Source organism: Grus americana, chromosome 1, assembly GCF_028858705.1.
Source record: "Grus americana isolate bGruAme1 chromosome 1, bGruAme1.mat, whole genome shotgun sequence".
NCBI classification, from domain to species: domain Eukaryota; kingdom Metazoa; phylum Chordata; class Aves; order Gruiformes; family Gruidae; genus Grus; species Grus americana.
In genome coordinates, this window is record NC_072852.1 from 165,960,265 (window position 1) to 166,032,353 (window position 72,089).

Here is a 72,089-nt window from a genome sequence, read left to right on the forward strand (position 1 = left end):
GCTGATTGGTCCCAATATCATATCGGGGGGGGGGGGGGGAGAAAAAAATGACAAAACCTCACTCTGCAAACAAACAAACAAAAAATCTGTCGTATTTTGAAGTGTGTTCCTCAGTCACTGGAGCACCCATGAAGACTATACAATTCATAGACTGTGAAATCTGTTTAATATTACTGAATGTGAAAACCCCAAATCATGCATAATTCCATCTGAGAGTGTGAGAGTACACAAATAGAAGGTATTTATGATTCACTGACTGCAAACATGACAGATAGTATGATCCATTTATGAGAAAAAATAAAACAAAGCAAAAGCTCAACAAACCAGTATTCTGATTAAGCATCTTTGTTTTTCTTCCTCTCTTCTGAAGAAAGGCGCACAAACATATTAAATGTAGCATATGAAACTTTTTCTTTTAGGAAAATAAAAGGAAGATGAAACACTGACCTAGATGTGTGTCAGGTTACATCAACTAACAATTGAAAGAGTTTGATAACAGAACATGAAGCACAAAATGCTGTTCACTAACGAGAGGTTTTGAGCATTTGTTGAGCGATGTAAGAAAAGACGCTGTGAGATGAGGCGAGGCAAGGTGAGGCAAAGCAAAGCAAGACAAGGCGAAGAAAGAAATATCTTGGCATAAGACAAAAAAGACTTGGAAATACGGAAAACTGCATTTGGAAAAACTCTCATCTGGCCAGTCAGAATCCAATTACCACTGCAGCAACTGAAAAACACATGAAGTTCATATAAAAGGAAAAGAACATACATTTTTATAAATTCAACAGAAACTTTTAGCATAGAGAATATCTAACTGCTCTGGAAATTATGTGTTTCTTTTAAAAATTATTTTATCTTCTTGTCCACTAATTTTTTTCCACTTATGGACTGAATAATCATAGCTATTTAATAATATGAACAAACTCTGAACCACTTTATAACTAGAAATGAAAAAAACAATACAATTATTAAACTCCAATTTGTGGAAAGCAGCTCTGCAGAGAAGGACCAGGGGGTACTGCTGCATGAAAAACTGGACATGACCCAGCAATGTGTGCTTGCAGCCCAGAAAGCCAACTGTGTCCTGGGCTGCATCAAAACAAGTGTGACCAGCAGGTCGAGGGAGGTGATCCTGCCCCTCTACTCCACTCTTGTGAGTATCCCACCTGGAGTACTGCATCCAGCTCTGGGGGCCCCAGTACAGGAGAGACATGGGGCTGTTGGAGAGAGTCCAGAGGAGGGCCATGAAGCTGATCAGAGGGCTGGAGCACCTCTCCTATGAGGAAAGGCTGAGAGAGTTGGGGTTGTTCAGCCTGGAGAAGAAAAGGCTCCAGGGAGACCTTATTGAGGCCTTTTAATTCTTAAAGGGAGCTTATAAGAAAGAGAGAATGTTTACCAGGGCATGTAGTGATAGGAGAAGGGGTAATGGTTTTACAGTGAAAGAGGGTAGATTTAGATTGGGCATGAGGAAGAAATTTTTTACAATGAGGGTGGTGAGGCACTGAAACAGGTTGCCCAGAGAAGCTGTGGATGCCCCATCCCTGGAAGTGTTGAAAGTCAGGTTGGATGGGGCTTTGAGCAACCTAATCTAGTGGAAGATGTCCATGCCCATGGCAGTGGGGTTGGATGAGATTATCTTTAAAGGTTCCTTCCAACCCAAACCATTCTAGGATTCTATGATTCTATGATTGGGCTTCTGCTGATTTCAGTGTGAAGAAATCTCTTTAAATTCAAGTATGTCATTAATGTGTGAGAATAGATATTTTAAAGTTTTTAAAAGTTTGAAGAATCGTCAGGGAGGCACTGAAGGATCATGTTGGTTTTTTGCATTTAGTAATTTCTGTTTGGTGAATGTCCTTTTTCAGTCATTTCAGATTTAGTCTTCTCCTGATTTTAGGCTGAATCTTGTCCTGGTGGATAAGTAATTGCTGCTGCTTCTTTTGTCTCAACATTTCTTGAGCTCTGTCACTGCTGATTCTGATTTCTTTTCTCATCATTACTTTCATTTCAGCCTGAAGGATGAAAACATAATCTCCATACAGGCTGCCAAAAGTGCCTTTTCATCAATTGAGATGGTGCCAACTGACAAAGCAATGAGGAATCATTTCCCCCCTAGGAGAGCAAGCTTGTTATTCCTCTTCTTTGCTACATTCATCAGTGGGAGTCCTAAGGTCACTTTTGTTACCTATGTCCAATCTGATGAAATACTGTTGCAGCCTCTGGCTTACAGAAAGGGGTCTGTGGTTTCCCACTCCCCGCCCCCAACTCCCCCGTTTTCCAGATCTAATGCAAGTCAGTTTAGCTTCTTTTGCATTATGACTAAGTTCAGTACAGACTCCTTATACTAACTCTTATATCTGATTGATAATGAAAATATTAGTCAGAACATGCAGATGAGCAGAAACATTTAGTACAATTGCTAACATCACTCATCTGTAAAGTATCTGTGAGATTCTTTTCCCCAAGAAGGCCCCAGGGCTCCCCTCAAAGTTCAGCCATCTCTTGCATATCTCCCCCTGAACTATCTATGTTATCTGGCTATCTCTCACAGCACTATTTTTCAGCTTCTTGCTCTGTTCCCTGTAATGCCCAGCCATTTCTCGTGTTGCATCCAGCAATTTCTCGTGGTCTGTTCTGTTAGCTAAAATTTACTCTAGTTATCTGCTTACATACCATAAAAAAGGGCATAGCTTCATATTAAATGATTGAATTTTATTTAGTAAAAAACCCCACCCAAACATAAAGAAAAAACAACCCAAAAATCCAAACCAGTACTTTGAAGTTTCATGTTTATGCTGTTAACCTTAAAAATACAGCATATGTTACATTAAAGAACAGGCGAAAATCACTGTTTAGAACAGTAGGCACTTCACCTCTATTTCTTCCTCCTATATTCAGTCCTATGTTTATTGAATAAGAGTCCTTTGAGAATTTATCTATATTGTTTACTTTCTTTCTGAAAAGTTGCCTTTCTTATTATTAACAGTAGAGCAGAGAAAACCCTCCACTTTCACTCCAGCCACTGTAGCTAGCAAAAACAAGAATATTTATCACAAAGAAGGAGAAAGAAGAGTTCTGACTTCATTCACTAAATTTGCTTGTTTTGGAGCTAAATCCAAAATAGCAAAGGCTTTACTGTGTCTTTGAAAAATGAGCTCACTAGAAGAATGAAAATAAAAGATTAAAGATAAAATAGTAATATTGTAAGATACAAGAAAAATAAAATTACAAAGAGAAAACAGACAAAGCTGGGGAAAAGCCAGAGACGAAATAGAGATAGGAATGGAAGAGAGAGAAGAAAAATATGCAGAAAAGAATAGGCATAAAAGAACAAGATTAAGACATAGGGAATAAAGAAATTATGAAAGAGTACAGTGTCCATTTCTTAATGTCAGTGTATGAATTGCTCCAATGACAAACTGAATTGTCAGAAAAGTATGCTGATTAGAAATCTGGATTGAGCCATAAAGAAGATTTTCACAGAGTAGGGAGACATCTAACCAAAAAAAGGGGGAAATTCAGAAGGGAATACAATGAGAAACTGAATGTCTGAACTAGCCTTGGAAGTTAAACTTAGATTAATTATATACATACATACATATAAACATACATACATCTAATCAATGTTTAACAGTATAAGCAACTAGGAATAAGCACAGGTAACAGATTTATAGAAATTGAGGAAGTGAATGAAAAATGAAAATAGAAAAGAAAGATAAAGGAAACTTTATTACTTTAAACTTTTTTTTTTATTATAAATATTTAGAAGTATGTTAAAATTAGGTGTTATACACCTAGATTTTCTTGGAAAAAAACTAATATTGTTTTGAACATCCACAACAATGTATAATATTTTGAAATACAGCCTAGCAGAGAGCCATAATAGCAGACTGTTTTAACTAAACTGAAGAACCATTTTTAGAGCTGGTTAGAAAAATTTTATTCACAAAGCAATTTTATATTCGGAAAGGAACACCATCAAAATAAAATGTTTAAAACAAGGTTGGGGCTTTTTTTTTTCCTGAAATCTGATAAAAAGGCTTTTGATTTTTCTTTTTTTTTTTGCTACGTTTGTTTTAACTAATAGAAAACATGTTGTTTAAATTCTGTCCTTAACATTATTTGAGGGTTTGTTATTGCATTGCTTAAAATCTTTATTCATTTAATTTCAGATAAGCATGCACAAAATAACAAAGTTTTTGTATTTATTTCTGTTCCCAAACTGATGCAAAAAATATCCAAATCCTGGCATTTAGAATTGTATAAAAGTTGTTTACCAGACATCTCTGGTGGGTATCATCCTTCTTTCTCAAAGTAACTTCTTCCTAGGAATTCCTAGTACCGAACCTAGAGAGTCATCAGTTAGAGCTATCTTGTTCAAGTGGTTGCAGCTGGATTTCTTTATGGATGGATGTTCAGGAAATGCTGACATCCAATAAAATTATGTAGACTAGTCTGTTTGGCACAATTCTCCCATCTTGAACTGCTCTGGGGAAAAAAAAAAAAAGTATATTATGTTAAAAATATTTAGAATAAACCTCTATGATGTAATTAATAATATCCATCTTTAAGGATTTAAAAGTGCTATCTCTACTTTAAGGAAGAAATTTTGTTTTTCTTCCTTCCTAAAGGAAATTCTTCCTAAAGACAGTTAATCTCATCCTGAGACACCCTGTGCAGGTAGCATAAATCAGACATGTAACATCTGAAGGCCTTCAGTTAGATTATGTGAAACTCTGTTACAAATTTTTGCTGTGTTTTTGCCTAATCCTTGTTCAGTGAGGAATTCAGACATTTTGTTTTCTTTTCAAAATACTTTGAAAAATTTTGTTTTGAAAAGTTATTTCCCTCTTTCCCCCACAGAGAGAATGATGTATTATATAAATATTTGACTAATGCCAAAGAGATTTTAACGTGAAGTTAGCAGGAGGCCACAGCTTGCATCCTCACCTGAATCACAAGAGCCCGTCTCCCCACAGACTTACTATATTTTGAAAATGTAGGTGGATCAAGATCTGCAGAAATATTTATTCATTTTCCTAAACTGTGGCTTGCCTTACTCATCATTTTATTCTTATTATTCAATTTAACACATGTAAGTGCAAATAAAGTCTGAAATACAAAACGTTTCTTACTCTAAAAGCACAAAGGATGTCAGTTCCATTTGGTGCAAAGTTGCTAAAAGTCTAAAATGACAGCACTATTCACAGAGCTAAGGATGATTATCCATGTTCCTCACCACTTCTCCCAAACACGTGCCAACAGTTCACAGGTGTTTACCGAAAGAGTAGGTGAAAATGGAATTGCGTGTGGTTTCACTATGGCTTTCACTAAAAGGTTTTTGCCAAGTGCACCCACCTGTACATCTGTTAGAGTGGTGACGCACGTTGAATAATTTTTTGTCATATCTCATGCTTCCTGTGGTTATGTCTAGACAGAGAAAAACTACATTTTTTATTTTAAAGTCTGTCCTTTTATAAATAGAATCCTAAATGTATTTGGCTGGTCAGTCACTTAGGTGGAGGCAGTTTGACAGCTAAAGGCAAGTTGTCAGCAACAAATACTTTCAGGGAAATCTATTGAAAATGCTACTCTCTTGCCAGACCATTGAGCAGAACTCCACAGGAGCTGTGAAAGGAGATGGTTTCCTGCTATCAGCTAAAATTCCCGAACCACAGGGGCCAGAGCAATATCAAAACAATAGGATTTTGCTATAGCGTGATCGGTCCCTGCAAGTTCTGCCTGGTATGCTCTGCGGGGGATGGGACAGGTTGTGTGGTAGAGTGCCCTGTCTAACAGACCCTATGGTAATGCTCAAACTATGAATAGTGTGACCTGCTACAGCTCAGTGACAACAGACAAATTAATGGCAAGCTGACACAGCATTCAAACTCTCTAAAGTGGTTAAAGAATACCTTTGCTGGGGAAACTTATTGATTGCTAAAGAAGCTGATTTATATAGAGAAAGGAAACAAATGGTCATGGTTTTAACTTAAGAGTAGATGTTATATGAAGTCTTTATTCACTTGTCTGACTATCATGGGTTCCAAATTAAGCTATCTAGAAAGAGCAGAAACAGAATATATACTCATAGGGGAGTTTATTTTGGGGTTTTTGTTTTTTATTCGGTTGTTGTCTGTTTTTACAGGGGTGGGTATGTTTGCATATCTAGATAGGCTTATCTAAAATAATAGCAGTGAAAGACATTGTTCCCAGATTTTATGGTTCACTGCCGTGTTTGGAGAAGGAAGTAGATTTGCATCAGCTTGTTAGCCAAAGTAGAGGCCTGTTGCACTCAGGAAGCAGAACAGTGCAAACTAAGCAAAGCATAATTGCCCTGAACCCAGAAATAAGCACAACAAAATAGCATGTCCAGCAGCAGTGCACTGACATTTTGTAGCATAGTTAAAGCTAAGCATTTAAGTAACACATAATGCCAAAGAAGCAGAACAAAACTTGTGGTATAATTGCTCAAAAGGAGAACTGAAAAACATGTGCAAGCAGTAAAATCTGCAAGATAAAAACAAAGGATGCAGAAGAAGTAGGAAAGATGCCTGACAAATTCTGAACCACTTTTAGTCCCCAAAATAAGCTGAACTGTGTTAGGAGATTATAAGGTCCTTCCCTTTCTTTTGGGGAAGGAATCAGGAGCATAAAACCAGCAGTGAAGAGAAGAATGATGGGGAAGAGTTTGGTCACCTCAGTTCTGTTTTTTCTCATCAAAGAGCTCTCACATATGGCCAATTTTCATTTGGTGATTAAAACATGGCAAAGTCCATAGCCATCAGCAGTAACTACATAGCATCCACTCCATGGTACTGTGTACTCTCAGCCGATGTAGGATATGATCATTAAAGAATGACTGCTTCATATAGATAGTGACAACAATTGGTAATGGGTGATATCTATTGTCAAAGTCAGTCCAGCAGTGTTGTTTTGAAGTTGGAAACTGGTCTGAATTATCAGTCATCTAGACATTCCCATCATAATAGACTCTAATTCCCTAACTGATGTATATCCATATTCAGTTGCAATGTGTCTTGATGTCTAAGAGATAAACATCAATATTTGAAATGACTGCCCTTAACTTGTTTTATATTCAATGAAGAAAAATAGGCATCCTTAGAGGGAAATTAGTCTGATCTATCCTAGTTACCCACCTAGCTGTACAGACAAATTGTCCTATCGAGTGCATATCTTACTCCACTGAATATAAAAAGCAGACTAGAATAATTATTTCTCAGATTTCTTTAAATTTACCATTCTGCCTTCCAACACAAGCAGCAAATACAGCACATAAGAGAACAGAATCTTCTGAGTTTCAGCTCACTTCTGACTGCTCTGGGGAAAGATCGCCTTCCCCAGAGGCAATAGGTGACATTTAGCTTTTTTTAAGTCTCTCAGTTGTAGAGTCAGATTGACCAACTTGTGTCCAGCAACTGGCAAAAAAGTAGGACAGAATTTTTGCCTGGAGTGTATCCAACATTCCTTGCCTCCTGGCTGCTGGAAGCTCACTGCACCTGGCATGTGCTCTGCAAATGAAGTGCCTCCCTGCTGCCAGTCCTTTCAACCCGACAATTGGGCTTGAAACCAAATCATCTAGAATGCATCACTAGGAGTCATAGGCTGAAAGTGGCAAACTGATGAGTAAGATGTACTGTTATGGGAGCAGGCAGGCAGCAAAGTGAAAACAATCTGGGTCCATAAGAGGACTTTCAGGAAGTTGAGTGAAAGAGTGCTGTTCAAGGAATTTCAGAAAGTAACTTTTGGGACAGTAAACTGAGGAGAAAAGTTATGCCAGTTATGAAGGAGACTAGCAGAAACCGGTAACGTGAAGAAAAAGGGCTGAAAAGACAGATTTTGATATAGAAAAGATGAAATTAATTAATCTTCCTGAAATATTGCTTTTTCTGATACTTTCTCATGTATTGTTACAGTTTGTCTTTCCTTTGAAATGCAAATGATTTTCCAAATTTGCAGAGACATACTTTTATTAGATCTGCTTGAAAAGTTTAAACAAAATGTTTCAAGTTCAGTTAGAGTTTATACTTTCATTAGAGCTTCTCCAAATGTTTTGTGCTGTGTATAGCTGACATAATGGATTAAGGAATGCTAGTACCAATAACTGCTTAATGAAATGATATGGCATCTGTCCAAGCACTCAGTTATTCCAGCTAATAAACTTAAACAAAAGAAAAACCCTTTTTAGCAAAAAAACCCACCACAAACCAAACCAAACCCAACCCAACCCAACCCTTTCCTATTTTCTGATGCATCTGACACTGTCTGTAGTCTGAGTCAAGTGTCCTGTAAATGGACAGGCATCACATGCTTTATATTCTTTCCAGTACATGTTAATATCAAGGTTGTCAAATAGTTTAAAAATGAAACGTGACAACTTAATGAAAACTAAAAGCTGTCACTTGCGATACAAAATGTGTTGACAGAAAATACCCTGCAACCATACAGTCTCTATTTAGCACTAAAGAATGTATGGAATTTGCTGAGTAATGCATTTTATTTTGGTAGCTATTCATTCAAGATATAATATACTACAAAGCCCTTTGTTGAAAAAAGTTATAAAACTGTGAGTGCTCTTTTAGTAAACCACTGTATCTGAAATGCTTTTGCCTTCAAACAGATGATAGTTTATTTTTCCTCTAAATGTGCTGAAATATCTAATTCAATGTAGCTAAACTAATGAGACTTCAAATACTGCTTTCCAATCATAAATACTTTAAGTCTCAATAGCTGACAAAATCAGATTAGGAAATGTGAATAACTTGATCTAACACAGATTAGAGTAACCTGCTTTTATTTGGCTTTAATAAACAACCACCCCAGAGCTCTCATCTTCTTGGTGGGATTGGCTGAATGTAGGCTGGACTGGAGAGGCACAGAGAGGAAGGACGACACTGTGAAACACTGGGGCACAAATGGCTTCATGATACATATTCCATTTATTTTCCACTTCAATGAGGGTAGATATAAGTGCTGACCCTTCAGAGGTGTCAGTCAAAGAGTTCCACCAGGCATATCTACACAGCCAAATAATAAAAGGCCAGGAACAGCTCAGAGGATGACATGCTTGTTCATCCACACTCTTTAGCTGTTATCTTTTTCCGTGGCTATGGTTTGGACACATAGAAATAATAGCACCTCAAGGACAGTGGTGCACAACTGGGAGGAAAAGGAGAGCATGGACTGAGAATGAAGACGAAAAGTCATGGCTAGTTTTCAGCAGAGCCAAAGCAGAGTGAAGAGAAGTCAGCCTGTGAAAGCTAGTCTGTGGATCAGACAATCTCTTGTTTGGTAGTGTAGACATAGACTGTCAAACTAAGCAGACTTTCTAGGTAAGAAATATTCACAGGAGTATTGATGACAGGACTGCAACCTTATAGGGCACTGTTTAATACAGGAAAAGAATGTTCTTCCAAGGGAAAAAAAAAAAAAGAAGAAGAAGAAAAAAAGAAAAAATATTGATGACTGTTGACAGCATGGCAAATCAATTAAATTGTGAAGGATGCAATTGTTCTTACTCAACTTAAAAAAGATTTTTCCTAAAAAATGGAGGTATAAAAATAGATATTTGAAAAAAGATAAAAGGTAAACCCAATGGAAAATACAATCACGACCAAAATGATAGTCACATGAAAATCTAGACTTATAACAATACTTTCTATATTTTTAGCAAAGAGAAATGAAAAGTGAAAAGGCTTGTAAACTTAGAAACAAGTTTTTCATATAAAAATTAATTCTTTCCCAGTAAATTTTGAAATGCTCTGTAACTCTACACATTTGGCTTTAAATAAAGTTGATGACAAAATGAAACTATTGGTTTTATGCATGGGCAGGATCACAAAAATATCTTCTTCACTTTATCTTTTCTTTTTCAGCAAAAGTGAAACTTTTATTTTCTGCCCATGCTGACCAGCACAACTTCCCCGTGGGGCATCGGCAGCAGCCTGCATCCAGCAGTGGTCTGGCAGCACCTCGGGGTGCAGGGTGACCCCCAGGGCAGCTCCTCACTGGGGGGGGGGGGGTGCATTGGCATGCTGTCGGGAGCAGCAGAGGGGCAGTCAAAGGTGGGGCAGCTCCATCTCTCAGAGAGAAATCTCCATAGGTGGGGAGGGGGTGACAGTAGCCCCCATGGCCAGGGGGGTGGCATTTGTCACTGTGTGAGCGTGGCATGCGTGTGTGCACCTGCATGTGTGCATGTGCGGGCAGAGGATGAGAGCTTCTTGGGAATACTTCCAGAAGGGTATTTAGAAGTATTTAGGTGTTTCCTAACATTTTAAAATATCTATTATTGTGGTTTATCTGTTGTATTGGCTATATTGATTCTGAATATGGAATTCACTGATTCCTGGTTAATTACATGTCATTAATAAAACAATTAACAGCTTTGATCCTGATTTGATGTAAATCACATAAGTGAAGAAAGAGGGGGAGGAGGTGCTCCAGTAACTAGAGCAGAGATTCCACCTGCAGCCCATGAAGAACTCCACACCAGAGCAGGTGGATGCACCCAGAGGATGCTGTGACCCCATAGGAAGCCCACACTGGAGCAAGCTCCTGGCAGGACCTGTGGACCCATGTACAGAGGACCCCACGCCAGAGCAGGTTTGCTGGCAGGACTTGTGACCCTGTGGGGGACCCACGCTGGAGCAGTCTGTTCCTGAAGGTCTGCACCCCATGGAAGGGACCCGTGCTGCAGCAGTTGGTGAAGAACTGCAGCCCGTGGGAAGGACTCATGTTGGAGAAGTTGGTGGAGGACTGTCTCCCGTGGGAGGAACCCCACGCTGGAGCAGGGTCAGAGTGTGAGGAGTCCTCCCCCTGAGGAGGAAGCAGTGGCAGAGACAACGTGTGATGAACTGACCGCAACCCCCATTCCCTGTCCCCCTGTGCTGCTGGGGGAGGAGTGACAGAAATTGGGAGTGAAGTTGAGCCCGGGAAGAAGGGAGGAGTGGGGGAAGATGTTTTAAGATTTATTTTTATTTCTCATTATCCTACTCTGATTCCATTGGTAATATATTAATTTCCATGAGTTGAGTCTGTTTTGTCCATGATGGTGATTGGTGAGTGATCGCTCCCTGTCTTTATCTTGAACCATGAGCTTTTCAATGTACTTTTCTTCCCCTGTCCAGCTGAGGAGGTCAGTGAAGAATGGTTTGGTGGGCACCTGGCATCCAGCCAAGGTCAGTCCACCACAAATGCATTTCATGTTTATCAAATTTATTACACACTATCATGTAACAGCTACTGGTGTCATTAAAAACAGCTACTAGCATATGAGTAATAATTTATTCTTCAAACATTAGCTGCTACATGTAACTTTCTTCTGCACTTAATATTTCCCTAAAATATCATTGAAGCTATGCTGATTAGTTGTACTATAATTTGGAATCCTATTATCTTAAGTGGAATGATCAGAGCCAAAGGTGAATGTCGAACTTTTCAGCTTTAACGTTGTTTATAATTAAGAAACAGCTAGTATTTGAACTTTGCTCCTTCCTTTTCACATTATATGTTTAAGCAGAATTTAGCATGAATTTGCTATCTGAGTCACTGGGAAATACCTGAATACAACAGTAATGATCGATTTATTTTAAATAAGACTTTGAAAAGCATATTTGTAATCATTGGTCTCAATGCTTCTTAAATAAAAATATTTAATTAATAATAATTAATACCAACAAATAAATCCACACATATCCTAATCCTAAATCTAAACTACAGTGTAGGTACTCATTTTCCAGATTAGCAAAATATTTTCTAAATTAATTAACATTAAAGGCTTATGCTGTTAGTCTCAGTTGAACTACTTAGACCTAGTCAAGCATTTTTGTTACTTGGAACCACATTTAGGATAGATAGATGGATGGATGGATGGATGGATAGACAGATACATAGATGTGTAGATAGGTAATAGCTATCTATATAGATATGTGAACATTTTCATAATCTCTAAGGGGAATGATGTGCTCAGACCATTCAAAAATCACTTTAAAACCTGTGTATTTTTTTTTTAGGACGTAAATTGATGTAAAAATCTGTATCTTCTCTTTTTATCTTACACCATAGCATGAAACAGAACACTGTACTAAGAGTCCTGTGCTAGCTCCAGACAGGCTGATTTGTCCACAGAATACAGCATAACACAAAAATGATAGCCTGGGTCCTTAAAATAGAATAGCTGTGTTATCAGGATGATAGCACAGCTAATAAGCCTTGCTCTCCACACGGAGTTGCAGTATCATGCTGACATAGATGCTATAGGTATAGTACTTCATGTTCTGAAATTAGTTCATCTAGCAGTGCTTGATGCAGATAGATACACTTTACTTCAACTAGCCCTATCCTGTTTCCCATTTTTTTGTGTGTCCTTGTTCTACTATCTCACAGTATTGGTAACACTGCTAATGTACACTGTAGAAATAAAAATAAATGAATATGTGATGCCTTGCAAACACTGTATCAATGATTCATACAACAGTAACATCATTTCTTGTTTGTGATATTAGAATTGCTTTTTCATAATGGTGAGTCATGGAATCAGAATAGTTATTTGTGATTCGACTAAATAAATCAGGAATGAAGATTAGACTAAGAATGAAGTTTACATATGTTCTCTTCTTCCATATGATCACAAAGAAATGTAGAATAATTTATAGTTAATATAATGATAAATAAATTTTGAAAAATTTTGCCTTTACCTTGTAGCCCTTTCCTAGACAAAAATGTAATTAAAAAATAGGAAAGCTTTGTCCATATGAGGTCTGTAGCATAAGTCATAATTGCTATAATGGCCCATTAAAATAATGAAAACTTTGGAAGTAGGACTTCTAGTTCAGTAATAATAGCTTTTTTTTTTTTTCTTCTCTCCACACTATGCTACAGCACAAAAACCTGTTCCTGTATTGTCTTTATGTGACTTCCAGTAGAGGTTTTGTATCCAGCCCAATAGGAGAACGAAAATGGTTGCCTTTTAAATCAGCATCACCACTTCCAACTGATTTTGATATTCAAAAATGTACTCTAAAAAGATTCATAGATTAATTTTTTTAATTGTAGGTTGATTATACATATTTCTATAGCCCAGGTCTATACTGGGCTTGGCAAAACTGCTGAAAATAGTAGGTGATAGTTCTATGTTACCTCTGACACTCCGTATCCTTTGCCATTTTCTGTTACTATCTTTTCACTTACAGAACCTCACACAGAATTCTAAATCTGCAGTAAGAGTCTTAGTGTGTGATCTTACCTGTATAATGAAAAGGCAGTACATTTATGGCAGTATTTGGCACTCTTCATATTTTACCAGTACTATGTCCAAAGCTAGTGTCTTGCTGCATCTTAGTTATTATCTGTTACTGTAAGTCCTGAAGCTGCTCATAAGTTACATTAGTCTTGAAGATTTCATAATTTATAAGTCACCAAACAGATGAGTAAACTGTCTCAACATCACAAAGGGGTTATAAAGAGGTCAAGCCACCATTCCATATATTATGTTATTCTTATATCAAGCAGAGTATATATGATAGAAAAAAAAAAGTTTGACATGTGAAATATGTAGCAAAACCAAAGAGTCAGTATTTCTATGTGTAGAAACTGTGAGAAAAAGTAGTTATTAAAACAAGAGGAACAATTTTGTTCCTGAAATGTATGCCTACTTCAGTTTGAACAAAAAGAACTAAATTCTTCAGCGATAGAAATGAAAGTAAGGGTAACAGAGCTATGATGACCTATGCCAGCCAAAAAGTTGGCTATAAAAACTTTCTTTCAGGTAAGAATGTAGAAGGATCCAATTTTCCAATTAGATTGACTGCCAAAATAACAATTTTTCAGAGGCAGGAACTAAATAATTACTTCTGTGTTTGGAATGTTCTGTGCCACGTTTCCAACAGAGATATCTCTATTCCAGTTGTTCAAGACCAATGGAAACAGGAATTAATACTAGAAGTACCTGCAGATTGTAAAAAAAAAGATTTTTGCTTCCAGAATTTAATAAAATCTCAGTTAAATCAATAAACTGTTTTCCAGAATGCATCAAGAGTTACACTCATGAAAAGAAATAACTAAAATTGAGCAAAACAGTTAATCAACATCCCACTGGTAAGCACAGGAACTAAACGTTATACAAGGAAAGCATCTTAGTGAATGGGAACTTTTTCTCAAACACAGGGGAAAATGGAAGACTAGTCGCACTTTAAAACTTTCAATTATATTTTGACTGTATTTCAAACTAGCACATACAATTGTTATCACCAATATAAAGGTTAAAAAAAATTTTAGTTTTAGATTAGTTATTCTTATATTACTCAGACTTCTTCCTCAGACAAAATATTCCTTTAAATTGATATGTTTCGTTTAAGAAGCTTAAAGAACAAAATATAAGCATCCTAGAATTTAGACTTTCGGATCTAATATAGTTTAGTTGACAAAAAATATCCTATAGAACACATTTGTTTTTTTCCTCTGCCTAGTATAATTTAATAATAGATTCCTTCTCATGGAAACAAGCAGAAATATTATAATAGCTGACCTTAATTATATATTTCATAAATGTTACTTATTTAATAGAGATTTGTACATATTCCATCACATTTCTACATTTTGAGTCTCTATCTAAATTTCATACTTCAAGGGTTACATCTGCAACTGGTATGTGAAGATTGAACCTTTTTTCATTAAAGTAGATTTCCGCTGGATTAACCTTCCATTTTCAAAATGTACCATTTAATCAGTGCTGCTATTTTCTTGTAATGGAAAAGAGCAAAGCTTATGACTGTTGGCTTTGTATAAGTATACTGTACAAACGATAAAGTTTTCTGCTTACACTGCAAAATCATACAGCTATGGAGAAAAATACTGTAGTATGGAAGAGTATATAATTACAAAAGAGCAGTACTAATTTTTCAGTTGACTATTTGAAATGGAGCAAAGACAAAATATTCTTCATTTATTTCACATATGTATTTTACAGAATGCAAACATTAGTTTTGAAAATTATTATATGGAAAGAGTTTCTTCCCTGGAAACAAAAGTCAGTTAGATCCTCAAAAAAACCTGAAATAAATGAGTGTACTAATTTATATAGGGCAAGTATTTGATGCAGGGACTTTAACAGAAAGCCATTCTTTATTATAAGGTTAAAATGGCATAGTGTACAATATTCTAGAAGGGGGAATGAAATTGTATTTTTCAGGATAAATGATCTTCTAATTCCAGACATTATACAGCAAAATTTATAGCAAATACAAAAGCTTAAAATAATTAGTGTTATTTTTATCAATTGGAAATTAGACTTACTTTTGTATATTAATAGCTGATATATTCAAAGAAAAAAAATGTAGTCTCTGTGTTGTTTTAACAAAAAGTGATGCATTTTGAAATAAGAAATACGCAGAAAGTGCAATGAGTTAGAAGCTGAGAAGCTCGGGGAAACATGGGGGAGAATTGCTATGCTTTGCTGCTGGTTGAGCTGAGGTGATGTAAAGATGTTCATATTTTGCATGGACTGGAAGACACCTACATTTGCTCTCCATGTTGTGCTTTGGAGGGTTGTCTGTATTGTGTAAGAGAGTTTGCCTAATAATTTCAATCTATTTTCAATTAGAAGATGAAGAAATATCAGTTCACACAAAATAGATTTATTGTTACAGTAAATCTGGAGTGAATAAAGAAAAACGATCCTCTCCCCATTCATTTTCTTTGATAGGTGATGGTTTAATTTAGATAAAATAACAACAGACTGTGTGTTGTATATTGAATTGAAAAAATATTATGCTAAACCATGAGACTTGCACAATTTGTGTTCAAGCCTTCCTTTTATTATCTTGGTCCTTCTGCTTGTTTGAATTTTACATTCCACCTACAAAAAACCCCCTTCTATCAAACCTGTGGCTTCATCAGGTGAATACCAAGATCATCACTTGCTTGCTAGTCATAATTTGGCAGTTTAAGATTTTCCTGATTTCTGTGCATTATTGCTCCTTGTTGTGCTGATAGTGAAATACCTAAATTATGGTACGATAATTGTTAGTGTGTGTTCAGTGGATTTTATTTTTTTAACCCTAGCTGAAATAAATACTTATATTAACTTAATTCTCCTTCTCAAGCAATTTTTAAGTCAACTTTTTATAACTACATATACATTTTCATGAACTGTAATAAGTTATTAGGGAATTTTTCGCCATTTTTTTTCTTTTCTTACCTTCCAGAGACATAGATAAAGCTATGTGTGAACCATGTAGGAAAGTTTTTTATTTTAATATTAAGATAAAAAGTATCTATATACACATATTAGTTCAGAAGTTTGAGGATCTTGGTCCTGCTTTAGAAAACTCCTCCAGAAAGTTGTTATCATACACTTTTAAATCTGTAATTTGATTGTAATTTCATAGAATCATAGAAGAGTTTTGGTTGGAAGGGACCTCAAAAATCATCTAGTTCCAAGCTCCCTACCATGAGGGTTTGATTTGACATCCCCAACTACTTGCTCATTTTGATGTGCACAATAGATTTAAATATGTTTACCTACAAGTCAACAAAATACTTCTAGTTACTTGGTAATTCATGGCAGCTACAGATTTACGGTGTATAACTGGGTGATATACCAATGATAACTGGTATCATTGTCTCCCTGATAGGCAAACTGTCCCATACTAAATTCAGATAATATGTCTACTTAACTACAAACCAGCGATTAAATTCCGTGTTCCACAGATTTTCTTTACACATCCACAGTCAAAATCAGGAGAAAATTATCGTATTTTCACTTAAAAACTTTTAAAAAGAGTTATTCCTTAAAAATGCTGCTTGTAATAACTAGTAAAAATTCACAGAAGAGCAAAAAGAAAGAAAATGGAAAATAACATGCCAACCAACCAAGCAAGGAGAAGTAGAAGAAGGTAATGTGATTATAAGGGACTGCATAGTTATTTTTTGTGTTAAAACTGCATGATTGCATAACAGAGAGGAAATTGGCCTTTGTGGCTTTTCCTGGCTGTTATACACTCAATTGTGTGGAATCATTTAGGAGCACAAGGAGATTTTGCTGGCTCTGATTACTTAGGGAACAGTACCTACTCTACATTTTCAAGTGTAGGGTAGGATAGGTAACATGCAAAAGACACAGGTAGCAATAAAAGGTTGAAAGAACACTAAAAAGGGAACAAATATGCAGTAAGGACTCAAAAATTATTAACAAAAGATAATTTTTCTGGAATATCAGAGGTGCTGTGAAGAATTTCTTGCCACCTATTGAAGGTTGCTGGCTTGAAAATAAAGGTGGAGGAAAGGAAACAATGACCAAGCAGGAGATTAATTTTCAATTCCTTCTACTTTAACTTGGCTCACACACTGGAAGTTACAGCCCACAGATAAAGCTATTGTAAAAAAAAAAATCAACTGGAGTAGTGGTATTTTTTCCCCAGTTTTGCCTGGCGCCCATCTCCAAAATAAAGGAAGCATACTGATTTCATCTGTATTCTTCATTAAACATTTTTAATAAATTTCTGATATACTTATTTTAGGGGAAAAGAACTGAAAAATATGATGAATAAAGTGCAAATACCTGTTAGTGAATAAAGTGTAGTAGGTAAAGTTCAGTTAAAAGTATGTCTAACCTTAACACTTTCTCTCTCTTCTTGTAGACCATGACATGCATTGATAAGATGTCAGGAGAACAGTTGCTGCAGTCTTCCTTAAGTTGTCTGATTTCTGAGAACATGGTTAATATTAGATTGTGTATCACATGCTAAAAAACGATGTCTGCTTGGATTCATAGATCTGGTCCTTAGCAAATGAGCCAGCCATCAATGTTAAAATTACTTCGGATGCTGCAAAATGTACATAAAACATTAGCAATGCAAGGAAAGCAAACGTGTACTCATACCTCTTCATTATTTACAAACTAAGAGCCAGGTAATAAACCACAAACTAATTATTATCTTAGAGTGTATTTTTCAAGCTACCATTTTCGTACAGTTCAGACTTTAAAATTCATGAGCCTGAACAAAGAAATACTTCCCTGACTTCTAACAAATTCTTCACACAAGCAAATTTTTTTAGAAGTTAAATCTAATTTTAAAGTATCAACTGGAAAGCAGAGTAATAACACAAAAAGTAGATTATTATGGGAAGAACTTGCACTAACAAGCTTTAGTGAGAAAAAAAAATATTGTAGTTTTTACTTCAGAACTGTTACGATAATTTAACCAGTTTTTGAAAATACACATTTAAAATTAATTAATTATTTCCAAAATTAACCATTGTCACAAGGTTCATAGCTAGATTCATATGCTTTCAGAAGATTTTATAATTTTTTAATATAATGTAATTTTTTAAACATAGACTGGTTTGAATCAATACAATTGAGTGAAAAATAGGTATAAGCTATTACTAAGCCAGGTATAAATGACATGATTATTCTTATAATGATGTTAAAATATCTTTATAATATCAGATACCATATGATTTGAATACCCCCGCATCTTTAATGTAATTATCCTTAGAAAAATTCTGTCAAGCAGGAAATTACTATTGACTTCAATTTAGAGCTTGGGAACTGAGGTCCAGAAAGCTTAAAGGTATGCCTAGATGGATATATATTTAGTTGACCAAACTCAGTTACTGAATGCTAACATATCAAATATGGGGGCTTATTTTGTATGTTTGGGTATGATAGGCCTTTCTGCTACATCACAGATGTACTGTTTCTCAGCTGAGAAGCAGTATCTAAGAGAGGAAGAAGACTAGCTTCTTAAATTGCTGCTAAGATGTGGCTGTGCAATCTCTCTTTGTTTATTCTGGGGCTAATTCCACTGGATGGGCACAAATCATTTGTGGAAATTCACCTAAATACAAAAAAGGATTATTGTATTTGAACAAGAATTGAACTCGTGTTTCATCAACCCCAGATAAAGACTGTAATCAACAGGCAATAGACTAATTTCATTCAACTCAATTGGATTAGGTGGATCTGCAAACTGAAAAACTAACCTACAGATTATTAATTTTTATATTTACCTCTTTATTTGTTATTGAAGTAAAAAAAATCAACTTTGATCTCCTGGTGTGAGAAACATCTAGGGGACTAGAAACATCTAGGCTACTCAGTCTCACCTCCATGCCTGGCAAGATTATGGAGCAGATCCTCCTGGAGACTATGCTCAGGCACATGGAAAATAAGGAGGTGATTGGTGACAGCCAACACAGCTTCACTAAGGGCAAATTGTGCCTGACAAATTTGGTGGCCTTCTATGATGGAGTTACAGCATTGGTGGATAAGGGAAGGGCAACTGACATCATCTACCTGGATTTGTGCAAGACATTTGATACTGTCCTGCACGACATCCTTGTCTCTAAATTGGAGAGACATGGATTCAATGCATGGACCACTCGGTGGATAAGGAATTGGCTGGGTGGTCGCACTCAAAGAGTTGCAGTCAACAGCTTGATGTCCAAGTGGAGAACAGTGACGAGTGGTGTTCCCCAGGGGTCAGTACTGGGACGGGCACTGTTTAACATCTTTGTCGGCGACATGGACAGTGGGATCAAGTGCACCCTCAGCAAGTTTGCCAACAACACCAAGCTGTGTGGTGCAGTCACACACAGGGGGGAAGGGATGCCATCCAGAGGGACCTTGACAGGCTGGAGAGGTGGGCTTGTGCGAACCACATGAAGTTCAACAAGGCCAAGTGCAAGGTCCTGCATGTGGGTCGGTGCAATCCCAAGCACAACTATAGGCTGGGTGAGGAATGGATTGAAAGCAGCCCTGAGGAGAAGGACTTGGGGGTATTGATTGATGAGAAGCTCAACATGAGCCGGCAGTGTGCACTTGCAGCCCAGAAAGCCAACCGTGTCCTGGGCTGCATCAAAAGAAATGTGACCAGCAGGTCGAGGGAGGTGATCCTGCCCCTCTACTCTGCTCTGGTGAGATCCCACCTGGAGTACTGCATCCAGCTCTGGGGGCCCCAGTACAGGAGAGACATGGAGCTGTTGGAGAGAGTCCAGAGGAGGGCCATGAAGCTGATCAGAGGGCTGGAGCACCTCTCCTGTGAGGACAGGCTGAGAGAGTTGGGATTGTTCAGCCTGGAGAAAAGGCGGGTCTGGGGAGATCTAATTGCGGCCTTCCAGTACCTGAAGGGGCCTACAGGAAAGATGGAGAGGGACTGTTTATCAGGGAGTGTAGTGACAGGACAAGGGGTAATGGGTTTAAGCTGAAGGAGGGTCGATTTAGATGAGATGTTAGAAAGAAATTCTTCCCTGTGAGGGTGGTGAGGCACTGGAACAGGTTGCTCAGAGAGGTTGTGGATGCCCCATCCCTGGAAGTGTTCAAGGCCAGGTTGGATGAGGTTTTGGGCAACGTGGTCTAGTGGAGGGTGTCCTTGCCTGCAGCAGGGGGGTTGGAACTAGATGCTATGATTCTATGACTTTGCAGTACTTTGGAGAAACTTTTATACCAGTACTTAAACAGTAAAATGTGCTAAATTTCAAATTTCAGTTTGCAATTTCTTTACACAGCTTTTGATCTCCTTACTGCTTTTTTTTTTTTGCCTTTTTTTTTCCCCTGGTTCTGCTTATACTTGGAAATTTTTTAATCTGTTTTGAAATAAAATTTCATTTAGTGATGAAAAATGAAGTTTTAACTGAGCATCAATCATATTTGAAATCAGTCCAAATTAGATTTTTCCAGGTTTTGGTTTTGGAAGTAAAATTAACCACACAGATAATAGTAAACTACATCAGGTCTCCGTATTTGACAACCCCTAACTGTTCATAGGCAGCATGCATCTTGTCTATGGAGGGTCTCTCTGAAGAATCTGTCCATTTTTCTGTTCATTCTTCCAGTAGATAACATTTTCCAGAAGATACCAGTAGATATCTTCATGTAGATACCATACACTTGTTTACCATCTCCTGAAGGTCCTTCCCCTGGTACTTCAGCCAGAATGCCTCCTTCTTGCAAGGCCACTGATGCCTCCAGCCCAGCCTCAGAGAGAAGCAGCAGGCACTCCCTGCAGCCTGAGAGAGGGGTGGCTGTATCCTCCTTCCCTCCCGATTCAGATCAGTTATGTCTTCTATTGCGCCAGAGCAGTTGCTCCAGCTGGTGCCTTGTTCCACGTCACTGTGATTATGCTGACTCAATGGTGTCAATCCCATGCCAGCGAGAAATAGAGTAGAAGGTGTCTCTATCCCCATTGTGGAAACTTTGGTACTGTTCCAAGAAGGATGCAAGATTCCTAGGGCTGCTGTCAAAGAACAGGAGGTTCATTACTAAGACATCTCCCCAAATAGAGAACAGCTCTGGATTCTACTTTGTTCACAGGGCTGCTTACTCATTTTTCACTTCCCAGTTACCAAATCAAATATATAAATGGTACTGAGAGCATCACCTTGAAAGGTTGCTGAGGTATATCTTCTTTTTTTTTTTTTTTACATTTGTACACAAAAAGGTGCAGATAACCTTCTTTGGGCCTTCTGCCATATACTGTGGCAGTATAGTGATAATATTTATCATTGTTATTTAGAAACTGCTTTATCTTCCTGATAGTATATACTATATTATTCTGGTGTAATTTCTTGTCCCCTTATTATTTTCTTGAGAGAAAGTATATCGTGTTTTAAACTGTTAATATTACTATTGATTTCAAATTGATATGGCTTTCTTCATCTTTTTTTGTGAAGCAATGACATCTGAACTGCATTCATAACTGCTATCAAATCAGTACTGAAATGTTTGATGCAGTTAGAAATGCTTTGGAGCTATGGCTGAAGACACTCTTTTTTATCATAAACCCTTTCATTTTATGCCTCCCAACTAATTGTTATATAATCTGTTAGCAAGTAGTTCACCCAGGGGTTATCTAAAGACATTTTACTTAGACCTTAGAGTGTGAAGCACTGAAGCTCCACAGAACAGAAATGACAGCATTGCCCTCTCTCTTCTTACAGGCATTTTAAATGACTCCTCTGTTTACTTGAGTCTGTCACAAAAATTTTCCACAATCACTTTTGTAAAAGGTCTCTTGAGTTGTCACCAAAGGTTTCAATGTATTTAGTACAATTAATACAAACAACTGCAAAAGAAGTAGAATGAAATAGAAATTGTTGTCTATCTTAACAAGACTATGTGCAAAGGTGCTTTACTATGTCAGTAAACAACACAGAAAGAGAAATTGTAAGAGAAAGGTGCAAGAGAGGAAAACCTTTGCAAATACAATACAGCATTTAGGCACATACATAGAAAGGCTGTTTTTATCTGAACTGTGAAAAGGAATATTTTCATGTCTGTTGTCATGAGATGGTGAGAAGAAAAATCTGGTAATAAAAGTAAAGACTGACTTATTTCATGCTTCATCCTACAGAATATTAAAAAAAACCCAAAACAAAACAAAAAAACCCCCACAAACAAACAAAAAACCCCAAACCAAACATAACAAGAGAAGTTCCTCAGTCTTGTGAACATGTCTGTTTAAAATAGCTTTTAAAACATAGTTTTTCTTTTGAAATGTCTCTAAATTTATAACACATTAGGAACATTTAAAAAATGGGTTATGTTTTAATTCCTTCCTCTCTTAGTTTTCATTGACAACCTATCTCTAAAAAAGTCTACCTACACAAAACTTGATGGAGATATAGATTATGAGGTCTGATGCAATGAATGGTTTAAGAGAGGAGTTTTGGTTTTCTTTGTTATAAAATAAAAAGTGTGAAAAGTGGTATATAATGAAGAAAAGATATATTCTTGGTAGCTGACACGTTTTACAGATCAAGAAATACAAGTTTATCTTTTCTGGTTTCAGATCTTATCTAAGAATTTAGCAATTATAAAATATAAGCAGAAAGCTATGAGAAAGCTGAGATGCTTAGCCAATTTGTCATATATACGGTAGGAGTAAACAAAGGACTGTGTTAGAGGTTTTTATTTTTGACTAAAAAAGTGAATGCATGGATTTGTAATAAATCACCCATATGTTGATAAATTATATATGAATGTGTGTAGATAAGCAAAAATTAACTTTTACCACTCAGACTGGCATTGAGCCCCAAATTCTAGACATCTAGACAGAATCAGGCATTTAAGCAGGTAAATACTGAAGAGTTATCATATTTGATGGAGACAGAGTGAATACAGCCAATAGAGCTCAGTTCAGCAGGCTAAAAATAGGCCTGAGTACCATTTGAGACTTTTTAAGATATCCAGAGTATTTGCATGGGGCAGGAAGATGTGACACAGGATCTACAGAGTACCTTCATCCTTCAAAATTATCAACTGGATGCCTAGAGGATGCTGCAGGGCATCTTAAATAGCACTGCACAACTTTATGGACACCTAAGACAAGACCCACTGAGAGTACCGACTGTGTTCTCATTGTCTATGATGAAAGCTTAATCACTTTGCAAGCATGTAGACATCTAAAATAAGATGTCTGTAACATGAAGCTTAATAGCAAACTTAGTGTTAAAAAGCCCTATTAGATTATCCCTGGAATATAATGGGAGTTTAGCTCACTGGTAAATCCTCATATATTTGGTGACAACATTTGATTTCTATAATCTGGAGTTGAATCTACAGAATGGCTTGGGTTGAAAGGGACCATCTAGTTCCAACCACCCTGCCATGGGCGGGGACACCCTCCACTAGACCACGTTGCCCAAAGCCCCATCCAATCTGGCCTTGAACACTTCCAGGGATGGGGCCTCCACAGCTTCTCCGGGAAACCTGTTGCAGTGCCTCACCACCCTCACAGGAAAGAATTTTTTTCCTTGTATCTAATCTAAATCTACTCTCCTTTGGTTTAAAGCTGTTACCCCTTGTCCTATCACTACACACCCTTGTAAAAAGTCCCTCTCCAGCTTTCCTGTAGGTCCCCCTCAGATACTGGAAGGGTGCTATAAGTTCTCCCTGGAGCCGCCTTTTCTCCAGGCTGAAAAATCCCAGCTCCCTTAGCCTGTCCTCATAGGAGAGGTGCTCCAGCCCTCTGATCAGCTTTGTGGCCCTCCTCTGGACTCGCTCCAACAGCTCCATGTCTCTCCAGTACTGGGGCCCCCAGAGCTGGACGCAGTACTCCAGGTGGGGTCTCACCAGAGCAGAGTAGAGGGGCAGGATCACCTCCCTCGACCTGCTGGTCACATTTCTTTTGATGCAGCCCAGGACACGGTTGGCTTTCTGGGCTGCAAGTGCACACTGCTGGCTCATGTTGATCTTCTCACCAACCAACACCCCCAAGTCCTTCTCCTCAGGGCTGCTCTCAATCCATTTCCCCCCAAGCCTGTATTTGTGCTTGGGATTGTCCCAACTTTAAAGCTGAATGTATCAATTCAGAGATAATTCTAGACACAGAAAATAGGTTAGATGAGTTGTATAACAGAAATCATTACTTCTGTTCATTATCTGTAAGGAAGCCTACATTACAAACTCAGACAGGTAACTATATGGAAAATATCTACAGTTAGTTCTTATCCTTGGGGTTCATTTTAGCTGACCAAGAACAGATGGCTGGTGGAAATTGAGTTATTCTAGATCTTGCCACTGACTCTGTTTGCAAACCAGAATGGTAGAGGTAGTCTTAAATTCCTGTGAGAACCTTGTCAATGTTCCTTGAATGTTTTGAGATCTCAGGGTATTGCAAGTGGAACTAGATGTCTATTTTTATGCAACTGAACTGTTCCTATAATCACAAGACATGATTACATTTAAACAAATGCTGAATTTCATTATTTCAGAAGTAATACTTTTAGCCATGTTTGTCTAGAATTTTAGGTATAGTTTCTACTGCTCAGTATTGAGTACCAATATAAAGCTTAACACCACTTCCCCAGTCTCTCTTTCTGCACCTAAAAAGGTCAAGAAAGTAATTGTGTTGCAGCAGTTACTTAGTGTCCCCTATATTCTAGAAAAAAGAGGAACACATACTACATGTTTCTGTAGATTTTGATTAATTTACATCCTGCTGTTCACCTCTGCAGTGGTTTAAATTATTAAAGCATTAGCTGCCCATCCTGCTCTGCAAGGAAGCACAATTAGTAACTAATTTGACATAAGACTGAAAAGGATTTTTCTATCATCTTTCTTTCAAGGTGATATCAGTGTTGTTCCATGTTTCTTGCATTCGTTTTTTTCTTTCATAATACATGATAGTTTACCAGATAAATTATGTTGCTCACAGAGAACAAATTATTTAGACTGATTTTGAATCTACATAGTTTTATTTTCTACACTCCCACTCTAGTCTCCCATTGTTATCAGATAACACACAAAACATTGTATCACTTTCACAGCTGGTAACAAAATCTATAATAAATTCCAGAAGCACTAAATATATTAGAAATGCTTGTAGGACATTTGGCTGTTGCACATTTAGAAATCATTTATGTTGAAATCCATATGTTAAATCTTTACATAAATAAAGGATGCTTTTCACCAAAATAATATAGATTATTTTCCTTTCTAATGTATTTAAACAGCATTTGTTACACACCAAGGGAGGCTCACTGCCAAGGGCTCGAGAGAATACTTCTGGTCAGCTCAAAAATTGACTCTCAGAGGTTTGGGCAAGGAAATTACCATAGAGAGAGTGAACAGCCAGGCTAGCTCACCATGACATTTAAAATTTCAAATAGTGACAAATTATGTTACCAGGCACCCAATGTGTGACTTGATTGTCACCAAGTTTCCTGTCACAAGATACACTAACATAACGTTTACTGGAAATAAGCAAAGATGTGAGATTTGATCCAATTAGAGGTGTCAGCAGTGGGGAATCTAGGGTCTTGTGTTGCTTTTCAAGTGCTGATTTCTGTGTTACAAGGTCAGTCTTTTCTCAGTTCCTTGCCTGACAGCTCTTCACTAGATTGTTTTAGAGCTTGTAATAGCTTTGAATAACAATGCCTCCCATTGATTATGCAAAGCCCATTTGTTGCAAAAGTTGTTTAGAAATCTCTGTGTAAAATGGAGGAGAGAAGAGAGAAGAGGAAGTAGGAAAGGAAAGAGTGGAAACAGAAAATAAGACAAGAGAAAAGAAGGAAGGGCAATTAATGACTGAGACCTAATGATTTCAGTGGGATGATTTCAAAGCTCTTCTCTGCTTAATTCAGAATAGAAACTCAATTTGTATTGAAAGAGACTATCATAGAACACACCCTACTGATCATCCAGAGGTTGCTTTCCTTCAGGTGTCCTAGGAGAAGATATATTTCTTCCATTTTATATAAATAACTTATGAACTAGAAAGAGATAGATATTATGGGAAGAATTCAGCCCATTTACTTTTTATCTTACTCCAATTTAGGCAAAATGTGTTGTCTTAGGTTTTCTATTATCTGTGGATTCCTGATCTTTGATGCATATAATATTTCTCAGTCTTGCTACGCAATGTTCTCTAGGCATCTAATCACAGTTTCCTAGACATGCTCATAAACATTCCTTTTTAAGTCAGTGAATGACTAAGAGCAACTTTGATTCAAAGATAGGCCAGAAGAGAAAAATTTCTGCTTTAATTCCTGGAAAAACTAATCCATTAGATATGCTTCAACCATGCCTTAAATAAATGATAGTATTAAATTCAGCGCATGAAACTGTCAGACACTTATATGTAGTTGCTGAAGAGTTTAAGTACTCCCATATGAAACAGAACTGTTAGAGTTCCTCTTCCATACACAGACATTTAAATTCATTACTTCACTTGTTAAAGAGTGTCTTAGCCAAATTACAGAACATACTTGGAGGTATTTATTTTTCCATCCTTCCTATTGAAGCAAAGAATGCAAGCCAATACTATGGGAAAAGTTCCTACCTCTGCAACCCACAGAAAGAAACAAATTACTGGTGTATAGAGATAATCGTGGGTTGTACATTTTACTTTAGACAGTGTTTATGGGCTGGATGCTGAGTGGGCAGGGGGCTTCGTAAGAGACCATAGAATAAGCTAATGTACTCATTGTTTTCTTCACCTAATTCTTTACTATAGGAAATCAATCTATTGACTACAGAAATCCCAGGTCTCTGAGACCAGTGGGAGAGTCTGGAGCAACTAAGACTTACCCTTGGAAAAGAAAGTTAGGGAATCTTTGAACAAACTTAACAAAAACAAGGCCATCCACAGATACAACCACAGGTGCTGAGGGAGTTGGCCTCCACACTGCAAGGCCACACTGATAATCTCTGAAAAGTCATGGCGACTGGGGGAGGTTCCTGAGTACTGGAAGGAAACAAATGTCTCTTCTGTCTTCAAGAATGGCAAAAAGAATAATCCAGGGAACTTGATCCTTGAGAGTATGAAGCAAATAATCCTAAAAACCATTCTGAAGGAAATGAAGGCCAAGAAGGTGACTGGAATTAGTCAACGTGTATTTACAAAGGGTAAATCATACCTTACCGAACTGATAGCCTTTTACCATGAAATGACTACTCAGTGTGTGAGAGCAAGTGACTTGTTTCTCTCAAATCAAGCAAGACTTTTGAAACTGTCACCCATAACATCTTCATAAACAAACTGAACAACTACCTGCTAGGTAAGTGGAGTGTAAGGTGAACTGAAAACTGGCTGAACTGCTGGGCTCAAAGGGTTGTGATAAACAGGATGAAGTCCATCTGGAGTCTAGTCACTAGTGGAGTACTTCAAGTTCCATACTGGGGACAATGCCTTTTATGTTTTCATTAAGGACCTAGATGATGAGACAGAGTGTATGCTCAGTAAATTTGCAGGTGATACAAAACTGGGAGAATGTTTTTGTTGCCATTCAGAAGGACCTTTACAGGCTTAGGAAATGGACTCTCATTAAAGTTCAGCAAAGGGAACTGCAAAGTCCTAACCCTGACAGGGGAATAACCCCATGCACCACTACAGGCCAGAGGCTGACCTGTGAAGCAGCTCTTCACAGAAGGTCCTGGTAGGCAATATGTCCTTTCAGCAAAGGCAGCCAATATCATCCTTTTCTGAGTTAGAAAAAGCATTGCCAATAGGTCAAGGGAGGTGATCCTTCCCCACTGCTTAGCATTGATGAGACACATATGGAGTGCTGGATCTAGGTCTGAGCTGCGCAGTACAAAAAAAAGGCATGGACATATGGGAGCAGATACATGAAAGGGCCACAGATATGATTAAAGGATATTGGAACATCTGTCATACAAGGAGACACTGCGAGAACTGTCATGGTTTAACCTTGATGTGGTTTAGCCCCAGCTGGCAGCTGAGCACCACACGGCCGCTCGCTCACCCCTCCCCCGGTGGGATGGGGAGGAGAATGGGAAAAACAAAGGCAAAGCCTTGTGGGTTGGGGTAAGGACAGTTTACTGGGACGGCAAAGGAGAGGGGAACAATCAACAACAGTACTGATAACAGATATTCACAATGGGTGATAACAGAAAGCAACTTACTGATCCAACAACTGACTGAATGCTCAGCTCACACTCAGACCATCCCAGAGCCACACCAAACCCACCTCTCCCCAACTAGCCCCCTTTTATGGTAAGCATGACATCACATGGTATGGAATGAACTGCTGGACAGCTTGGCTCACCTGTCCTGGCTCCTTGTGAAAATTAACTCTGTCCTAGCCAGAACCAGGGCAAACCTAGAAAAGAGAAGATCCTATCGATGTGTCTAAGTACCTGATGGGGAAGAGTAAAGAAAACAGGTAAACATAAGAATACCAAGAGAGCATGAATATGATCAAGCCCTGGAACCGATTGCCCAGAGTATCTAGCTATGGATATATTCAGAATCTGACTGGACATAGTCCTGTGTAATCAGTTCTAGGTGTCCCTGCTTTGAGCAAGGAGGTTGGACTAGAAGATCTCCAGAGGGCAGGGTAGCAGTCTCCTAAAGACTTAGTCTCATCAGTAGGCTAAAGAGACAGCTTCCCCAGAAATGATTCTTCTGTCAGTATCTAAGAAATGTAAAAAGAATTTTGTTGAATTACTACTGTGGAAAAGGTTTGTAACATAACTTCTTCATTCTACTTTATAAGGAACTCAGTCACAGGAAAATAAGTTGCGTTCTGAATCCCCGGCAAAGAGATGTGAAGATCACTCAGCTCTGAGATGAGTGATCTTTAACACGTCCGTATAGTTTATATTTCTAATGGCTGATTCTGTGCAGCTCCTGATCTATTGTTAAAGGGCATCAAATTGCCTAGAGAGGTGCTTATGACCTGTTTTAAGGTCATCCTTAAAAAAAAGATGGTATACTTAAAAAGAATGGCACTTTCTGCTATTCTTCAGTAACTCACTCCAGTCCAGTTATTTGACAACATATTTCTTCTCATCAACCTATAATAAATAGCAAATGAAAATTCACTATATGCCATCAGATTATTTGGGAAACCCAAACTTTGTATATCAGTTCCCTGAATAAGTCTGCTCTCCTGAAGTACAAATTCTCTGCTACTTGCTGCCTTCTCTTCCCTTTGGATCTTCAAGCTTTATCATCTCATGGTCACTATAGTCACAGCTGCCATTAATTATCATTATAATGAGCTAGCTATTCTTTATTTATCAGCTGCAGAACAAGCACAGCAACACCTAAAGTTAGCTCACCCAGGACTTGCATTCAGCTACTCCTTACACCTCTCATCACCTTCTCTCCCTATCTTTTCTAAAGATCTACTATCCATACATCAGAATACTCCAGTTGTTCATGCTAACCTCCTATGTATGTAAAATTCTTTGTAATTTCTGATTGACATCCAGTTCCTTGTTTCTTTCCCTTACTGTACACATTAAAGCAAAGGCACTTCAGATCAATGTCTGCTCACCTCATTCTTTCAAGGGGAATGTGAGCATCTCCCCCATTGCCCTTTCCCACCCACATTCTCCTACTTATCTTCAGGCTTTGATCTCCTTTCTCTGATGAGCTTTGCTTAAAGCTCTCCTCACTGTGTTAGCAAGAGGCAACTGTGTTGCCTTACTTTATCAGGTGAACCTTGTTTCTCTTTACCAGCTCTTATTCCTTGAAGTTGGTTCGTGGTTATAAGAGCCAAAGCCCTGAACACAACAGCTGTGCAGCTAGGTGTTGACGTGCAGGATGTATGTGTTTCTGTCTCTTTTCCCTTGAGGGCATCGCTAGCTGGGCTTCATCCCTTTCATCTAACCTTAAGAGCCCCAAACTTCCAGCTCCCATGGTCCTGGGAATCTTTGTCCCACCCCTGCTCAAGCGTAGCTTTTGAACATTCCTCCTTCTGTGTGACATGGGGCTTAGGCTCTGGACTCTGCCAGATCTCTGCAGAGATCCTTTCACTTTCCCATACATCTTCCCTGATGCTATGCAATCTGCTCACCTTCTCCCTTATCTTCTTCCTTTTGTGACTTAGCAGCTTGACCAAAGCACACCTCCTGCAGGTGAAGCTACCATCACTCCCAGGTCCCACCTAAGAGAAGAGCATTGGGTTCACCCTGCAGCTCAAGACTCAATGACTACATCCCCCTTGGAAGTCCCTCTTGGGTCAATGCCTCTGTTAATGTACGTGTCACATGAATTAGACTGTCCTTTTGTATTACTGTGTTGAGCTGACTGGCAGCAGCATATCTGGGCCTTTGGTGTTACCCCATTTACACCAACTGTTGTATGGACTACCTAGCTCTCTTTTGCATGACCTATTTACAGTACTTTTGGTTTGATGGCATTCCCCACTATCAGTTTCCAATAAGAAATTGAGCACAACTCTTCTCTGTCTGTTCTGAACGCCTTCCTGCTTGGCACTCAACTGTCTCTCTTGGCAGTTATTGTCTCTTGGTTCCCAGCTCCTTAGTGAATAGACTCTTGTGATTTTCATTTGGAGAAAGAGTGGACTCCTGTAATTTTCTTCTGGAGAAAAAAAAAAAAATAAAAGGTTCTTTTTTTAAAAAAATTTTTTTTTTCCTCACAACTGCATACATTCCTGTGGAGTACAGGTACAGGGCTCTTGTGATGAGAGGGGATATATCTATATTGAAAGATATCTCAAAGATTAATTGACGCTATACCAATGATTGTTTTTGCATAAGACTTTTCTATGTCTTATTTTTTCGTAGTTGTCTTTCACTGCTTAAAGGCATGGTTTGCAACACATTCTCCACTTAAGAACTCAGATTACAATTACATGAAATATATGACACTAGTCTGAAAAGGCTAATCCTACTTTTAACATTCTATTCTCTTGATATTCTACTCTAGGCTTATTTCAGTATTTCAGAATCTACGAGATTATGGAACATCATGGTGTAGTGTGCAACCCTACATGGTCAAAAGTTAATTGGTATTTAAAAGCTTTAATTCCAAGAACCTGTCAATGTTTTGAAGTTTATTTTAACAGCAGAATACAAAAAGAACAGCAGAATGGGAGCTTTACAAGTGTACAAGTGAGATGTAGGAATTTAGACCTAAGATATTTATATAGCTGAATACGCTTTAGTGTGGACCTCTGTTTTCATTAAATGGATTATTTGCCACCCTTAAGAACAGTGAATCTGTATTCTTCTATAAATACTATGGGAAAATAGTACTCAGAGATATAAAAATTTAGTCTGAATTAAGCTTTATTATCAGTAAGAATGCAGTGACTGAAGGGAGTAACAGTTACCCAGCCATCAAAAGAAATGCCTAAAAGACCTTGCCTGACTTTGACTCAGAATGATTTGTAGTTTGTGTCTTAAATGGCAGATTGTTCATACCTTGTTACCTCCTGTAGCAATGTTCATTTGAATCACCTGATGTCAGATTTAAATTCAGCTTTGTTTATTATTGATTAAACATTTGATTAAACTCATTTGAATTTTTATGTGCCTGACTTTTATGAATCAATTTCTTCAGACTGAACAAGCCATTTTCCATCTATGGAAACTAATTTCCAGTCTGTTGATTTGTTTTTATAGAACAGAATTTTGAGTACCAATGTGCAGCTATGTAAAAATTATGACCCTTTTCTTGATGGTCATAGAATACTATTGAATGCTTAAAATTATATATGCTATAAGTCATATTGCAGTGCTTTTTATAACAGCTAGTGGCTAATAAAAATCCCACTGGGCAGTAATATTATACTCTAAGTACTGTAGTTATACTGATTTTCCAGTTCACTGGCTTGGTGTTTACTATCTTCTCTGTGAGTAACTATATAGAATATACTCAAAGTCCACAAAACCCACCATGCATTCTAAACGAATGAGCTCTAAGACAAATGACTTATTTCTGTTGTGGAGAAATTATAATTGTATATTTCAAATAGAGAAAATGGATTTTTTTTTTTTTCAAAGCAAGCCACATATTTTGGATTCTTTAAACAGACTTGCTGCCCTCAGTAAAATCCTATCTAATTTAAAATAACGGTAAATAGATAAACTGCATTGTTCCCTGAGTACTGTGTGAAATCTATTATATTTTTAAAATATAATAAAAATGTCACAAAAATGTAAATAAATTCAGACAAATAATTCCATAACATGTAAACAGAACAGTGAACCAGATGTTAGCTATTGCATACATGTAACTACTAATGCATGGCCTCAGCTGGTGGTAGGCTACTTATTCCTAGGCTCAAAGGACTTATGGATAGTGGAATCAAAGAAATATATGCATGCTACAAGCTTTGTTATAACTTTATAAGGCTGATTAGAGAATCTTCCCCATTTTATTAAAAACAAAGTAGCATTGCTTAAATTTGTCTAGCATGGCTGTCATCTAGTAACTATGCTCGCATGGCTGTCATCTAGTAACTATGGTCTGATCCACACAGATGACTCAGGATCGGATTGTAGGTAGAGCCAGATGTGTTTATTCTCTACTGAAGTATATTTAAAGAGATTCAGAGTTCTAAAATTTTATTCTCATTCAGAATGAAAATGTATTGTGAAACAAACTCTGTTTCATCAAACAAAGTGTTCTTCGATAAACCTCAATTTTAAGATCCTTGAAACAATAAATTTGCCTAAATTCTTTATAGATTTTCATATATGAAGGGATACTTCCTCTTAAGGGATGTTAGGAGTGGCCACCTACTCCAGTTGCTGCTGCCAGGACTCCCTCCTGCCTGGCCGCTGGAGCACAGCCCAGTGCCCAGGGACCTGGGGTCTCTGCCCAGGCCGAGGGACACAGCTGCCACTTTCCTGTTTGCAAGTTCAACCAGTAGTGAATTCTCCCGGTTCACAAGCACCCACACGCTTGTCCCACAGGCACCCCACACTCGTGGGTCTCCCCCAAATACAGCATAGACTCCACACCCACCTGATACCCCTGTTGAGACCTGTGACCCCCCTAATCACCAGCAAGTACAGCTTAAAGTTTACTAGTGAACACACACACCCCACACACACCCAGTTTGGGGAAGATACAGACGCTCACCCCCCAGCAGCTGGCACCAGGCACACGGGCTGTGGCCCGCGGTCCTGCTCCAGTGGCCAGTGCTAGGCCACCCGCCCACCTCACTCACCCTGGTTCCCCCAGCAGCTGGTTTTCAGGACACACATCATTCCTGCCCTGGTGGCTGGGGGGTCAAAGACCCCCACTCGAGTTTCTGACGCTGAGACCCCACTGGCTCCAGTAGCTGACACCACAGGCCAGGGGCACCCACGCCCCCCGTCTGACTCCAGTAGCTGACACCAGATTTCACTCCCACACGCACTGTTCTGAGCAGCTGGCACTGTGTCCTTGCAGCACACACACACACAGAATAGAAAGTGAGATTATGCAGAGAGTTAAGAAAATATTTATTAAGATACAAGAAGACAGGACAGACTGCAGTGATCAGGTGCAGGACTCAGCCGAACAAGTGTACTGACTGGTCCTGTTTTACACACAATTGGCCTCTTTTATCCCCCTGTCTGCCTACCCTCCTCTCTGCTCCCCCCTGCTCCCCCCTGCTCCCCCTTCCCCTGCACATTGCCTCACCAGCTGGCACAGTCCCACCAACCACCTCCAACATGCGGGACCCTCAGGTTTGCATCCTCATCTGTGGCAAAGTCCCATTTGCCTGCAGTTTCTCAATGGCCCATCAGCTAGTGTGACTGACCAGGTCTCCTTCTGGTTATTGTTTGTTAATGCTAATGGGTCAGGTTTTGTGTCTCTGTGTGTTTGTTTCCCTCACTTTCCTTATCTCCCCAGCTGAAAAAAATAAACATTTTCACACTCCACATAACTCTTACCAATGCGTGCCAGTGACCAGGTTTGTTCTTATCATGACCTCCCTTATCATCTGTCAGCCAGTTTTCTCTCTGTATGTTCTGGTTTGTGGCTCCTTCAATTCTATGCCCTCAAAGGAGCAGACACGCTCCTTCCACATAACCTTACACTTCCAAATGCTCTCTGCATAAGTGTGCATAGGCATGCAAAGTATGTATAAGCTTTTTTTGATTGTACTGCCTTTGACATTTCAATACAGGTCCTATCAGCATAAATTACAGGCGTCAGAAAATTGGAGCGAATGTTATTGTCATCAAGAATTCATATGTTAAAAATCATAGTTGTACTTTAGAACTCTTTTCTCAGATTAGATGTATTATCAGATATTATAGCCAATCTTCAGTGAGAGTAAATGTAAGAAGTTGAAGAGCAAGAAATTGTTGAGATTCCCTATAGAGTCTTAAAGTTGTAACAGTAGAATCCTCTAAGGATCAACTGGGACATAACTGATAAAGAACAGGACATGTTGAAACTAGTGATTTGTAGGTGAAATAAACTTCAGTATGGTTCCTTTATCCCATAGTCCCACAGTTATCTCCATTTACCTCATACTGCTTCTGTCACTGCTGTAGTCTTGGAGTCGAGGAGTCAGTTCAATTCTGGAAAGAACTATGTTCAGAAAAACAGATATCCTTATTTTATCTTATGACTGGGTGAATATATGGTACAGAATTGTCATGCTACTCCACAAAGTACTCTGTACGCAGTGGAGTAGTAATCGTTCACCTCGCACAACTAAGTCTAAGTAAAGAGTAAGATCTCCAGCATGCAGTTATAAATTTAAGACTCTTTCTCACAAAGCAGTCAGTCAGTATCTGACCTCAGTTACCGTGTTCAAGAGGCACAAAGACAGAGCAGAGACTATATTTGTAAGCCAAATGGATAAATGCAATCTCAGTGACGCCGGGCTTATATTTAACAGTACACCGCACATGCCACCGGTGCCAACATCTACTATTACTCAGTCTGTCTCTTCTTCTCTCACGAGAGATAGTGATATCCTCCTTTTCTATTAGAAACACTTTCTTTCCCTTGCATGGCTATGGATGAACTCTTCCGTCAAACTATCTCTCTCAATGATTAACATACTTCTAAGTTAAACTCAGAACAAATTGTTCTCAGCTTGCATGTAATTTCAAGTTTGTTTCTTCTACTTCAACCCTAAAAATGGATTTGCATGCCTGAAAGCTTCTCAATTTTTCTGAATACACATCTGGTCTAATGAAGGAGTATGTATTTTCCTTCAAACATTGCTTTATTTTATATATTGCAATATATATTGCATTGAAGGCAGGAGGACTGATTTTCCACTGTCCTGTAGCATTAAATGCAAATGTATTTCACCACTAAGTTTTGATAATATGCTTTAGGCTCTTTATCCAAGGTGTTCAATATCTTTAGTCACTGGCATATTGACCCACATGAGTGAAAATACATTTTAAAATACCATCAAATCAAAAATTATGTCAGAGGGTTACAGCTACAGTGCATGAATACATGACTACATCAAGTGTAAAGTAATTAAAAATCAGCTTTGTTGTATCCTGTTAATTGCAGCCAGAGAGTATGAATTAAGAAACCCAGTTTCTTTTCTTTCATATCTATCTGTGTTTGACTCACTACATGACTATAAGCAATTTAGGCTCTTTCTTGGACTTCTTATATTTAATACTTATCTGGAAAATAAAGGGTAATGAAATAAAATAATATTCACTTACATTCCAATATTCAAGGGACACTTCTAAGATGTTTGTGAAACACTTTGAGAGACTTCATCATAAATTTTATTTATACAGGCATATATATATTTCTTTATATATAGATATATCTATATACAGATATAAATTGTGTTCAACTGTGAGAAGTGTTGTTATAGCTTACCTACAAGACCTTACCATCATTTTAGAACATGAAGTTCTATGCTCAGAGGCATTAATTTTCACCTATTTAAATAAGTCACCTACTATAATGAATTCTCTTTAAATTAGAGTTTCATTGAAGGGTGCTGATTGCATCTGAATAAAGCAGCAGGGCAAGTTCAGAAGGTTCCTACAGAGTGGGAATTAAAGATAGAAGACAGAGAAGCTCTGTGGGGCTTTAACCTTATCTAATTAAAACTCCCTCTGAAAACTGCTTAATTTTGACCTTCAATTTTATTGCAGGTAAAATAAATCAATTTCTGTTTTCTGAATCAAGGAATTAAAAAAAAAAAAAAAGTTAGGCATTTTACTCAGTGCTTAGTAGCATTTAGTACCAAATTCTTTGTCCAAAGTTTCTGTCAACATTTTAAAAGGCCTGATTAAATCAATTACTGTAGAAACAACATCATAATGTTTGTGAGCAAAAGTCACAGTTTATTGAAGGTGTTTGTTTATTATAAAGAATCACAAACACCGACATACCAGAAAAAATTTTTTGATGTTTTGCTTTCATTGTTCTTGTTCTGTTCTTTAAATAGAAGTACATTAAATAAGTTCATCAAGCATATCTCATGGAGATAGTTCTCCTTGCAGTAGCTTAAATACACTTTTTTTTCCAACTGTTACCCATTCTCTCAAAGAATTTTTGTTCATCAACTTATTTCATAGCAAGTTAGAAGCTTGGAAACTCTCTTCACAGAGACGCAAAAATTTTAATCAGGTCACTTGCAATTTGCATGAGGTTACTAATCACAGAGATGAAAGAATACCTTTCCATAAAGAAGTTTTAATGTGGAAAACAATCTAATAATTCTTTTCTAAAAACGTAGCCTACTGTAGGACTATTGGTGGGAAGTGAGAGAATATGTGAATGAGGAAAATTTTTATGCAGGATTGAGCTGCCTACCTGCTCAGCAGTTAAAGACTGAAGTTACTCTTGATATCATTGGAAATACAACTTAAAAGGCAGGGGCAGCTCACTGGAATTGTAGGAAACAGGCCAGGAAAAATCTCTCAAGCAATGGTTTCAGCCCCCTATTATTATGAACAATAATGACACATGTCTTTATCTCTCCTAGAAAGATATATGCCCTTGACAAGCTCTCAGTTAAATTTATTGGAAGTACTTTTAGGGGTAAAAACCTTCTTTTATTTCCTGATAAATTCTCGTTGCTTAAAGATAAATGTGGTCTTCATACATGTTATTCCAGCAAGTGGCTTGGTTTCCTCTGAAAAACAGTTTCTGTTATAAGCGAACAAATCTCTCTGAGTCTTTGACACACTCACACGAATACGCACATACTCAACTGTATTATGTTTTTATTTATTTTATTCAGAAGAGAGTACTTTTTGGTCTGTCTCCTTAGCTTCAAAAACTGAAAAATTATGTGTCTGAATCTAAGCTATCCACATAGTGTCCCTTTGCAGTCAGAGAAATGTGTGAAACTAGAGTGTTATTCATGTGTGTTGGATTACAGCGAGAAGAATCTTCTGCTGCAGGTGTCTGTTTCTCTCCCCTAACTAAAAGCAGGTTTATGACTTCCTAAGCTTTAGACAGCTCGCTTTTAGAAACCTAAGATAAGGTAACCCAAAGTACCACTGGCTTTCACTAAAGACACTACAGAACTAAGGTCACTGGAAGAAAATATGAAATTTCAAGAATCAATTGTATAGGTTTGCACATTTGCATTCAAGTTATAATTTCAATCATTACTTGGTCCTGTGGTTAGCTAACAGTTAACCAACAATTAAAACATTTGATGCACAGTTTTGCTCGTGGTTTTTTTTTTTTTTATTTGTTTGTTCATTTGTTTAAATTATGCATAGATAATCTAGAATCCAATTATACAAATTATACACAGGAGACAACGAATTAGATATTTTTTAGAGGATTAAAAATATAAGGTTTTATTCTGCTATTTCTTGGTAGATGCTAGAGTCCTTCTAACATCTCCTCTGATCTGTTTTTCAAGGAGTCCTAATGCCTGACTACTAAAAGCATTTCTCTAAATAATACTTTCTTATAATTCTAAAATCTTTTCAAATTCTAATATACTGCTATAATGAATATTGTATTAGTATTTAGTAGAAAAAGACTTCATATGAGGAGATAGAAATAAAATAGATGTTGAACGTAGATAAATTATTTATTGTGATTGGTTTTGAGTTGCTGGTTTGAGTGGTAGATGAAGCAAGCAAACCTTTCAATGCCTTTTAAAATTACCAGTCAGAGAATTTGCCTCTTCATTCATGTAACAGTACTTTAGCAGTCTGCATCCTTATAGAAGTCTCCACCTAAGAATTATAACATAGATTTTTACATTCTTTACAGTATCTAAAAAATAAATATAAAGTTAATTGAGGTTTATTTTTTGGCATTGTTTTTTGGTTCTGTTTATTTTGTTGGGGTGATTTGGGTTGTGGTTTTGGTTTTTTTTTTGAAGGTTGATACGTTTTCTGCAGGTTTGGGGTTTTTTTTAGCAGCTACTTTATTGTGTTTTGTGTTTAATTTTCTTAATGGGTGAGGTAGAGGAGGGAATAGGCCACAGTATCCATTTTTTGCTGGAAGCCAGCAGTCTTAAGTTTTCTTATAAACTCATTTCAAACTGTCCAAAAATGTATTTATATTCATTACTAAATGTAAGATCACACAGAATAATAAAAATACCTAGTGATCATGCAGTTCACATATTGCACTTTCTCAGAAGTGCAAATTCTGTGACATTGCCACTAACACTGAATATGATTCATTATCCTGCACTGTAAAGTAAACTGGAGATTTGATCCCTTTTATGTAACAAATTCACTAAATACAATGAGAGAATAATAAAGTGAAATTTTGGTTAAAGGGTTTTTTTAAAAAAACTCCTTCTAATATAAAAACTTTAGAGCATGGCTTGAGAAAAATTAATCTTTAAGGAAAACTGTGAAAGACATTAATTACATGTAGTATGATAAAACATATTCTTACTATGAGCTATAGTTATAAATAGATTAATTTACTCCTCTGTTCCATGTAATTTTCCTTTTTATTACCACATTTTATTTCAAAAATAGGTTAATATTAGCCTTTTCTTTCTGTATTTTGTTGCATCTGATTTTCCTATACCCTTTCATACTTTTTTTGTTCTTTCATATACATCCTTTCACTGAAGTAAAAATAACATCTTTTATAATGATAAGAGGGATTTATATTTATTAGTATATTTTAAAATAGTGATTCTTATTGAGCTATATTCTAGGTAAATAACAGGCAGACACACTGCTGTTTAAAGTAATCTAAGTTAATTAAGGTTACAGTAGTACAAGTTTTAAACTGCTAGCTATCACTCACATCATTAAGAAATTTGTCACATTCTACTACAGGTGCTTTTCAACTTATTTTCTTAGCAGATCTATAGCATGCTCCTTATATACACTTCAGTGAAGCACAGGTTACTGACACCATGACAGAAGCCATGCTAGTAACATAAATAAGGATATCCAGTACCTCTGGGTTTAGAATATAAGAATTTAAAAAAATCAAGATTTACATTAAGGAGAAGATGGAAGCCCAAGATGATATTGTAAAGATCTTTTTTTTTTTTTCTTTTTTCAGTTTTAATCTTATCTATGGAGTTCCAGTGCCTATAGCAACCTTCAAGTTGGGGACAAGAATGTGCAGACAAGATGAGGACACAATGATGTATCTGTGAGAAATGTTTGTGCACTGAACTCAGAAGTTTCTGTTGATATCTGTTAATAAAATCAATAAGAAAGTAAATGCTGTGGAACTGAATGTAACTCATGTTTCTTGTTACTGTTCAGGCAGTTAAAATTCAGCTTATACTGTAGTCAACAATTTGTTATCAATTCCAAAGAAACTTTGTGTTTAAATAAAATCCTTGTTTTCCTTCATCCGTAACTGTAATAAACGGGTTTGCACGTCAGTCATAGGAAGGATGTTTTTGTACAGAATACGGGAATAAGATACAGCATGATTCGTTCTGGATTTGCAAAAATATTTATAAAATTAATTTTATGGAAATATGTGTGTTGGTTTTAAGTGGCAAGGTTTTGGTAGCGGGGGGGGGGGGGCGACGACTACAGGGATGGCTTCTGTGAGAAGCTGCTAGAAGCTCCCCCTGTGTCTGATAGAGCCAATGCCAGCCGGCTCCAAGACGGACCTGCCCCTGGCCAAGGCCAAGCCAATCAGCGCCTCTGTGATAACATATTTAAGGAGGAAAAAAACCCAGTTAGAGAGAGCTTTTGCAGCCAGAGAGAGGAGTGAGAAGATGTAAGAAACTCTGCAGACACCAAGGTCAGTGCAGAAGGAGGGGGAGGAGGTGCTCCAGGCACCGGAGCAGAGATCCCCCTGCAGCCCGTGGTGAAGACCATGGTGAAGCAGGCTGTCCCCCTGCAGCCCATGGAGGAAGGATGAGGGGGTGTAGAGATTCCACCTGCAGCCTGTGGAGGACCCCACACTGGAGCAGGTGGAGGCACCTGAAGGAGGCTGTGGCCTGTGGGAAGCCCACGTTGGAGCACGTTCCTGGCAGGACGGGTGGACCCGTCAAGAGAGGAGCCCATGCCAGAGCAGGTTTGCTGGCAGGACTTGTGACCCCATGGGGGACCCACGCTGGAGCAGTCTGGTCCTGAAGGTCTGCACCCCGTGGGAGAGACCCACGTTGGAGAAGTTCGTGAAGGACTGTCTCCCATGAGAGGGACCCCAGGCTGGAGCAGGGGAACGATGAGCGGAGTCCTCCCCGAGGATGAAGAAGCGGCAGAAACACCGTGAGATGAACTGACCGTAACCCCCATTCCCCGTCCCCCTGTGCCGCTGAGCGGGGAGGAGGTTGAAGCCGGGAGTGAAGTTGAGCCCGGGAAGATGGGAGGGGTGGGGGGAGGTGTTTTAAGAGTTGATTTTATTTCTCATTCCTCTACTCTGTTTTGCTTAGTAATAAATTAGATTAATTTCCTCTCTAAGTTCAGTCTGTTTTGCTCGTGACAACAATTAGTGAGTGATCTCTCCCTGTCCTTATCTCGACCCACAACCTTTTCGTTATACCTTTTCTCCCCTGTCTAGTGAATGAGGGGAGTGATAGAGCGGCTCTGGTGGGCACCTGGCCCCCAGCCGGGGTCAACCCACCACAGTATGTTCTAAATGTTTTGTGGATACAAAAGTTGATATAATTAAAGGCACAAAACAGACTATGTTTTTAAAAAACATATTATGTATTTTAAGTTGTTACATAAGTCTTGACACCCTACTCACTGTTTCCCCTCTTCAACATCCTTATTTAGTCGGGACAATTGCATGAAATCCAGGGAATAAAGACTACTAGACCCTCAAGATATAGAAATTCTTAAAAATCTATTTCTGTGCCTCACAAGTCACAAATGGGTTTTACATAGTCAGTGGAAGGCAGTTTTATTCAAAGGTATTACAGGCCCCTAAACAATCCAGTGAAGAGCTGCCAGGCAAGGAAGTGAGAAAAGGTTGATGTCATAACAAAGGATGTGTTACTTGCATCTTAACCTGACTGAGTGATAACTGTAGTGAAGCACTTTGAAGACCACAGTGAATTGGAAAAGATGTAAAGTGAGAGTTGGGTTTTAGGTAAGGCGGTGATGGAAGGAATTAGCTCTGCATAGTACCTAGAAATCTGTAAGGAGTGCCTGGTAACAGTGGAGGAGCACAAAAAAAAAGAAAGGGAAGGGGAGGGGACGCGGACACATTTCTTTACCAAGAGGGTGGTCAAACACTGGAACAGGCTTCCTGGCGAGGTAGTCAATTCCCCATGGCTGTAAGAGTTTAAGAGGTGTTTGAACAATGCCCTTAATAATATGCTTTAACTTTTGGTCAGCGCTGAAGTGGTCAGGCAGTTGGACTAGATGATCATTGTAGGTCCCTTCCAAATGGAACAATTCTAAATTCAGACCCTGGATTCCCCACTGGTAACACTTCAAGTTAGATCAAATCTCTCATCTTTGCTTCTTTGCAGTAGATGTTACATTAGTATTTCCTATACTTGGTGACAATCAAGTCACATTTTGGGTTCCTAGTAAGATATAATGTGTCACTATTTGTCCCTGCCTTAACTACACTGTAGGCATGCCAGTCTCCACCTCAGCCACCAGTTGTGCCCCTGCCTGGCCATGTGTCTCGCTGGTCTGATCTCTGACCTCCAGAAAAACCTCTTGGCTTCACCTCAGAATCATAGAATCACTGAGGTTGGAAAGGCCCTGCTGAGGTCATCCAGCCCAAACCCCCTGCTCAAGCAGGGTCAGCTAGAGCAAATAGTGCAGAACTGTTTCTATTTGGGTTCTGATTCTCCACAGATGGAGACCTGACAACCCTTCCAGGCAACCTACTCCAGTGTTTGTTCAACCTCACAGTAAAAAGGTATTTTCTTGTGTTTCGATGGAATTTCATGTTAATTTGTGTCCATTGCCTGTTGTCCTTTATCTGGGCACTATCAAGAAGAGTCTGTGTCCCTCTTCATTCCTTCCCATCAGTCTTTTATACACATTGATGAGATCCCCTAGAGCCTTCTGTTTTCCAGGTTAAATAATCTCAGCTCTCTCAATCCCTTCTTGTATGAAAGATGTTCCAATCCCTTAATATTTCTGGACCTCATACTTGTCTCGACACTATGAACCTGCCCTCTAATCAGTGGAGTGTGTCTGACCCTGGTTACCTTTACCAGATGTGATTCTGATCCTGACCTGACTGACCTTGTGTCTTGACCTCACATCTGTCCTATCACTATGAATTTACTTCATGATTTGGACTCTTGGTTGAACCTGGCTGCTATGCCTGGGCCTGCTTTGCTCCCCCTGCCTGGGTACTGTAGGACAGGACCCTGGCTGTCAAGGCCCCTGCCCTGCTGGCATGTTATTACACCCAACTCCCCATCCATTAGGGAGCATCTGGCCCTCTATGCTTCCTGACACTTTGTACCATTGTTAACAATGAGTTTGATTTCCTTCTTATTGCAGTCGATTTGCATATCCTCTCTGCCATTCACATGACTCTGAGTGTTCATTTGTCAAAAAAAAAAAACAAACCAAAAAACAACCAAACAAAACACTCAAAAAGCCCAGAAATCTGAAAGCAGCAGTCTATGGTCATTGACTGAAGAGTACTGAGATTCCTAAAGTTGCACACAAATATTTAGTGCAGTCTGGCCAACATCTGCTAAAGCTTATGGTGCTCTTGGGAGTGGGCCACTTTCAACTATCATCATGCTGCACATTTTTTTTTTTTTGTTAGTTTCCCAGACAGTGATCTGCAGTAAAGATATAATCCTGACACATGGTAACACAAAAAGTAAGGATGAAGCCACTTGTGAATAGAACAAATTATTTAAAGAGGGAAATTGGTTTCAGAAAGGAAAGATAAATACATGCACAAAGGGATGCACTTCTGAAAACTAAATTACAGAATTTAAAGTCATTCCTACAGGTATGACAGTGCAATCACAATATTTAAAAGAGCCAATTGAAGGGCCAACTGTAGAGAGAGTCTCAATAACTGAACAGTTCATCTAGCTGAGGATGCAATAGGATGCTTGTTTAAGGGGATTTCCTGTTTTTCCTATAAGTTGTCTTCTCAGAGCTTCTCATGTTATGATGCTTCTGCTTCAATTCTGCTTCTGCCTATGCTCTGTTCAGCTATGCCCCTTCCTTGGTTCCTTTTTTTTTCACGCCCTATCTCATCTCCTTGGGTTCCCTTCTTTGTTCCTTTGTTACTTGTTACTTGTCTTTTCTCTTGTCCTACTTTTATATTGAAAATGGCAAGTAAGAACAGGATCAGGCCATTTGTATTGCTGTGTTTATGTTAGTGCTGGTTTTGTGTGTGATACCTGTAAAGGCATCATTCTCGTGTTCGTGTTGATCTATTGGGGGGGGGTGTGTCTGGGTGTGCCTGTGTGTGTGTGTGAACATCTTCAGGTGTCATAGCTTCAAAATGGAAGTAAACTAGTTTAGTTAACTGGATAGAGACCTCTTCTCAGAATATCACTAAGCAGCAGCTGAAGTATCTTGTATACAGGTGTACCCAGGGAAACAGAGCTCTACTACTGCTTTGTTCCTCCATGCCAGTTCCCGAGGCTGCGACCAAATAACACAAATTAAGTTTCAAATTGTTTTACCTCATACTAAGGCATGAAGGCCAAACACAGGTAAGCATAAAATTCTCATGAAGTAATTTTTGCATTTCTCTTCCTGAAACACAGAAAGAATTTAAACATAGTAGAGCCTATATTTCTTCCTTTTTTTTTTTTTAAATATAGCAACACGACTCCCTCAGGTGAAAATACACGCAGTGTTCATTGACTGCCAATATAAAAAATGAAATGAACTTCTACTGAATGTTCTAGCTAAGTTATATACCTTACACTAGATCTTAATCTCTGACTTTCCACACATTATGAACATTTTACAATACAATGCTAATTATACAGTTGAGCCTCAAAGAAAACAATGATGTTCTTTCTCAAGGAAAAAAAAACAAACAAAAAACCCAAAAAAACCCCCAGTATCTTTTTCCTGTGATTAGACATTAACTTCTATTATTTTCATCATGGATAGCACTACAAAGAAATATTAAAATAAAGCTGTTTCATGCTTTATATAATATCTATGTAGGTTATCCTTGAACTTCGCAAAAATGAAATACATTTGTTTGCCTAATAACATCCCAGTGATGGTTTTTCACATAATATTTTCTCCAAAATTAATTAAAACATGCCAATTTAAGAAAACAGAAAGTAGAACTTACCAGGAATTAATGGACTGGTCACTGGCAATTCAACCTCACTGATTTCATACAACAGTGCTTGTTACGCTGGCAACATCCTTGTTCTGTCACAGGTAATGTAGCAAGGACAGAAACTCTAGTGGCTTGAACCTTGAACACAGTGTTTTTCAATTCCATCAAAACATTGGCTCAAGATGCAGCAGTAAAATATGACCTTTTATAATTCATTTCACATATGACATTAAATCTCAAAAGAGAAAATTATGCCTAGTGTAGAAAATTTTTATAAAAGTTGCAATATGTATAAATTAAAACTTTAATAACAAATGAAGGGCATCTTCAGTAAATGAAGACAAATTCTCATTTTCCTTTCCAAATCTCAATAACTTTATTGGCTTAAGTAAGTAACTGAGCACTGCCAGACTTAATAAATTACACAACCTGTGTTAAATTCATTTCACATCGGTAATTGTTTAAATGCACTTTTAACATCTATCATTTGCAGACTATTTTAAATGGTCTTTTCTTATATTACACCTACCTTTCTTTGGGATAAAATCATACATCTTTTTTTCCAGAACCATCCAAGCTGAATTCAGATTCCTAATAGAAAAAACTATATATTAAAAAAAAAAAAATTATCTGGGGGCAAGTATGATTCATATGTTTTTCACTTTACTGGGATGTAGTAAGATAGTAAATGAAGTCCTCAAACTAGATGAGATCTCGCATTTCACTCAGTATTTCTTCCAGCTGTCCTCTTTTATTAGGGATAAGTCTGGCCCATGGTTCTCAGTAGAAAGCAATTAATTACTGTTGTTATATAGAGGTGACACAAAAGCTGTTTCTTCTTTTTTTTTTTTTCATTTTCTAATGTATACTGCATCAAAATATTTTTAGCTATCTATTAATCTCTTTTTACCATCTTCTTTTTATATCCCAAGAGCATCATCATAACAACACACTGTGAGGAAGAGTAGTCTTACTGCAGTATGAGGTAAATAAAGTGTCATTAGCTCAGGTATCAGCAAACTGATTGAAGAGGAGATTATCAGCAAAGTTTTTTGAATATATTCTACTGATTCATCTTAGTTTTCTTGTATGTTCTTAGGGACTACTGTATCAGTTTAGTGTGATATCTGCTTTCATTTAAAGACAGATATGTTTTCATTTTAATTTGCACAATAATATTTAAATATGAAGTTTTGAAATATGATAGTCAACTTTAAGAAAGTAAAAACTTGTAGAAAAATAAACCTTTACTTAAACAGGCACTCCTTATGCTTAAAATACCTTTACGAGTTCTAAAGAAGTCAGAGATGATTTCACTGGAGCTTGAGCAAAATTTTCCCTATGTTTTGGATTTTGAAGTCTACTTTCACTTTTTTCTTTTCTTTTTTCTTTTCTAAGAGAGATAAAACTTTTTTCCCCCTCAAAGATAACTACACATCCTTACTATCCAGATGGACTAGGCCCAAGGGGCTTTTCTAGGACAACCTGCACAAGGAATACTGGAAAAGTCTAAGAGGACCAAAATCTTTTCCAAAACCTGAAACTGAGGAACAAAAGAAAAACTTTATCAAAAGGATATATTGGAACCTTGATTTTAGGGACTGATATTTGTGGCTCCTTAATAAATGGGAACTTAAATATGGGATATTTCTGTCTGTGACACTACTATTTCAGTGAATTTCCATGTACAAGATATGTACACACTTCCTTGCTAACTTGGATTTGGCAGGAACTCTTTACCCAGTGAAACCCTATGAATTGTCCCTAGCAAGGAGCTGGTGAAGAAGTTACCTACTCAAGTTATATATATTCTATAGTGTAATTGCATTGTCACATACAGTCATGTACATGACCTTTTTAGAAGGAAAGGCAGAGATAGAAAGGAACACTAAATAAATAAATGTGTGTAACCCTCTGGGCTGGAGATCAGAGGTAAAAGAGCTATTTGCTGCCATCTATTGATGAACTGGACAAAGAGATGGAATGAGCAACCAGCCCTCTTCTGTACTAAACATTCCGTCTACTAGGATACAAAGGCTTGGTTGGTTTTGCTCAAGATTTCCTCATGGGACCAATGAAATGTCATTAAAAATTTTCTGTCACTGAAAAACAGTATGACTTTTCTCAGGGAGGTTAATCGTAGGTTAAAACTTCATGGTGCCCTCAAGCAGAGAGTGTGTACTGTGAAAGAGGAGATGGAAAACTTATTTATACCTTGTGGGAAGAGCGCATCCTTGGTACTGTAAGAGTAGTACATTCACACAGAACAGTAAAGTCATATACACATTATGATCATACACATTATTAAACACCCCTTCTAGAAAAATTACATAATTAAAATGTATCTGTGACAATATTGGGGAGAGATGATGAGAGATCTGCAACAACCAATAGCCACAAAATTTGACTGAACACTTACAGAAAAATTGTTTCCAACTTCTATGAAGGAATTTTCCCTTTTTCATGCAGATGTGTTGCTTATGTATAGTCTTTGAAGGATTTTATTTAAGTTTTGTTTTAAATTTTGCCCATATTCCTGTAAATTCTGAATCCAAAATTTCTTTTGACAAATTCTAATCAGATCAATTAAACAAGCAGAAAGTTCTTATTTATTTATGCTTATTAGGTATAATAGATGAGAAAAATCAAGGTAAATTAATCATATTAATTTTCCTTTCTATTCCATCTTGTTCTGGTATTGCTTCTATTTTTTTTTTTTAATAATGACAAATGCATGTTTTCTTCGTTGAGCTGTTGAAAACTAATCTTAAAGGTCACCTTTATATGGATCTTTCTGTGCTATAAATGTAAATAACATATATTTGCCTACTTCTAGATCTAGGAAAAAGAGACAATATGTCAATCAGAATAATGTTACTAAACTTACTTTAATAGAATCATAGAATACGAGGTTGGAAGGGACCTCAAGAATCATCTGATCTAATCCTTCTCGGCAAAAACTCCACCTGGACAAAAGCATTGCCTTGTTAATTGTGACCCAGTCTTTAGCATCCCTTCAAGTCTGATCAAATTATTTGAGGGCATGCAGAAAAAATACAACTGAATACATTTTATTTGACCACAGAGCAGTATCTGATGTCATCTGAGATGCCCTTAAGCATTCCTCCTCACCACTAGGAGCTGCTCCAGAAGGACTTGGGCTTCCCATAGTTTCTATATTGTTTCTGTCAGATTCTGACATACGTCTTTGGTACTCCAGGGTGTCTCAAGTGACTCTACAAGCCTATCTGCAGAGAAGTGAATGAAGCACATGATACTTTCTTTACACTGCAATAAGTACCAGACAGCACCCATCTCCAGCACACTTTGGGGTCTTTGAAATACACAAAATACTTGCAAGACTAAACCACAAGTATAACATTATTTCATGGTGGTTTAGATTAAATATTAAATATACATACAGCATTAAATATTAAAAGATAGTGAAGATAATAAAAGTAAAATCACCTGTAATTTTCTGACTTTCATATAAACACTCTGGCATCACAAAACACTGTCTGTAATAGATGATTTACACCTGATACATGTGCTCTTTTGTGATCAGACATCTTAAGGAAAACAAATGAGATGGGAATAAATTTCAAATTGAGGCACTTTTTATTTTTATTTAGGGAATTTTAAACTATAAAGACAAATGATTTTCATGGTAAAAAAACCCCTGAATCCACAACATTGTAATATCACTATATTTTCCAACACAATAGAACAAGAGTTAAAGGTAGAAGTCATGAGTGCAGGAACATCCACTCTAACCTTGAACATTTAAAGCTCAGTTAAGCTCCACACAATTTGTGTGAATGAAACATTATCACTATTTCAGATGTTTCTGGATATCCAAGATATCAACATGGAGTGATGAATATGAAACAGAACTTACAGAAGCTTTTCATTCCTTTGGGCAAGCTAGGAATCAGACAGACCTTTGACAGCTGAAGTCTTTCTTTATTGACTGAAATAGAATATAAAATGATGACTACTTGTAGCACTAAATTTAGGATGTTAACCAAGACATTTAAGCATACAAATTGAGCTGGGCACAGCAGGAGCTGCATGGGGGATATTCTAGAGCTGCTCAACATTATACTCTGGAGGGCTGCTGTAACAATGAGTGAAATACTCAATAGGAAGGTCCAGACAGTCACCTCGGTCCAAGTCTGTCCATTGTCTCAAACCAGTCCATTAACTGATAGAATCATAAGAGTCACAGAATAGGATCATCTGGTCCAACCTTTCTCAGCAAAAGCTTTGTCCAAACAAAAGCACCATTTAGACAAGATGGCCCAGCACCCTGTCCAGATGAACCATAAAAGTGTCCAACGTTGGGGAATCCACCACCTCCCTGGGGAGATTATTCCAATGGATGATTGTTATGATTGTGAAAAATTTTCTTCTTGTGTCCAGGAGTAACTTGCACTCATTACCCCTTGTCTTTTCCATGTGACTCCTGGTAAAAAGGGAGTCTCCATCTTCTTTGTAGCCACCCTTTAAGTACTGGAACATGGTGATGAGGTCTCCCCTAAGCCTTCTCTTCTGAAGGCGGAACAAACCCAGTTCTCTCAGCCTTTCCTCATATGACAGGTCCTTTGATCATCTTTGTGGCCCTTCTCTGGACAGTTTTGAGCCTGTCCACATCTGTTTTTGTATAGTGGGGACAAAAACTGAACACAGTATTCCAAGTGTGACCTGACAAGCTCTGAGTAGAGCGGGAAAGTGACTATCTCTGCTGGTGATGCCCTTGTTGAAGCAACCCAGCATCCTGTTGGCTGGCTTTGCTGCTGCACCACACTTGTTCACTCATATTGAGCTTGTTGTCCACCAGGACCCCCCAGGTCCATTTCCACAGAGCTGCTCCCCAGCCAGGTGGATCCCAGACTGTGCTGCACTCCTGGATTATGTTTTCCCAGGTGCAAGACCTTACACTTATCCTTGATGAACTTCATAAGGTTCTTGTTAGCCCACTTTTGCAGCCTATCCAGGTCTTTCTGCAGGGTGGCTCTCCCTTCCAAAGTGTCTGCTTCCCCACTCAGTTTGGTATCATCTGCAGATTTCATCAGGGTGCACTTGATCCCATCATCCAGATCACTTATGAAGATATTAAACAGCATTGGGCCCAATATCGATCCCTGGAGAACCCCACTTGTGACAGATTGCCAGTTCGAAAAAGAGCTATCTACCACCACCCTCTGGGTGCGGCCTGTCAGCCAGTTCCCCACCCACCGCATGGACCACTTGTCTAGACCATAACACATCAGTTTCTCTGTGAGGAGTCTATGGGGAACTGTATTAAAAGCCTTGGAGAAATACAGCTAGACAATATGTCCACTACTTACCCCACATCAAACGAGTAGGTTACTTTGTCATAGAAGGTGATCAGGTTTGTCAAGCATGATTTGCCCTTAGTGAATCCGTGCTGGCTTTTCCCAATCACCTGCTTCATTTGGCCTGTGATAGTCTCCAGGAGGATTCGTTCCATAACTTTCCTGGGGATTGAAGTAAGACTGATGGGCCTATAATTTCCTGGATTCTCCTTTAAACCCTTCTTGTAGATGGGGGGTGTGTGACATTAACCTTCTTCCAGTTTTCTGGGACATCCCCCAATCTCCATCACTTCTCAAAGATTATGAAGAGCAGCCTCGCAATGACATCAGGCAGCTCTCTTAACACCCTCAGGTGCCTATTGTCAGGACTCATCAATTTGTAAGGGTCAAGCTCCTGCAATAGTTCACACACCAACTTGTCCTTCACTGACAGCAGATCTGTGTTTGCATCAACCTGGATTTTTGTTCCCAAGGCCTGGGGCCCAACAGTGCTGGTAAAGACAGAGGTGAAGAAAGTGTTGCGAACCTCTGCCTTTTCAGCATTGTTGGTGACCAGTTCACCTCTCCTGTTTAACAGTGGGCTAATATTATCCCTGTGCTTCTGCATGTTGTCTGCATACCTGAAGAACCCTTTCTTGTAGTTTTTGACAGCTCTGGCCAATTTCAATTTGAGCTGACCTGTTGCTTTTCTAACTGCATCTCTGCATGCCCTGACAATGCCCTTATAGTTCTCAACGGGTATTTGTCCGCTTTTCCATTTCTGGTACTCTTCCCTTTTGGTTTTGAGCAGTCTCAGAAGCTCACAGTTAAGCCAGGGGGGTCTCTTGCTCTGCCTACTTCCTTTCCCTTTAAAGGGGATGAACTGGTTTTGTGCTTCCAGGAGAGCGTTCTTGAAAATCTCCCAGCACTCGCTAGCTCCTTTATCCTCCAGGGAAGCTTCCCACGGAATCTCTCCCAGCTGAGGTCTGAGTGAGCTGAAGTTTGCTCTTCTAAAATCTAAAATCTTTGTCTTAGCGCTAACATTCAACCTGCTCAGCAGGGTCCCAAACTCCACAATATTGTGGTCACTGCAGCCAAGGCTATCTCTAGCCGAGATATTACAAAGCAGGTTTTTTTGCTTTGTGAGTAGCAAGTCCAGCAGTGCCTCATATTTGCAGGTAACTGGCTGGTGAGGTTTTGGACCACCCCAGGAATTACTGACTAAGAGCAGTGGGTGTACACACAGGCACAGCTCTGTTATCCACCTCTATCAGAATTGCAATTGGACTTTTATATTTTTAAAATCTCTTCTGCTATCTCCCTGTATCATCTCTATTATACTGGCAACAAATAACCTTAAGAAGCTTGCACTGCATGTCATGCAGAACTGTAAGGACAGCTGAGAAACAGAGTCCTTGGAATTTGTAATGCAAGATCAGAACTCTGTCAGCATCACCACTCTTTCTTTGACGAGTGAGCTCATGGAAATTCAGAGTAACTACATTTTTCTGTTAACTTGACAATAAATGATTGCTGCTAACTTCTATAATGTTCCCAATCAGGTGTATATATGCTTTCAAACATCAAACAGACTGAGAAAAAACAAGCTATGATTATAAGTTCTATGTATGAAAGAAATTAATGTAACAAATATAACAATTACACTTGGGGACAAGAAAAATACAGTAGAAAGTAAAATACATAGAACTGGGAGCAAAAGACTGACGTGAAACAAAAGACGAAATAAAGAAACTGGTGAAAGAGAGGGAAGGAATAAGTCTAATACTGTGAATAAATCAATTATAGCTATATTAACATGTGGTTCATACCTAACAAACATTTATATTTTGTTTCATCTTTGATCCACATTTTTTACCTAAATGCAACTAAGGCAGTTAAACAGCATGAAACATTAATAGTGAGAGGGAAAAACACCTGCAGACTCTTGTAACAGTGTGACCTGAATCAAAAGGAAATCAAATCAGCAGCTTCAAAGTGCTTATGTTTTTTTACTTGAACGTTCCAGACAGTTCTAGGCACAAACAGAACAAGTTGGATTCCCACTTACAAGATGGGTAAAAGGTACTTGAATTCCCAGCTTTTCACCTTCTTCAGTCCTTCCCCCTGCAACAAAGTGAGTTACATACCATCCTGTTTATAAGGAGCTTTTGTTGGGTGACGTGGTTTAGCCCCAGCCGGTAGCTGGGTGCCACGCGCCGCTCACTCACCCCTCCCCCGGCGGGCTGGGGAGGAGAACGGAAAAACAACGGCAAAGCCTCGAGGGTTGGGATAAGGGCAGTTTACTGGGACAGCAAGGGAGAGGGAAACAATCAACAACAGTACTGATAACAGATATTCACAATGGGTGATAACAAAGAACAATTTACCGATCCGACAACCGACCGAACGCTCAGCCTGTCCCGGAGCCACACCGCACCCGCCCCTGCCCGACTGGCCCCCTTTTATGGTGAGCATGATGTCACATGGTATGGAATAGCCCCCGGCCAGCTTGGGTCACCTGTCCTGGCTCTTTGTGAAATTAACTCTATCCTTGCCAGAACCAGGACATTGGGTAACGTATTCTAACAGATGGAAGTGTTTTTATGAAGAATCTGTAATTCTGGAAGCAAGGCATTCTCAGGCTTCCCTCGTCTTCCCCTAGAGGGTATCTGTTGAAAGATATTTTGGTCCCAGTTAGGAAATACATAATAAAACAGTAGAATTATTCAGATAAAATGAATCTGAAAGAAGTGTGAACTAAGGCAAGATTTGAGATGAGCTCTCCAAAGGCTTATCTGACCTGCAAGCTGTATTTTCAAGTATTAAGCTCATTAAAAGATAAAACAAAACAAACAAAAATCCTTCCATACTCTGTGTGACATATTCTAGTTTCTGTCAGAAGGCCCTGGGCAATCTGACCCAACATTAGCTCTGCTCAACCCAGCAAGTAGTCAGCATGCTGGAGGGCAGGGCTGTCATTTAGGGAGTTCTCAACAGGCTACGGAAATGGGCTGCTGAGAAGTTCAGGAAAGTCAGATAGAAAGTCTTGCTTTCGGTGTAGGACTATCCCATGTGCAAATTTAAGCTGGAAGCTGCTAATTGGCTAGAAAGCAGCTTTGCAGAAAAAAAAACCAGTGAGTCAATATGGATAACATGGTGAATGTGAGTCGGCAGAGAACCCTTGTGATGACAAAGACCAGTCACATATTCAGCTACATTTGTAAGGCCAGAGCTAGCAGGTTGAGGAAAATTATTATGCTTCTCTGTTTGATATTTGTGAGATGGTATCTGGAGTGCTGTGTCTAGTTTTAGTGTCCTCAGTACAAAAAAACTGATAGAGAGAACTAACACTTAAAGGAAATGGCAGGATCATTAACTAGCTTAAGCCACATATCTAGTAATCTTAACCCTTACGTAAGATGTTTTAACAAGAACTAGCGTAAGGAAGGGTCAAGATGACCCTTCGCTCTGCTTGCATTTTTGTAACCAATCACAAGATAAGGAGGTAGTAAATCAGAAGGGATTGAACACGGAGGATTCTCTGCTAATTAGGAACCGGTCTGAGTAAGTTTTGTGGTGAAGGTGAAAAGTGCACAGTGAGGAAGACATACGGCCTTCATCCCTGAGACCCCGGCCCACGACCACCAAGAGGCAGTGCGCGTGTGCAGCTGAGAGGAGTTAAAGGCGGAGACAATGGAAATGAACTCATTGTAATAAGACCACCTTTCCGCGGAAAGATCATGAATATGTATAGGTGCTTTTTGAATACGTAACATTCTATCATATAAAACTCAAAGGGAAGTGCTGCAAGGCGCGCACGATTTTGGTGGGACGACCCCCCGTGCTGCCCAGCGCTGAATAAACATACCTACTTTACAACTTCACAGGTTGTGGAGTCTGTTTTCCGCGCGTCAAAACCACATGGACAAACTAGAATGAATGCAGCAGAAGGACACTAAAATGGTCAGGACTGGAGCACATAAGGAGAGGCTGGGACAGCTTGATGAAGAAAAGGCTAAAGGGAAGTAATAATGTCTGTCTTCAGTTAATGGGAAGGTATTTGACCATTCTTAGAGTAAGAAGTCAAATCTGGACTCTTCCTGGAAGTGCAGTGGACAGGAAACTGCAGCAGTCACAACTTGCAGCAAGGTAAGTTCCAGCTAGATATAAAAAAAATTCTTCAGAGGGAAAGTAATAAAAAATTGCACAGGCTGCTCTGAGATGATGTGTAGTCTCCATCTTAGAGATCTCTGAAGTTTCCCAGGAGATGGCTCTGACCCATTTGCCCTGGTGTTAATCCCACTTTAAGTAGAAGATTGAACCACAAGACCTCCAAAGGTTCCACTCAAGCTAAACTGTTCTATAAATATGTGATTCTATGATTACATTTAATCTGGGTATCCTTGCATTATATCTAAATAATGTGATTGGATTAACATGTTTTAATCTTTCAAGATGGGACTCTTCTCCTTCCATGGTAGACCTGTACATTTTAGATGTTTGCATCTGAAGAGCTATAGGGATGATTTGTCCCAATCTAACTGAATAATGCTTTTAAATGATAGCTTTTTGCCATTAAGTGTTTATTTATGAAAGTAGGTAAACTTACATGTATCAAATAGAATAGATTGCTACTGATATTTGAGTCTTCATAAGGCAAGTAATTATTTAGAGTTTTATTGCTACTAACAGTTGGACTTGATGATCTTAAAGGTCTTTTCCAACCGAAACGATTCTATGACTTTATGATTCGAATTATGTAATTAGTGGCTTAATTATTTTCCAAAAGACAGACATGGTGATGTTTGCAAAGAAAGGGGAAAAAAAAAGAAAACTCACAAAATGAAAAGTCTTTACCAATCTGTCTTAGGTGAAAAAGGCCTTCATTTTGTGGTCGCTTCAACCCTGAACATGTTAGCAAAGCATACCAATCATATATTTTAGAAACAACATTTAACATATTTTATTGGGATGTTTGCTCAGCATGTCTAGTTTGACAGATATAGTTGTGGCAAACCCCTGATACTGGTGAAAAAAAGGACAGGTGGATTTGGAAACAAGAAAGAGACAAAATATAGAATAAATGTAGTTAGTTGTGGAAAAGAAGCATGAAGATCTGAGATAATTCCTTCAATCAGCTCTCTGAATCACTGAAACCCATCTTTTATGGCTGTCACCGTCTTCACATATTTGTGTTAGTTATTATGATAGACAGGAAATTTCAAATAATACTATTTTCCTTTTGTCCCAGAAGAAATTACATGACTAAGGTGATTATTAGATTCATAATTTGAAGACCACCATGATCACCATCACCATCGTGACAAGATATGAGTATAAATGAGTTAATTTCTCTATAGGAGTACAGTTCATCTTGTTTTTAAATACTGAGAATACTCTTTAAGCTCTCTGGTCAGCTGATACAGTTTTTAATGACAGTCACAAAAAGAAAGATGTATTTTATTTTACAGTTGAATTCCCCCAACCATCTTCAACCCATGTATGCTTGGTCAGCCATACTAAGAAATAAGCACCCTAATGTCACACATTTTTGTGATATTACAGTGACAATGTCAAACTTCACTTTTTTCACTGGTAGCTTTTTTTACTGTTTCCTAAGTTGCACTTTCATCTCTTGACCATTTTTCCACCAGCTGGGGTTACCCAGACACATGTGCATTGTTTTGATGGTTGCCTTGCCAATAACTTGCAAAAATTCAGAAGAGTGTATCTGATCTTACTTCTTTATAGTCAGAATTTCTTTCCAAAGGGCACATCTGTGATTATTTTGCTAAGATTCACTCCTTTCTAATGCATATTTTCAATTTGCACTCTTCCATCCAGATAAGTTGCTTTGAAGTTGCTTTTATTAAAACACATTTTGTTGAGTTGTGACCATTTTGTGACAGTGAAGTGATTCAGTTCATTCAGTCAGAATGTCCACCTGGGAAAGAAAATATATATGCCAACATGCATTGGAATATCAAAAGAATGTCATTTCTGATTTAAGGAATGTTTGTGTCATACAATTTCTAGGGTTTTTTCATTTGTAGTAAAGCTCATTTCAAATATATGATGTTTTATTATTTCTCCTTCTTATTCCTTAGAAATTAATTATTTAAGAAAAAATACATGTTGGCTCCAGTATGTCATGATAGTTTAATGTTTATCTTATCAAGAAAGCTCCTAATTTCCTTCTTAATTTTTTGTTTAGCTTGAAGGAATCTGTGGCTTACAATAGTTCCAGATGTTTTCAGAAACAGAGCAAACAGAGACTGAAATAAGTAAGTACAGGCTCAATCCTTTTCTAAGCTGAGACTTACATCACTTTAATACTAGCCGTACAACAGGTTTTAGAATAGATTGGCATGGTAGAAAAATAAGCATGTATTAGTCTTGGAGGGGAGTTCATATTACAGAAATACTGTTTTTTCAGTATCCTACCGCTATAGACAAGTGCCTGTGCAGTGTGCTAACTGATCTGCAAAGAGAGAAAGCTCAATTAAAGAGACATTTCAGAACAACCTTCAGTTGAATAAGGCATTTCCCAACGTAGGGAACCTTGGGACTCTCCAGAACTCTAATTCTTGCTCCACTCACTTCCCAGTGATTCCAGGGAGACAGGAAGAGGAAGTGTTTTTTCCAGATTTTCTGCGTGAGATCAGATGAAAGTATTTGTGGGAAAAAACAAAACAAAACAAAACAAAACACAAAACCAACCACCAAGACAACAACAAAAAAACCTACCACTAGCAACAATGAACTGTGAAAAAAGTCTCCTAGACAGGCAACCCACAGCCATAACATTGGCTGTATTGGATGTTATGGACATGCCGACAGCAGCACATCCCTTAGCTGTCTTGGAAATGTCAATAAGCATAACAGAACAGAGGTGATCTGTAGGAACTTAGGAAGAGATAAGGATCTGTGAGCACTTAACTGGATACCAAGTTACCTAGCTAGCAGTCATATAGTGTATACTGACACAACTTCTAGAAGGAAAAAAGAAATTAACTGGTAGAAACTAATAATTTAAAGATAAAAGGCAACTTCTGGCTAAAGTGGAAATGATGGAAGAAAATGAATGCAATTATTCTGTAGCACAGAAATAGAATTAGCTTGGAGATAATTACTTTTACAGACACAGAGATGAAGAAACCTTTAAAATGTTACCTCTTCCAAAATATTCAGAACTGGGATCCCCCCACACTCCTTTTAAGAATACAATATCAATATAAAAATACTGCCAGGAAAAAAAAAATGCTGAAAAAAGGCTCATGTTTAAGACACTTTTATAAAAGTAAATATCAATGAAAGAAGAAATTATGGAAACTGAACAAATGCTAAATATAACTTTTCATTATCATTATAGAAGTTGTGTTCTAGCATATAAGACATCGTAAATAAATAAGAAAAATGTAATACAACTGCTAGAATATGCTTAATATTCATTCACTGTCACGAACAATGCAATTTGATGAGAATTCATCAACTGAAATACATAGATTTCTCTTTTCCTTATCTTTGTTTTATTTTAAACTGTGCCAGTTAAAATGGCTAACATCGTCATAACAGTAGGAATAAAACTTTCCCCCTATTTCAGCAATTAATCAGACACTAACTGGAAATAAAACTGAAATGTCGAAAGTCACTGAATCTTTCATATTATAACCTTTTTTTCACTGGGTTTGAGTTACTCTTATAATGTCTGGTAAAATATATATTTTCTCAAATTAAATTAAGAAAAAAGAAATCTTTGATTTCTTAATTTAATTCAGCATAGCATCACTACTCTCTAGAACAATTAAAATATATCACAGAGATATTTAAAAGGGTGAATTATTAAGGAAATTATTATTTTGTATAGACTTGAAATACTCTTTTGATCTTCAAAGCAACCAAGTAAAAATTACACAGTCTGCACGAGGTACCAATATGTCAGTACTACCTTCTACCCCCAGAAAAATGATATTGACAAAATACCTCTGCATTTTAAGAGATGCTTCAGTGGAAACTCGTTTGAGCACTATTGAGCTCTTTTGTACTTCACCTTTCCCATTAGAAAGCAGTCCTCTTCATTATACTGTCTGACCAGAGATACACCCATGAGCTTTTTGTGGTGGTGATGAGAAGCAAGACCTACTATTTGGCTTTGTGTTACCAAGATAGGTGAAGTTTGGACATCATGATAACTTTTAGAGGCATGTGGGAATATGTGACAGTGAGGAAAAAAAAATATCAAGAAACATATTTCAAATTATTGTGGAAGCTTCAATTGGGGAAAAAAGTTTATCGGAGTGCTGTATTTGTGAAGATTTAGAGGGCTTTTGTTATTAACATAGAAATTATTCTTAGACAGGTGTCACTTTTTGAAGGAAAATAAAGTTTTAATGTAAATATAACTTTCTAAATAATTTACGACAAGCTTTTTTGATGTGAACATTAATTATCTATTTCAGTGTACCTCAGGTAAACCTTCCCCTTGACTTACATAGCCTCCATGGTGTACTGCACGATGTATTCACTACTGAGTACCTCTTGTAACAAGCGTATGACAGCATGAGGTTTTCACTGTCTTGATATTATGAAAAGTTAAGTGAGTACTGATACAACTCAAAGACCAAATTAGCAGTAATGATAGCTTTGCTTTGGTTTAAAATTTGGCTTTAAAGCATATGAAAGGTTAGATCAGGGCTATAATCTCCACCCAGTAGACAAATAAGATGATAATACAACTTCTACTGTTGGGCTAAACCAGTCATGCTATAGAGAGTTCTCATATTAAATTCTATGGGTGAACTATTTTATAAAAATGCTAATTAAGGTTTAGCAAAATCTGGTTTGCTCTGCATTTACTTTTAAAAAATGTCTGTTCAGCATGGAAAAATAGGAACATGGCAGATGTTGTGGAAAAATCAGCATCTATTGAGGGTTTCAAGTGTTCCTAAAAAAGACTCTTACTGCCTTTCTGAATAAGATCAAAAGAAGAGAATTTTTGTTAAGAAGGGAAAAAGAAAGTCATTCTAGTGAACAGAAAATCAAGTAGCATATGCATCTATTTTTTAAACAATCAGCTGCTGTAAGTGGCGTGCATTTTGTTCTGATAGTAATAGTTTAAAGATTTATTGTACTTCTGCTTTACTGTTTTTTAATATATATATATATAATAGCAAAATGTAAGCGGAAAAAAAGTCCTACTGATTTTGATAAAGTTAAGAGATTGACCCTGACAATTAACATTATGTAGGACTAATAGTAAATATAGGGGAAAAAGCAGACTAAATTTCTAGGCATTAGAGCAGGGAACTGTAACCTCTCTGTGTTTAGAGAATAAATAGATTTACAGGTAACGGCATAAAAATACTTTCCTGAAAGATTCTTATGCATCAGATCATGGTATTCCCTGGCTCCAGGTCTGTTTTCACTGATTCAAAAAATCCATTGATTTCAAAAGAACTCCAGAAATAGAAGATGAGGCAGAAAAAAACCTCCATTATGCAATCCAACGCCATTTCAAGTTAAAAATTAAAGGTTGAAAAATGTTTTGCATCACTTCAGATGCTATCAAATAGACAACCACACACCATAGTCTTTTTTTAAAATATTTTTATATGTATAAATATAAACATATTTGTATTTGTAGTAAATTTAATAGTATTTGCATAAATCATGATAAAACTCTAGTCTTATGGGAAACAACAATTTACCTCTCTGAAGTCATTGATTTCTGCAAGAGATTGGGGAAAATGGATGGCATATTCCAGGCTTTTTTTTGTGAAGTACTTAATTTTGTTCTGAACAAGGCCTTTATTATTACGTAAATGAATTATTACTCCTCCACTAGATTAGACGTACGTATTTGAATTGTCTGACTAACAGAGACAAATTCTCTTTAATTTTTTCCTGCCTTAGCCCTGCCTAGATGCAGCTCCGTTAGTGCTATTTGCACAGTATCTATGATGGGGAAGACAAGGAACTGAAGATGAGAGATAATCTCCCTTGGTTTTCCATTTTCTAGCTAGCAGTTTTACGAGCTATTCACCAAAATGTGACTGAGCTACGAGATTTATGGGAGTGAGGAACTTGTATAGGTGCAAGGATGGAAAAGAAAATCCCAGTGCTTCCAGTTCAGCATTTGCACAAGGCTGTCCCCTGTGGAAGAGACATCTATGAAGTTCTTCTTACATTATAAAGGAGATTGGACTTAATAAGAAGCAAAGTATAAGTGAGAGAAGCGGTAGAACTGTTTCCACTTAGAATATCCTACAAACCCTATATTCCTTTGCTTTAAAAGTATAATTATATGCAATTCATGGTGATGTCATGATATTTGCCTTTTTATTATCTTTTTAAAAATCAGTATCGTAAGTCAAATATCTTATAGATACTGGCAGAAAAATGAAAGAACCCCTCACTACTTTCAGTGGTAGTATAATTTCCAGGTTTTTATAATGTGTCATTGCTGTAGTAGATAGAGAGCCACAAATTTCCATTCTGCACAACACACAATATGACACAGAAGACCTTATGTCTAAATGGAAAGGAAAGACATTGTAGAAGACAATAAACACTTTATAAACATGATAATACTCATCTCAGATCTCAGGATAATGTGACTTTAACTTCTAATTCACTGCATTTTCTTCCCTGCCTCATTTCCTACATGTATATCTGATAGTCCTGGAATATTTTTCTTTTAGATGTTTTACTCAAAAGAACCCCAAACAAACAAACAAAAACAACCAAAAAACCAACCACCAAACAAACAAAACAACAAACAGATATCTCATTGTCATCTGGATTGAATTCATATTCTCTAATTTTAGATGACCAACTCTGGTGGGTTGATCCTGGCTGGAGGTCAGGTGCCCACCAAAGCTGCTCTATCTGCCCCCCTCACCTGCACAGAGGAGAGAAAATATAACAAAAAGCTCATGGGTCAAGATAAGGACAGGGAGAGATCACTCAATAATTATTGTCATGGGCAAACCAGACTGAACTCAGGAAAAATAATTTAATTTATTACCAATCAAATCAGAGTAGGGTAATGAGAAATCAAATCTGAAAAACATCTTCCCTCCACCCCTCCCTTCTTCCTGCACTCAACTTTGCTCCCAATTTTCTCTACCTCTTCTCCCTGAGTAGTGCAGGGGGACAGGGAATGGGAGTCGTGGTCAGTTTATCACACATTGTCTCTGCTGCTTCATCCTCCTTGGGGGAGGACTCCTCACACTTCTCCCCTGCTCCAGTATGGGGTCCCTCCAACGGGAGACAGTCCTCCACCAACTTCTCCAATGTGAGTCCTTCCCATGACCTGCAGTTCTTCACCAACTGCTCCAGCGTGGGTCCCTTCCATGGGGTGCAGACCTTCAGGAGCAAACTGCTCCAGCATGGGTCCCCCATGGGGTCACAAGTCCTGCCAGCAAACCTGCTCCAGCATGGGCTCCTATCTCCACGGGGCCACAGGTCCTGCCAGGAGCCTGCTCCAGTGTGGGCTTCCCACAGGGTCACAGCCTCCTTTGGGTGCATCCACCTGCTCTGGCATGGGGTCCCCCACAGGCTGTAGGTGGATATCTGCTCCATCATTAACCTCCATGGTCTGCAGGGGGACAGCCTGCCTCACCACAGTCTTGTCCACAGGCTGCAGGGGAATCTCTGCTCCGGCACCTGCAGCACCTCCTCCCCCTCCTTCTGCACTGACCTTGGTGTCTGCAGAGTTGTTGCTCTCGCATCTTCTCACTCCTCTCTCTTCCAGATGCTGTTGCGCAGCAGTTTTTTTCCTTCTTAAACATGTTACCCCAGAGGCACTACCACCATGGCTGATGGGCTTGGCCTTGGCCAGCGGCGGGTCCGTCTTGGAGCCGGCTGGCATTGGCTCTGTCAGACACAGGGGAAGCTTCTAGCAGCTTCTCACAGGATGCACCTTTGTAGCTCCCTCTGCTACCAAAACTTTGCCACACAAACCCAATACACCAACTTGTTGGCATCAGCATTTGATCTCATCAAGCAGACTCCTTTTATAGTCTATAGAGAGTAATAAGCACTTCTGTGTGCAATTCACCTTGTTCTACGATAAATATCTAAACCAGGAAAACTCTGGGCTAGGAATTCCTGCTTTTTGTCTCTGTAAGCCTAGTGGCTGAGATATAAAAAAAAGGTGTTTTAGAGTTCAAGAATATTGGAGAGCCAGGAGGAGAACAGCACTGTGTTGTAACCCAGTAGGGGAAAAAAAAAAAAATTGTTCAAATGGCTTTTTCAAAAGAATCTGTGTAGTTACATTGAAAACATTTTATATGAAAATTCAGGGCAGACTAGATATGTCTAAATATGTTTACAAGGAGAAAACCTGCAGTTTCAGAGTGCAAAAATGTGAAGACTGAAAAAATCTTTTTTAGAAGACTTTGTGCAGTGAAAACTGTATGTAATTCTGAAGACTATGTTTACTTGCTTCAACTTAAAAAAACAGAATACTAAAACTCAAGTGCAACTCTTTGGGTTGGATAGCAAGCAATTTAACACTACTTATCAGCACCAGACTGCATGAGATTTTGCTACCCAGCAAGACAGGTGACAGAGCTCTGTGATTTGGCAACTGCAATAGCTTTACTAAAAAATGTAAAAGTTAAAAAACTGTCCTAGCAAATGGCTTATCAAGAATTCAATCTTCATCTTATCATTATTTTATATTGGAAATTACTTATGTGGTTATCATGCATTATTCTATTTATTTTATTTCTTACTGTCAATTTCTCCTTTCCCTCAATAAAATACATATTCTTGGTTCTTTGTCTGCAAATTGAGAGTTATAAAATATTGAGTATCAAGACAGTTTATTTTCCCAGGTTTCTAAGTGGCATCTTGAGCCAATATTTATTAGATATCCTGAAAAATCAACCTGTCCTTTATAGATATGTCATGGCTTGGCAGAGGAATTTCACATCTAGAAAACTAGTTCTAGTGGTAGATTTTTGTATTGTATAAATCTAAAATGAGGTGAAATGAAATCCAGGGAAACAGCTGAGATAGTGATAAGGGCATGCTCCAAGCAGCTGCTCGGCAGTATGATCACAGATCAGAGCCCTGTGGAGCACTGTGATGTATATTAATAAATAAGTGTAGACATGGTCTAAATGCCCAGAAGATGTTGATAAAATCTGGTCCAGATAGCAATCAAAGAATGCCTTTGGCACTGTATGACAAAACATTACATTGATAGTATAGCAAATGAGGACACCATTCCTTATCGGTTCCTGATACTTGTCAGGGAAGACAACATAAAAATACATATAAGAAAAATGGAAGGAGTTACAAAATATTGATCACAAAACTAAAAAGATTAAACATTTTGTCCTTTTCATCCAAAAAAAAGTTGCAGACTTTCACATAAAGAAATAGTCACAAAAGCCCCTATTTCTGCAAAATTATCTAAGCCCGTATACTAAAAAAAGTCAACTGCAGCTATTTTGATAGTTTTTTGTCAAGTGATATGGACACTGAGAATCAGATATTCCACTAAAAAGTAACTTCAACAGGAGTGAATTGGATATCTTACTCCTTGGGAAGCTATCATAGACTATTGTTACTAAGTCAGAAGTCAGAGCTTCTATAGAGCAAATAGGGCTCTAAACTGGATATTTATGAAAACCAACATTTGGGTTTTTTCTGCCCTAGAGGTCATGTTTTTATGGTGTCCTATTCAGTGGTATGAGACAAGGTTTTTATCCTTGGAGAAATTATGTATTGTTAACCATTTCTTCATTCACAGATACCTTTTTTTTTTTTTTTTTTTTTTTTTTTAGAAGGGGAGAAACTATGACAGCTTGACACAAATTTATTCTGGATTTTATTTACTATAATTGGAATATCTTTGTAGATACAAGATATTGATATAAGAAGTTAGATTTGTAGATCTTACCTTTAACTCACCCTCATACTCATTTTTATACGAATGTATTTATTTATGTTCACTCATGCACTCACCCACACAGGCAGAGAGCTAGACAGGTAGATGCATGTGCACATGCACACATACACATTCACACACACACTAAGGATATAAACTTACATATCATGTGTTCTTTTTCACTGGAAACAAGCTGAGAGACCATACCAATAATTACTGTTCATCAAAGTACCAAAAGTAGTGTCAGGACAAGGTCATAAAATACATACGCAATCATGTTGTTAAGATAAACAAAGATTGTCTTTCTATATGAGACCAGGTCTTCAATTTATGTATACATCCAAGTTGCATCCTAGCTTCATGTCAGGAATAGATCAGTCACATAGCAGTTCCCTCCCATTTTCTCTTGTTACTTGTTTTCTATAGAGGAAAAATACAACATGCAAGTTCTTTAGAAATTAGGGGACTACCCAACAAATCCCTACATGAGAAATCAATGCACCAGTCCAAGAAGCATACCCAAAGGAAGACACATTTAGACACAAGTGAAGTATGCTAAAATATGTGGGTTTTCATTTGAAGGGTTGTTCCAGTAAATTAATTGGCATAGGTTTTCAGTACTTAATACAGCAAGTCTTTCTTTTTTTGATTTTTTTTTCCTATTTTTTTTTCAGTAAATTATCTATTATGAGGATTTTTTTCTTTTAGAATGGGCTGATTTTGCCTGGGATAGAGTTAATTTTCTTCACAGTAGCTAGTATGGGGCTGTGTTTTGGATTTGTGCTGAAAACAGTGCAGATAATAGATGTTTTTTATTATACAGAGATGTTTTAGTTACTGCTGAGCAGTGCTTACACAGAGCCAAGACCTTTTCTGCTTCTTACACCACCCCACCAGTGAGTAGGCTGGGGGTGCACAAGGAGTTGGGAGGGGACACAGCCAGGACAGCTGACCCAAACTATCCAAAGGGATATTCCCTATCATATGATGTCATGCTCAGCAATAAAAGCTGGGGGAAGAAGAAGGAAAGGGAGGATGTTAGGAGTGGTGGTGTTTGTCTTCCCAAGTACCCGTTACACGTGATGGAGCCCTGCTTTCCTGGAGATGGCTGAACACCTGCCTGCCCATGGGAAGTGGGGAATGAATTCCTTGCTTTGCTTTGCTTGTGTGCACGGCTTTTGCTTTACCTATTAAACTGTCTTTATCTCAGCCCACGAGTTTTCTCACTTTTACCCTTCTGATTTTCTCCCCCATCCCACCATGGGGGCAGTGAGAGCAGCTGTGTGGTGCTTAGCTGCCATCCAGGGTTAAACCACGACAGTATATATTGTTTTCAGTTGAAATTTCTGAATACATTTGAGTGTGTTATTTGAAAACTGAGGCTTGTTTTGCTTTGCAAACAGTTTTCTCATGTATAAGCTTGCCAGAAAACAATGAGTAAAAATATTGATCTAACAATGTAATATTGAATCCAGGATACAGAAAACATGTACAAAAGCTTTGGAGAGTGGGGCTGAGCAACACCTAGCACCTGTAACTTCTAGGGAAAGCTTTCTGGTCACTAAAAGTGTTTGTGAGACTGACTAATATAGCACTATCGAAATGCATTATTCAAGACACTAGAGACTGATGAAAGTAGAATGCTATCACATTGCATCATTTTGTCATTATTGAAGTCTGTCCTTAGAATCTTGCCTAGTAGTGTATCTTTTAACAGATTTCATAAATGCTACTCTATTAAAAAAAGTTCACAGAATTTTTTAAGACAATATCATTTTAGTCTATGTTGCCTGGGGTTTTGTGGAGTTTTTTTTCTTCCTTTTTGCTAATAATCAACCTTGAGGTTGTATGCGATTTTATAGAAGAAAAACTGTTCATCTTTCACCATCAAATATATTTACATTAAACCTTAAATTATATTTAGCCTCCATTCATACACTAAGAAGATTTGTTTTATTTACTTTTACACATCTCCAAACTTTTTTTGTCATGGTTAGCAACAGGTTTGTAACAGTTGTGCATTTATTTGTCAAAAATATTGTTCATTTGTGTTTTAAATTTGAAGCAAAATGATTGGGAATGATCGCCGAAGCCACTTTTAATAATTTATTTGTGCCTTTTTCTCCCTGATTTATGTTTTAAGACATTCTGCATTTTCTCAGGACTGTTCAAGGACCATATTTTGATTTCTATCTCTACTGCCAGTTCTGTTGCTCTTGAAATACTTTCATTTCAGTATCCCACGCAATCTTGGACTATACTCCTACTTGCAGTTTTTATTCATTTCTATCCAATTTTGCACTGCCCTCCTGAATTCCAGATACATTGCTCTCTACACCCATCACACCCTCAGTACGGTCTATGACACTACACTTTCCCCAGCGTCCTGTTTCCCTTTTTCTGTCTCGATGGCAAAAGTCAAGAAGCCTGATACGGCATCTTCCTTCTATGTAATCATCAGTCCTTTTCACAGTTATGTCCTTGATCTTCTCTCAGTGCTTCCCCAAACTCACAGACATTTTTCCAAACAATTTTTTCTTCACTCTGCAGGTCCTCAAGTCATGTTTCCTGTCTCTGGTGAAGCCTACAGGCTCTGCAATTATAAACTCTGTGCTCAGTAACAACTTAGTTTATAAATAATTACACGTTTAAAGCAGAGAGCTTAGAATGTGCTGTTTATATACTTTAAAAAAAAAAATTCTGTCTTTACATGCACACTAAATCCATTCTCTCTTGACTTTCAAATTCCTAACATAAGCAGTATCAGCTGCAACCTTTCCTGCACTAAAAGGAAAATTTTAAAAAGTCTCTTTTTTTGCCTAATGTTATAGGTTTGAATTTTAATTTTGCATTCTTTTGTACCTCTTTGTCTCATTTTAAACACATTTCAAGGTTTCTTTCTGTTTTCAGATTGTGGAAAACTATGCTAGGATAAAAGAAAATCTGTCTTTAAAACCATACAATTCATCTGATATCTAAAAATATGTAACACCAAAATGCAAAGGAAAACACAAACCATCAGCAAACAAACAGAATCCGCAATGAAGAGTGTTATGGACAATTTCAAGGTCTGTTTCTTCACAAAGTTCAAAGGAAAGGACTTCTAACAGGAAGCTTTTGCAGTGCTGCCTGTTGATTGATTTTCACTGCAGTAAAACAGGATAAATGCGTATAAAAAGTAATAAAATATAACATTATGTAGAAAAAAAAGTAGAAATGTAATAAAGGACAAAATAGAAGTATTGTTTATTTATTGAAAAAATTAGATCAGATTTGCAATATTTCTTGTTTGAGTTTTCAGCCAAGGCTCAGTTAATGACCTCTGTTCTGGAAAATCACAATCATGCCTGTCAAGAGAGAAAAATAGAGTTTAAAATTTTTTTAAAAACAAAAATGAAATATTTTGTTAAATATTATTCACTGAGTTGTTTATCAAATGTGGGATATTCCACAGATCTTAAAATTTCTCATAAGTCAAAACAGCGCCTTTTTGGGGGGGATCCATGTTTCCTGTCAGTGATATGAATGTTTCAAAATGAACACATTTAATAATAATAATAATAATAATGATAATAATAATAATACCAGCACCTGTGAAAAACATGAAGACACTGGTGCTTTTCAGCTATCAAGGACAGGTGGGAATATTAATTTCCAAGGAAAATGAGCAGCATTCCTGAAAACTTAATGATACAGTCTGGCCTATAGTGATTATCACTTAATAGGATGAGAAATAAATTCTAGATAGGAAATTGTTGAAAGGCATAAAATCTATCAAAAAAGAAATTACCTACAATGTTCTCAGCTGAAGTTATATGATTTGGAATGTATAGTTTATATGCTTTTTTTAAGAAACCAGTTTGAGTCACTACAGTTGTAAGTTAAGGTGATTTTGGAAGCAGCTGTAGAAAAGGACCCTAGTATTAAACAAATGTTTTCAATTAAAGTATTAGCTATATGGATATTTAAATCTCTCTTTCTTTGTGTGAATTCATGAATCTGGAAGTATATTCTTCCCAATGCCAGTGTACATCTGCTGATCTCTTTAGCATACACTATTAGCAGCTGAAAATAAAATTTTGTATTTGGAATCCAGGCTAAGGGGCAAAAAAATTTTTTTTTTTTTTTGGACTATTTGAAAAATTATGAATTCATAAAATGTTTAGCATTCATAGTACTTAACACATACATTAAAAAAAGAACTGGCACACTGATATACACTTTATTTTTGTTCCAAATATGAAATAACTCAGTGAAATAAAGAACTGTACGTAGGTGAAATTGAATTAATTTGGACATATATACTGGGAAATCATTTATGCCTCTGAAAGCACATTTTGAGTAGTCAGTAAGCAATCAAGATAGGCAAGCTGAAGAGTAGACCACAGCAGAATTATGGAGACATGCATCAATAAAGAAAAGCTCTTCCAGAAATTAGAGCATCTATGAGCAAGAAGGAAATCAATGGAAAGACTGTAGTTTCTCCTTTGAAGTTCATCTGGTGGGGGGTTTTTTGTTGTTGTGGTTGGTTGGTTGGCTTTTTTTAAACCCAAACTGCTACAGAACTTGCAAAGAAAGCAGATGCAGTCAGCTATATCAGGATCTCTGACATTTTGTGAAGACTTCCCCACCTACCTAACTTGTATCTTACTTTCCAGTATTCTTTGTTGTTCTATTCCTTTGCACAGTATACTGCTTTGGGCTGGGATAGAGGTAGTTTTCTTCATAGTAGCTTGTATGGTGTTGTGATTTCGATTTGTGGTGAAAACAGTGTTGATAACAGTCTGATATTTTAACTAATGCTGAGCAGTGCTTACACAGAGCCTGCTCCTCACACTGCCCCATCAGTGAGCAGTTTGGGGGTGGGCAAAATGTTGGGAGGGGACACAGCTGGGACAGCTGCCCCCAACTGACCAAAGGGATATTCCATAACATATGACGTCATGCTCAGCAATAAAAGCTGGGGGGGGTGGTGTAGTGTGGGGTGTGAAGAAAAAGAAAGGGGAGATGTTTGGAGTTATGGAGTTTGTTTTCTCAAGGAACTGTTACACGTGATGGATCCCTGCTTTCCTGGAGATGGCTGAACCCCTGCCTGCCCATGGGAAGTGGGGAATGAATTCCTTGCTTTGCTTTGCTTGTGTGCGCGGCTTTTGCTTTACCTATTAAACTGTCTTTATCTCAACCCACGAGTTTTCTCACTTTTACCCTTCTGATTCTCTCCCCCATCCCACTTGGGAGAGGAGTGAGCGAGTGGATGTGTGAGGCTTAGCTGCCGGCTGGGGTTAAACCACAACACATAGAAAAAGAAAAATAGGAGGATGTGTCAGCTAGTTTTGGAGTTACAAGGATCTATAAAGTATTTCCAATTTTATAGTAACATAGCAACATGTAGAATAACAGAAGAGGACAAGGTAGGGAAACAAAAAGGAGAGGAGGAGGGGGGGAAAAAGTAGGAAAGAAAGAAAGGAAAGAAAAATGTCTCAATAAGTATGTTCCTAGTAGTCTAATGTAGCTTATGAATAATTGAATGAGAAAACCCAATAAAAACAGCACAGAAAAGGAACACACCTATAAGAAAAAAGGTGCTTAATAGTCTTTAAGACTTGGTTATATCTGTGAGGAGACACTTGAAAAAAATCTGTATCTGACAGCCTTATCCCAGAAATCTCAGAAGAGCAGTTCATTTTTTCTCTCCCTTATCCTTTACTTCCAGAATAGTTATTTGTGTTTCTGTATTGATTCAATTATATTAAGCTGCTTGTATGTGCTCCTTTTTTCTTGTGATGGACTACACAAGAAGTTAACATTCTCAAGCTTCTTGATCAATAAAACTTCTGGTTTATCCCAAAAGAGCAAAGAAGAAATTCTGACAATGTGGCATATATCATGAAATTTTACTAAATGTAATCAGATTAATTTTTTGCAACATATCTTTACAATTCTCTATAGTAGGTATCAAAAAGTAGGACAAGAAAATAATATTAACAAAGGCAAATAATAGCAGATGCTCAAGAATAATGTGAATTGAATCAGTTATCCAATTACTATTTCATCATAATGTGAATTATGTGCTTATGAAGGAATACATAAGTTATTTCATTAATTTTTAGGGTCATCTTTAAAAATATTATTCATTTGTATTGTACATCCTTGAATAAAGTGGGTGAATACTTGATATCTATTTCTACAGCAGACAGGTTGCAAATTTATGTTTCTTTCACTTACACATTATCCAAGCAAGAAATCAGAAGGCAGAAAATAGCTAGGATCTGAAATTATTCACTTAAGAATTGTTAACTTAATATTTAACTTAAAATATTGAAACTAAAAGCTAAAATGAACTTGCAAATTACCTCAGATGACAGCAAACAGCCATAAACCATTTTGCATCTGATATGTATTAATTTACCCACTAAGTTCACAGGGAAGTTCCACATTATCACTGATAAGCCATACACACAAAAAGTTTGGTCTTTGAAGAAACACTGACGTTGCACATTGCATTGAGGAGAATGCAAGTTGGATAATCTGCATCTGTAGCAATTATTGACAGAAATTTCAGCTATTAAAATTTTCTGTTTATGTCCTTGAAAATAAAATACCTGTGTCAGATAGAAGGTAGACTTTACTCCACTTCTGTGTTTCACTTCATTCTGTTGTTGCTGAAATGCAGACATGATTTCTAAAAAAAATTTTAGGATCTATATACACCAAAAATTGTATTATTCTTCTATCCAGATTTGTACACTTTCTGTTTATCTAGTTTCAGTACAGTCAGGCTATATCTACCAAAAAAAGGTTTTGTTTGGGGGTTCCATTTTATCACTACAGGTGAACATCAATGGCATTTATTCATCCACACTTACTTTACCACCTACCTCCTGTTTGGCTGTGCCTAGTGACAAACAGAGGACTTCTGCAGGTGGGGAAAAAGTCTTCTAGGAGCACGTCTGCTGGGAACAGTAGAAGGATGTAGAATTATACACAGTAGTAATGCTAGTACACTTGGGAACATGAGAAAAATAAATAAAATCAGCATGGTCACCTACTGACACCAGGATCACAATGTGATGACCTCATCTGTCCTGAAAGAAAAACACTGTTAGTAGCCATGGTGACTAATCCAATGTCAGTCCCACTGGGTATAAATACACACCGTTCTAAGAACCAACTATCCAATGATAATTGACCACATATTTGATTAAAAAAATATGTCATAGACTGCCCTTTAGTGAGCTATAACTTTCTGTTTCTTTTTATGCCTCTAATTTGTAACAAAAACTATTTTTAAGATAGTGATTTTAAAACAAAGGGTAGTGACCTTTAAATTCTGGGCTCAGTAACTGCTAAATTGTCAGTAATTGCTAATTTGGCTGCCACTTAACAAGAACAACTCTGTAAGAGGTCCCATTTCATGTGGTGCTTTTCTTTTGATATGTTGCTTGTGAACTTCTGTGTGAGATTTATTTACTGAAGCTAGGTCAGATACCTGTCTCAAATAAAAGCAACCTGTTCTATCATGCTAATTTCAAATCAGTAATGGTTGCAAAATTTCCACTCTAAATTTTTCAAATGCAGTTTTTATTACAAAAATAAAACAAATCAGTCATTTAGTAACTCAGTAATAGAGCTGGCTGATTATTGAAAAATAAAATGTCTAACTGTTCATTTGAATAAAGACAAAATTTCACTGGAAATATTCAAAGGCTATGACTGCAATTTTTCTAACACTGAATGCAGAAAGATTTGTTTCTTGAAGTGGTTATAGAATGAAAACAATTTCAAATGCTTGCAAAAATTTGCATTCATTCCAAAAGCAGTTGTATGGCCATGGATACTGTTTCTTTTTCTGTGAGAATGCTCTTATTTGCTTGAAGAAAGGAAAAAAAGCACATCTTAGGCAACTGATGGCAGCCTGTAAAAACCAAATAGTGTTTTGTTTTGTGGTTTTCTTGTTTTGTTTTTAAAATAATAACCATGGTAAGTAGTGCAATGACCAGTCCATAGACTGATAAATGCTTGATAAAACATTCC